This window comes from Glycine max, chromosome 14 (assembly GCF_000004515.6).
Source record: "Glycine max cultivar Williams 82 chromosome 14, Glycine_max_v4.0, whole genome shotgun sequence".
Taxonomy (NCBI): domain Eukaryota; kingdom Viridiplantae; phylum Streptophyta; class Magnoliopsida; order Fabales; family Fabaceae; genus Glycine; species Glycine max.
Window position 1 is genome coordinate 13,297,153 of NC_038250.2, and position 72,089 is coordinate 13,369,241.

Sequence of the window (72,089 nt, forward strand, 5' to 3'; positions counted from 1 at the left end):
TGCTCCTACGTACCCTCCATCGAAGAGGAAATCAAACCTACGTAGTTCTTCCTTATGCGTGGATCAAGCGATTCTTTTTTATTTGAAGGGTGATCATTTTAAGGCGTTGGACCTTAAAAATGATCCATTTTACTTGGTAAGAAAAGCTGAGATAAAACTTTCAAATCCTATTTTTTGTGGACGAGTTTGACTAGGCGAGTTGATTTTAGCCTTAGTTTCACTTTAGTTATTAGTCAATTCAATTAAGAATGAGAAATCCCAAAGAGAAAACGTTCGATTGATTTTTGTGCTTCATTTTACTAAAAGATATTTTTTTGGTTATTATATTATTATTTTACCTCTTTTTTTATTTCCAACGTGGTTACAGCACGACCGAACGGTCGGAATTCATTTTAACCGAAATTAATGGATGATACAATTCAAACGATCGGTGGAAATTTATTTTATTTTTAGATTAGGCGAGAAATGACTTAAATAAATGGCTTAAGCACGTCAAAAGGGGGCATAAAAAGCAAATGAAAACGAGAATAAAAATACATGAAACAAAATGTGGACCACCACGGGTACATAGAATGAATTGAAAAGCTTGGTTTGAGGTACTTACCCGTTGAAGACTGAAGAAAACGAAGAACGAACGATGAATGTCGAAGAACGGTCGAGAATCTTCGCGTAATTACTCACGGAAACGTTACGGAAACGCCTCGGCTTGGATTTTCTTCACGGAAATAATTTTCCTCAGTAATTTCGAGAGGGGGAGAAATGCCAAGAAGGCTGAACCCTTTTCTTCTTCACTCCTCCTCCTATTTATAGCAAAATAGGGGAGGAGCTTGCCACCTAGCTCGCCCAGGCGAGCAAGGTTGCTTCCTCCAGAAGCAACAGCCTTCTGGAGGAAGGATCTGGAAGGCCCAAGTGGGCCAGATTGTTATTTGTACCCCTCCTTTTTACTAAATGCACCCCCTTCTATATTTTTGGTAATTCTTTTTCCGTAACGTTACGAAACTTTATGAATTTCGTAACGATACTTATTTTCCTTCCGCAAGGTTACGAATCCTTACGGATTATGTATTTACTCTTTTTTAGCTTTCGAAGAAGTTACGGAAACTCACGAATTGCGCGAAAACACCTCTTTTCGATTTCCGCCACATTACGGAATTTCACGGATCGCGCAAGCCTACTTCCTTTCGATTTCTGACACGTCTCGGGACTTCATTCATTGTGCAACAAAGGACGCCAAGTATCTCAAAGCGGCTAACCAAAAGTTGCATGTCATCAAGTAATAATCCCCAGACGAAATTAGGGTATGACTGGTTCAACATAGGCTTAAAGGAGCACTCAAACCAGGTGACCCCCAAGGCCTACACTCTGAAGAGTCTGTCAAGGCCTCTCCCTCCTGATTCAGGTCCAACCCAAAAAACATTTTAGCACACAGACTCTATCTATGAACTGTACAAAACACACGACTCCTCAATTTTTATCAAAATAGTTTATCTTGTCGCCCTTAAAGGGTCTTAGCATTAACTCGTCGCCCTTAAAGGGACTTAGCATTAACTCGTTGCCCTTAAAGGGACTTAACATTAACTCGTCGCCCTTAAAGGGACTTAACATTAACTCGTCGCCCTTAAAGGGACTTATGATTGTGTGATTGTACAATTCATAGTTCACAACTCAATGCACGCAACATCTCAATGCACATATATATCTCAATCATATGCATACTCAATTTATCACATACACTAGATCTCAATCACAATGGTATAATCTCAATTTAACATGTTATCACACCTCATGAATCATATACATTTTACCTATGAACTATGCAATGCACACAATTACTCAATTGTTTTCAAAATCATTTTAACCCGTCAGGTTCCCACAATGGATCCCATCACAATACTCGTTGCCCTTAATGGGTCTTACAATTGTGTGATTGCACAATTCATAGCTCACAACTCAATACACACATCTTAATACACATTTATTTCACCATTTATCACAGGTTCAATTTATCACATACTCATAATTTGAATCACCATTTCATAATCTCAATATAATAATTTATACAAAAGGTTTATTACAACATGGGCAGTAAAACCCCGCAAATAATTTCACACAATTATATCAAAATCATGGGTCAAAACGCAAAAATATCAAGAGCACTTAAGTTTATCAATTAATTAATATTAGAACATCAATTGGTACATAAAGACAATAATATTGTAATTATAATTGTAAAGGAAAAATTATAATTTAATAAGCATTCCAAAATAAACCCCAACTTAATCCTCTAAGTATCCCTACACATGTTCTCACTAATTCCCAATTGTTAATAACTCATCCCTTACCTCTAAGCGGGCTCACATATGTTCCGGCAACGATAGTGACATCTCTAGTAATTTCTTGAGATTCCTCAAGTTTCTCCTCTGATTGCTCTGATAGTGTTCTCAAACGTTAGAGGAAAGAGAAGGGATTGAGGCCTCCATTTGTATTATCTTCGTGTGATTCCGTTATCTCCATCCATGAATATTATCTCATAAATCTCAACGGTGAAAGTGTCCTAAATTGAATGTCGAACAACATATCAAAAGTTTACGACAATCCAACGGTTAACGAATCCAGGATTGTAGTTTTATTGAGACAGTTATGGGTTTCTACGGGAAAAGAAAAGACTACGATGCGAAGTGTATTTCTCTCAGATCCGATATTTTCTCGTAATTACCAACGATGAAAAGCCTTGGAATTGAGTTGCAAACCTAGTGCTTAAATTTCACGATGATCCAACGGTGAATGAGTCCGAAATTATCATTTTTCTGAGACAGATTTGGTGGTCTGCGGGAAAAAGATAAGGTTTTGGGATGAGAAGGGGGAAAAATGAAAATGAGGAGAAGAGGAGACATCGTTGGTGTGAAAACTGACCTAACATCATTATTTATACCTAGGATACTCACAACTTATTATTTACTCTATTTATTTATTTTTATAATTTTATAAAAACAAACTATATTTTATTCTCTATCAAATGAGTAAATAAAATACACTCTTTATTTTCTCTAAAATTATTATTTTAATTAATAAATTTATTTCTCCTTATTTATTTAATTATAAAAACCTTATCATTTTATAAAACTCTATTTATTTATAAATAATAATCCTTTTTAATTTAGTCTACGAAAAATGGGATGTTACAATTTCACCCCCCTTAAAATAAGTTTTGTCCCCGAAACTTTGTCGAAAGATCGAGAAAAGATATTACGCATATGGTTCTCAATAACAAGCAATGTGCCCAGTTGAAGCTCCTTTTAGTGACTTCGATTACAAGACTCCTGTGCACTTAGCAACTAAATTTGGCGATCCTCACTTACTCAATGATAGTATTTCATAAGTAAGTCTTCTCACGAGAGTGACATCTCAACAACAATAGAATATGAATGACATACTATTTGGACTAGGATAATATCATAGAAGACACTGATGACAATTTGAAACTAACAAACAGACACAAAGAAACGCGACTGATCACATGGTCGACCCTTTTTCAAACATGGAACGGTTCAAGAAAATAAATATGAATTTTGAGACTCTCACGCTCTACCAACTCTAGCTCACAAATGACTATCGATAATACATGATTTAACTACCCTCAGATCTAACCCTCTTCCCGGAGCACGATCTTCCTTACTTAGGTATACTTGACTCATAACTCTCACTTAGGTTTAAGAATTGTAACGATTCAACTCTAAGGTTGCCTACCTGATACTAACTGGGTGCTAATTAGATAAGTAATACAGATTACTCCTCACTTATATAAGTTTTTTCACCTTAAGGTAATCTTCACACATTTATACTCAAGGTTGTCAAACTCGCGATTCTACGTAGAATCGTGGAGGCTCCGTAAACTCGACTCGTTGAATCGAATCGTAGAATCGTAAAAGTTTACTCAAATAAAAAAATATATTAATTCTTTTATATAAAATCATAAGTAAATATTTCAACCCTAAAATAAATAAAAATAATAAACCTTAACAATAATTCAATAAACTAACATAGTCCACAATCCACACTCAATTTAACATAAATTCATACAATACAAAACATAAGTTCTTAAAATAAAAACATTTAAAAAAATAATTCAAATGTCCATCAATCCTCTAATAAAATCATCTCCAATATCACCACCACCACCATCATTTTCATCTCCATCATCTTCTAGCTCTTCCTCAGTTGAGAAATGATCTTCAACATTGTCATTCAATACCATATTGTCAATATCAAATGCATCCAAAGTTGGATCAGTTAAACTTCCTCCAACCAAATCAACATTACTTCCGCTACCACTTTCCCCTAAAGGTTGCTCTTGCTCAACTTGGAAATTGTCTTCATCAAATATATCATCTCCCTCTTCTGTTATCCACTCATCATCAGATTCCATATCTTCAAATGCAAGAGCAACTGTTTTTCTTGTTTGTCTACTTTTGAGCTTCAAGTTGTACATGACATAAACTAAGTCATTCATTTTCTTTTGATGCAAATGATTTCTCCTTTTTGTATGAACCTATAAATAATAAAAAGTCAAAGTTTATAACTTAACTAGAGTCTAGAGTGTAAACTAAACAAAAACAAATATTAAGAAACACAAATAAAGTCATGAAGTTCAATTACCATTTCAAATGAGCTCCAATTACGCTCACATCCAGAAGAACTGCAAGTTAAGCTCAAAACACGAATAGCAAACCACTTTAATTCTGGACATCCATCCCCGAACATTTCCCACCATTCTGTAGGTGGCATAGTCTTCCTAGAGTTTATTGCATTCTCCATAGAAAAAAGACCTTTGGCAAAATGAAATTCAAGAAGCTGCCCATTAATTTTGTTCCTTACCCCAACATCCTTTACCAATCTCATCATACAAATAAATAATCCTTCTTTCACTTCTCTATTATCTTTTTTAAAATCATCTTCAAAATGCAATTGAGGATTAAGATAATATGCAGCTGCATGCAAAGGCCTATAAAGTTGGTTCTCCCACCTCTTATCAATAATTTCCCAAACAGGTTCATAACTACACAGATAAATAAAATAAAATAAATTTAGAATTAGGCATAGTCACATAGATAAATAAAGTAAACTATATTTTTAATTTAAAAAACTTACTTTTTATTCACATTATTGAAGTTACTTTTAATCTTTTCCTTTGCACAATCCATCTCAACATATATGAAACCCATGGCAAGTTGTTGATCAGAATCCACCAATCGAAGGACTACCATAAGAGGGGCAGCAGCTTTGAGGCATATGGATACATTCTTCCAAAATCTATTATCCAAAATTGAATCTTCTACTTTTCTCCCCTCCTGTGAAGTTCCAAACTTACTTTTTTTCCTCTCCTCAGAACTGAACAACCTCATCAAAGATGCTTTCATTTCATGGAGACAAGCTAAAGTCAAGTAAGCAGTTGCAAATCTAGTCATACCTGGTCTAACCAAGTCCCTACCATTTGTGTACTTCTTGAGCATGCTAATAAGCATTGTTCTACCATATATATAAGTTGTTATCTTTCTTCCCTTCTTTATAGTAACTTCATGAACCTTCAAATGTTTCTCCAAGTCCTCAAGTATCAGATCAATGCAATGGGCAGCACATGGAGTCCAATACAAATGCGGCCGAGTATGCATCAACAATTCTCCTGCTGCTTTGAAATTCGCAGCATTATTAGTAATCACTTGAACTACATTCTCTTCTCCAACAAATTTGACAACATCATCTAACCCCTTAAAAATATGATATCCAATAATCCACCATGTATGTGGGAGAAATGCTCTAATTTTTTTTATGCATGGACCTGCCTTAAAAACAAAACATATAGGATCCACGTCAAACAATTGTCAATATATATATATATATATATATATATATATATATATATATATATATATATATATATATATATATATATATATATATATATATATATATATATATATATATATATATATATATATATATATATATATATATATTCTACACGTCAAACAATTGTCAATTGTCAATTTTTCTCTTATATCATATTCTACTTGTTTATTATTATTATTATACATTTTTTCAAAATATTGAAATAACTTTTACTATTAAATTTCAATTAAAACAAATGGTTATTTTAACAAAAAAACTAACAAAGGAAGGAAACAATGGTAATTTCTAATGACATTTTTTTATTAGAAGAACCAAGAAAGAAATAAAAAAAAATGGACCTGAAAGACCAAAATGGAAGGTCAATATACAAATCAAAATTGTAATTTGTAGCATAAGATACAAATCAAAATGAAGTAGGACTCTGGTTTTTGCTTGGAACAAACAGCCTTCAAAAAATACAAATGAAGTAGGACACTTCACAAATTGGAATTCATAGCATGAGTAACAGAAACAGAGAAATAGGAAAGGCAGAGAATTTAAGGAGACAAAGAATTAAATAGAAAAAGGAATATCAAGAGAACTACATAACATGACTTGTAAGTTGTAAGATTGAAATGAAATAAGGAAAATGATTGGGAAATCTTGTTAAGATGAGAAACAAATCCAATGTAGTTTATATAGAAAATAAACAGTTTGCAGCTGATGGAGCAAAATTGCAAGTTTCTTCTAGTCCTATTATAAAACAGCAATGTAAAGTCTAATATAGATTATGAACTATATCACCTCTTTTCAACAACACTCAATGGTGCACTGTACTAACTCCAGAAGCCCTTACACTTCTAGAAAGCACGGGTTCACCACAATTGGTTTTATCTTTGACTTAGGAAAAACAAGCTTTGCAAAAAGATCTTAGCAGTTCTAAAATTGACAAAATCAAATACAAACTTATTCAAAAGGAAGATAACGATAATGAAGGTAAAGGTTTCAAATTACAGCCCCAAAGCTTTCCTATCTGATACACAACAGATTTGGCACAAGAAATGCCTAATCAAGTTAATTATACTAGCAAAAGCACGTGAAATGTTATTGTCAACACGAATATGGAAACAAACTAATTGGTACATCACAATTGCCATTTCCCTGGTCAGCACAAGATTACACAGAAACAAATTTACAAGACAAAGCCAGTATAAACATATACACACATCAATACATGAGTCCATACACACAAAGGCAAACACATTCACCTAATAATTGCCCTTAAAAGCACAAAATTCATCATAGAAAAATAAATGTGCATATCATCGACTATCTTATGTGCACCCTAAATGGTACTTTATTTTATCTGAGTAGTAGGCATGACAAACCAAACAGATAACAATGAAAACATTACAAGAAAAAGAAAAACAAGTTATTTATGATTGCCTCAAAACTAAATGGTACTTAATTTTAAGCGATAAATTTCTATACCAAAACTCTATAAGGAATATACATTAGAAATTGAAATTTATCTAATTTTTTTTGTTCCTTTCTATTCATTTCACTACCATCTTTCATTTTTTGATTCCATTACCATCTTAATCGCTGCGGCAAAGGAATGCAAAATGCAAGAAACAGTGAAAGCAAGCCTCGTATCATCAAAAGGGATTTCAACCTTCCCTATGTTCCCCTTTAGTAACCAACAATATTTATTGCCTAACTTCAACAGTTTCTAATTTTCCAAACATAGGAAAATCAAGAGGTGTAAAGGTACATAAAAAAGAAAAAGAGGTGCAAAGGCAAAATGTCTTTCAGTTGTGTTATGCAATTGCATTGAGAAAGAAGAGGACTCAGAGGAGAAATTACCTTATTGTTGTGACTTGAAGCGAAGCTTGGAGCGACAGCGACGGAGGACCGCGAGGCAGTGACGGCGATGGAGGATGGAGGACCGCAAGTGAGGGCTTTCAAAGCAGAACAACGGTGAGTAGCAGCTTCAGCGCAACACGACCACGGAGTCGCGACTCGTGAGTAAAGGAGTAGTTATGCTTCAAAACGACGTTGTTTCGAAGATTTCGTGAACTCGCGGACTCGTCGCAGATTCGCGATTCTACCTAAACTCGTCCGAGTTTGCGCTAAATCGGACGAGTCTACTCCGATTTCGATTCTACTTCCGATTTAACTCGCTGACCCTTGGTAGAATCGTAAAATCGTACGATTTTACGAGTTAAATCGCGATTTTAACAACCATGTTTATACTTATGTCACCTTATAACTTTGCACTTGAAGTTGAGGTTTCAACTGTTGTTTACGATGTCTAACTCTATAACTAAGACACTAGTCATGTCAACGGTTTCCTACTCAAGCTCTAACTACTAAGCTAGTTCTAACGGTTGAAACTAAATTCACAATAAGATTCTTGAGAGTTTTACCCATCTCTTTTATCTTGGATTCAACTCCAAAGGTCCTCACAATGTATCAAATTAATGGTAATGTCTCTCAAAACATTATGGTGAACACCATGGTTACCTATTTTAAATCACACATAGGATAAATCTTTTCATAATTCTTAAGTTGTCAAGAAAACATTGATCACTATTTGTCCTCCTACAAGCACTCCTCTAAACTTAAAAACTATTTCAAATATTTTACTACTCCAATAAGGACCTACGCGGCTAAGATAGCACTCAACGGTTTACAGTGGCCGACTTCTCTATGAACTTATGGCTTACTCCTTACAAGGATCTCACCCGAAAACTTAAACTTACTTGAGTAATCTCCAACAAGAATTAAGGTTAATTCAAGGAATCCTAAAATAACTTTTTGGTTCGACTACTAGTTATGGGAATTTTATCTTAATCTTAGGTTTCCTCTCATCTCAAAACAACTTATGCCCAAGAAGGATTTAAAGTTATCTCTCACCTAAACGTGGCATACTCTAAGGGTCATCCTCATCTAACTAAAATGCATAACAAAACTCTTAGAACAAAACATGATTCCCAAGGGTCTATAACAACTTTATGATACACCTCATAATTCAACTTAACTGGAAACAGACTAAACACTAATCATCAAAACCACTACAAGATCTAACTCAGGGTGGGAGACCCTGTCCATGCATCCCATGAACATACAGGGACATTGATTTTGTCTAGACATGACCAGGTACACGTAGAGGCCACAACAGGTACTAAGGTAGTCATCAAAGCATCCTCAAACTTTTCCCGTATTAAGGTAAAGAGAACTAAGATTTATCTTGCTAATCATACAACTATCATCAATAATCATTTAGGTCACCTACCTAGGATACTCACAACTTATTATTTACTCTATTTATTTATTTTTATAATTTTATAAAAACAAACTATATTTTATTCTATCAAATGAATAAATAAAATACACTCTTTATTTTCTCTAAAATCATTATTTTAATTAATAAAGTTATTTCTCCTTATTTATTTAATTATAAAAACCTTATCATTTTATAAAACTCTATTTATTTATAAATAATAATCCTCTTTAATTTAGTCTATGAAAAATGGGATGTTACAACCTTGACAATATGTGATGAACCATCTTGTTTTAATAAAAATCTAAATTGATTCGACCCTATGTCCTGTGTAAAATTCGCAATACTTCAACAATGCATCATTCACATACATCCATGCTTATTTTTCTTTTCATATTGGTGTCATTGCTCATTTCATTCTTTCCTTGAAATCAGAATTGTAATCATTGTAATCAAAAGGAAAGAACGTTCTTTACGATGCCCTTATCGAACACGTGCCAGAGCTACAATAATGAGTGAAATAGAGGAGGTGCAAGAGCAGATGAAGGCCGGGATGGAGACCATGAAAGAGCAAATGGCCACAATGATGGAAGCCATAATGAGTATGAAAAGGGTGATGGAGGTCAACACGACCACAGTCATTGCCGCAAGTACTACCACTGAGGTGGACCCGATTCACCCGTCTGGCATCAATCAAGCAAGTCATCCAACATTGGATATGGGAGGTCAGGGAGGCAAAGCATCAAGGAGTACGGGCAGCCCCCATGTTGTGCAAGTTTAGAACAAGCATTCCTTCCCATCATATGGCTTGCCTCCCAACTATACACCACCTAATGTTGCACACGCTCCTAATAAGAATGTCGACAACTCTGCACCCATACCTATTGAGAGCCAATAACCCCAATCTGATCATGCACATGTCTCTCAACCCATAGGGGGGACACATGAAGCGCCCCGAGACCACACTCTGGCCGACTTCGAACCTCATCTCGGATATGCCACTAAGGGGCAAGCAGTTGGTGGTGTACCCCTGCCAAACACTTTGGAGGGCCCTCAGTTTCACTCACAACCACAACCCTTGCATTTTGCTGTGGGAAGAGTCATTCCTGCTATGGTGGAAAGGGGGAAATTTGATCATATAGAGGAAAGGCTGAGGGTCATTGAAGGAGGTGGAGATTATGCTTTTGCTGACATGGCAGAGTTGTGCCTAGTGCTCGACGTCGTTGTCCCTCCGAAGTTCAAGGTATCGGATTTCGATAAGTACAAGGGGACTACTTGCCCCAAGAATCACCTGAAGATGTACAGTAGGAAAATGGGGGCATACTCGAAAAATGAAAATTTGTTTATGCATTTCTTCCAGGAAAGTCTTGTCGGGATAGCCGTCACCTAGTATACTAATCTGGAACCTTCCCGGGGCCATTCTTAGAAGGACCTAATGGTTGCCTTCATTAGGCAGTATCAGTACAATTCTGATATGGCTCCAAATAGAATGCAGCTACAGAACATGTGCAAGAAGGAGCATGAATCTTTCAAAGAATACGCCCAAAGGTGTAGGGATCTGGCAGCTCAAGTAGCGCCCCAATGATTGAAAGGGAGATGATTACAATGATAGTAGACACATTACCGGTGTTCTACTATGAAAAGATGGTGGGTTACATGCCTTCAAGCTTTGCAAATTTGGTTTTCGCCTGGGAAAGGATCGAACTGGGTCTAAGAAGAGGCAAATTTGATTATCCTGCTTTGATGAATATGAAGCTTGGGGAAAATGGAGAGAATAAGAAAGAGGGAGGAATCCATGTTGTGACTGCCGTCCCTACATGGCCAAATTTCCCACCAACTCAACAATGTCAACACTTAGCTAGTATCAGTCATTCTCATTACCCACCACCCTACTAGTCAAGAACACTTAATCATCCACAAAGGCCACCCTTAAATCAGCCACAAAGTCCACCTGCCGCACATCCGATATCAAACACCACCCTTAACACAAACCAAAACACTAACCAGGGAAGGAATTTTTCAGAAAAGAAGGATGTAGAATTCACCCCAATTCCAGTGTCGTATGTTAATTTGCTCCCATGTTTGCTCAATAATGCAATGGTAGCCATAACCCCAGCTAAGGTTCCTCAACCTCCATTTTTCTGAGTATACAACTCGAACGCAACATGTGCTTATCATGGAGGAGTTCCGGGGCATTCCATTGAGCATTGTATGACCCTGAAACATAAGGTGCAAAATCTGCTTAATGTAGGCTAGCTAAAATTTGAGGAGGATAATCACTTGTGAATTTTGACGTTGGCAAGCGACACTATGCATGAGGCAATTTAAAGGTTGTTGTTAGATGTCTCCAATGACTCAATAGGATTTTCAAGTTTGTGCCATTACTATAAACAACAGTCACAATGCTTATAATATGGATAAATTTGATGTCCTTATCTCATTCACTCATAATTACATCTTTGCTTACTTAACTTTCACTGGAATGTGAATGTAAGCCGTTGGTTTTTTTGCTCAAGTGACTTGTGCTCCTAAGTTGATCTCCAAGTCTGTTCAATCATATACTACTCGTTCTATACGTTTGGTAGATGATGCAAGCTCCATTGGAGCTTGTAGGCCTAGGATCTTCTTCATCAATGGATTCCTTTGCTTCTTGGAAGATGAATGGCAGCGGAATGGAGAAAGGGAGAGAGAGAGGAGACGCCACTTCAAGGAGAAGATGAGTCTAGAAGAAGCTCACCACCATAGGAGGCCATGGATAAGAGCTTGGAGGAAGAATGCGATGAATGAAGGGAGAGGGAGAGAAGAGCACGAAATTTTGTGCTCTAAATGAGCTTTGAAATCTGAAGTTTAATATTCAAATCATCAAAGTTGAAAAAAATGCACACACATGACCTCTATTTATAGCCTAAGTGTCACACAAAATTGGAGGGAAATTCAAATTTCACTTGAATTTGAAATTGAATTTGTGGAGCCAAACTTTGGAGCCAAAATTTCACTAATTATGATTAGTGAATTTTAGTTATGGTTCAGCCCACTAATCCAAGATCAATTCCAAGATTCTCCACTAAGTGTGCTTAGGTGTCATGAGGCATGAAAAGCATGAAGGACATGCACAAAGTGTGACTATATGATGTGGCAATGGGGTGTAGTAAGCAAATGCTCACCTCCCCCTCTAAAATTTAATTGGATTGGGCTTCTACCAATTCAATTAAATTTATTTCCAACCACACACATCAAATATCCACTTAGTGCATGTGAAATTACAAAACTACCCCTAATACAAAAACTAGTCTAGGTGCCCTAAAATACAAGGGCTGAAAAATCCTATATTTCTAGGGTACCCTACCTACATTATGGAGCCCTAAATACAAGGCCCAAAAATAATGAAACCTTAATCTAATATTTACAAAGATAAGTGGGCTCGTACTTAGCCCATGGGCCCGAAATCTACCCTAAGGCTCATAAGAACCCTAGGGCCTTCTCTTGCATATCTGGCCCAATCTACTTGCAGTTTTCTATCCAATGCCCTTGCGGGGTAGGATTGCATCAGTAGAGGTGCCGTAAACGACAAGTAAAGTAAAAAAAAAAACATTTGATTGACTATTTTTAAATCAAAATAAGAAGTACAGACATTCATGTGACCTCATTCTTAAAAGTTTTCTTTTTAGAGAAAAGTGAGTTATCAAGAACAAGAGTCATTGGACTTAATCTGTCAATTGAAAATCTTTTAAATATTTCTCGTCCTTGAAAATTCATTTTCGAGAACTTGCACAGTTTCTTTCATTTTTCCTTGCTACAAGGTCATGACAAAAGATAACAATGGATACCTCAAAGCCCTACACTAGGGCAATGAGAGGCACCATGCATGAGCCTCAAGTGAACCAAGGGGCAGATCAAAAGTTCTCACCCAACAGGTTGAAAACCTGAAAGGGCGGCCTAAGCAAAAATTAGGGCTGATATAAAATAAAAATAAAAAAAACAATTAAGGGCGTGTTACTAAGGTTTTGTCCCAAAATCCAAACTACAAAAGGATCTAAGTCAAGATTTGAAATGACACCTGGCCATGTTTCAACATCCCAAACACTAGTTTATCCTTTGCTATCCCCTCCGAGCCAAAGCATATTTGTTTTCTAAAAACAACAAAAAAAAACCAGCAAAAGCAAAATAAAAACCCTGAGTGGGAATCACCGCTAAACAGACGGGAAGAGCAATGCAAAGAACACATGCATGAAGTTGGGCAACAATGAAAGGAAAAAAAAAACAAAATATGCCAAAGGCGAGTGAAGAAAAAAAGAGAGACAAAAGATCTCCAAATCTTACAAGAAAGGCACAAAAGTGCAATAAGGATTAATGTATAAGACAAAAGGAGTAGAGCCCAACTCAAAAGTTGAAATGAATAAAATATGAGCAAGACTCTCAAGGTTCTTACTCAATATAACCCTCAAACACTCTTTGAGTCTCTTTGATCTTTTTTTTCATAGCCCTCTTACCCCTGACCACGTTACAAGCCCAATAAAGCTCATGTGGATCAAGGAATGACTAATTTTGCTTTTAAGTTGGGATTCTAGAATGAAACCTGCACACGCTTGTGATTGTTGGAAAATATATATAAAGAAAAAGGAAAAGATAATCCTCGAGGTTTCGCACTTGCACATTTGAGAAAGAAACTCATTCGACCAGGAGTTCGTGGAAAATGCCCAAAGACAATTGTGATAATAGAGTACATTTGATGTTAGTTTCTCATGCAGACTCCTTAGGATTCCTTTTGAATCCAAGGGTGGCCTTTGTAACTTTAAGTGTGAGGATTGAAAATATAGAGCAAAGAAGAGAGGACAGATCATCTAATTCTTCTAATGGGGAGATGTGGGGTATAAAGAGCATGAGGGAGGATGGAGAAATGAGAGGTATAGGGAGAGAAGAAATCAAGAAGATATGGAAGTAGGAAAATAGAAGAAGGGATTGAGGGAGTGAAGGTGAAGATCTCTACTTTTAAAAGGACTTGTGATCCGGAAGTGTATCTTGAGTGGAAGATGAAGGTTGAGCAAGTCTTTGCTTGCTACAACTACAATGAAGAGAAAAATATCAAATTGGCCTCCCTAGAGTTTGAGGGATATGCCTTAGTGTGGCGGAATCAAGTGAGGAGTGATGTTAAGAGGATGAGAAGGCCTTTGATTAATACTTGGCAAGACATGAAAAGAGTTTTGAGAGAGAGATTTGTGTCGTCCTATTATGGGAGAGACCTTCACAACAAGCTCCAAAGTCTAATTCAAGGAAATAGGAGTGTGGATGAGTATTACAAAGAGATGGAGATTTCCTTGATTAGGGCTCAAATTGAGGAGTCTCAAGAGGCCACCATGGCAAGGTTTTTGCATGGTCTCAATAGGGAGATCCAAGACATTATAGAGTTGCACCACTATGCCTCTTTGGAGGATCTCATTCATTAAGCTATCAAGGGGGAGCAACAATTAAAGAGGAAGCAAACATACAAGAAGTCCCCCTACGGCTCTTCATTCAAATCTCATAAAAAAAGGTGCTACCCTTGGTAAAAATAATTCTAACCCTATTCCCACTTCTTCAAAGGTGAGTTCTATTAAATGTTTTAAGTGTTTGGGAAAGGGTCATATTGCCTCCCAATATCCTAACAAAAGGACTATGGTTGTGATGGGTAATGGGCATATCACTAGTGCATCTTCTTCTAGCTCTTCTAGTTCTTCTAGCGAGAGTGAAAGTGAATGTGATGTATAGCCCCTGGAAGATGATCTTTTGATGGTTAAGAGGTTAATGGGGATTATGTGTAAGGTTAGAGATGAAACTCAAAGGGAGAAAATTTTTCATACTAGGTGCATGGTCATGGGGAAAATGTGTTCTTTGATTATTGTTGGGGGTAGTTGCACTAATGTAGCTAGCCAAAGATTACTTGAAAAACTTTCTTTGAAAACTTTCTCTCACCTTAGGCCTTACAAACTTCAATGGTTGAGTGAGAATGGGGAGCTAGTTATAGATAGAAAAGTTTCGATATGCTTCTCCATTGGAAAATATGTTAATGAGATATTGTTTGATGTAGTCCCTATGGAGGCTAGTCATCTCTTACTTGGAAGGCCTTGGCAGTATGATAGGAATGTTGTCCACAATGGTGCCACAAAAAAAATTTCATTTGTACATAAAGGGCAAAAGGTTACCTTTAAACCTTTGTCTCCAAGTGAGGTTTATAAGGATCAAATAAAAATGGGAGTGAAAATAGAACAAGAGAGAAAAGAAGAGAAAAACAAAATTGATGAAAAGAGAGATAAACATGAAAGGAGAGAAAAGAAAGAAAAGAGTGGTGATAAAAGAAAGAGTGAAACTGTAAAAAAAGATGAAAATCAAGAAAAGAGAAAAATAAAGAGATTGTTTATGAGAGAAAAAGAAGTGAAGAGAGTTATGCTAGCTAGACAACCTATGTATTTACTAATGCCTCATGATTACTATTTGTGTTCTATTGCTAGTTCTTCTTGAGCCCAAGTGCTATGCTCGTCATCCTGGTAAATCAAACTCTATCTCAACTTCTAAGGTACGTGGTAGGTAAGAATTTGAAAGCTTGGGAGGAATGCCTACCCCATGTTGAATTTTCTTATAATAGAGTAGTAAACTCTACTAGTTATTCTCCTTTTGAGGTAGTTTACGGTTCTAGTCCACTGTCCCCTATAAATTTGTTACCTTTGCCTAACACTTCTACTATGATGAATATGGCGGGCTTTCTAAAGCCAATTTTGTTAAGAGTTTGCATGAGAAGGGGAAAGCACAAATTAAGAAAAAAATTCAACAATATGTGGATATTCCGATAAGGGGAGAAAGAAAATGGTTATCAAATGGGTGATTGGGTTTGGATTCACTTGAGGAAGAATAGGTTTACTTCCAAAAGGAAATCTAAATTTCAAGAAAAGGGAGATGGTCCTTTTCAAGTTTTAAAGCGCATCAACTATAATTCATATAAAATTGCTTTACCGCTAGACTATGGTGTGAGCCACACTTTTAATGTTACTGACTTAACTATTTGTGATGTATGTACCTTTGACATCAATTCGAGGGTGAATTCTTCCCAAAAAGAAGGGTATGATAGAGGACTATCCAAGGAGGAAGAGTTTGACTTAGGTGGGCTCAACATGGATGGACCAATCACTAGAGCAAGGAGTAAGAGATTTCAAGAAGAGCTTGGCGAGAGACTAAATTCTCTCATGGAGGAAAGAGAAGGAGTAAAGTTCATTTATTTTAGCCAACTTTTAGAATGAGATTTATTTTCATTTTTAATTATATTTTTGGGCTTATTTTTGGACTTGTAATGGGCTGTTACCTTTTTTATTATTATTTTTAAGTCTTTTAATTATTAGATTAGTTATTGGGTCTTGGGCCTAATTTAGGATTATTCAGTTTTTATGAAATTTCATATTAGACACAGTTAAGAGAGTGTCTCTCTTGGTTTTTGTGTGAAATCTTAAGTTCTTATCAAAGAATTTTATTCTTTGTGGCAAATCATCCTCAACTTACCAATCTCCTAAGATTGTGGTGCTGTTCTTTCCATCTCCCTTTCTAATTCCACTTTTTCCTTTTTATTTTCCAGTATTTCAGAGAGTCTCAAATAGGTTCCCTAGTTTTTTTATGCTAAAAATTGGATCCACAAATCAGGGTTCCATCAACCATGGTCCTCCCTCTACATCGACAAGGTCTTGCTTCTTGGGCCGTCAAAGATTCTACACTCATCATCACGATGACCTATTCATACTACCACAAGTACGAAGCATTGCATAGACAAAGGCAACATACATATCATACACACAAGACATACATAAACAATGTGAAATTCATCATCAAAGGAAAGCATATGAATTGAAGAAAAGTAAAAATAATTGTCATAGTTACAATGCCTATACGGCCAAAATCCAACAATGAAGAAAGGAAAAAGATAAACAGAAGGCAGCCTTGACGCAGGCATTATTGCCTTGCTCCACAGCACCCTACTCCTCATCAAAAGCCTCCTCCTTCGTAGCAATTTCCTCCTCGTCAAGTAGAACACCGTCCTTCACATCTTTGAAAGGATCGAAGAGACCCAAGTCAAGATCGTTGGTGAAGAACCCAGCCTGCCTGATGGCCTTTTCAAATCTTGGAAGATAATTGGCGATTCGACCTTATGGCCTCAACAAAGGTGATGGTGGCATTGATCACCTTAGGGCGCTCCACTCTCCAAACAGTGTGAGTAGTAACCCTCTATTTGGCAACCTCCACCGACAACGATGACTCCTTGTGCAAAGCCTCTTGGTGTCGATGTTCATTCTCCTCCAGAATTCCCAAAGTTCTCTGAATAAAGACTTTAGCACAATCTGTAGTGTTCTGCACCCCCACTAACGTAATAAGGTTTTTATCAAAGGTTGACACAAAGCCAGTTGGGGTCTTCTGCTTTGGCTAGTAACTTGCACCCCCGGTGAATCAGCATCACTAGAGGTGTACAAATGATCCAAGGAGACACGGGGGCGAGAAGAGGAAGAAGGCAATGCCGCTGCCAAAACAGTAGAGGGAAGGACCATTGGAGCCAAAGAGGAAGGAGGGGGCACCATAAAAGCACTAGGCAACACTCAACAAAGGTGCAACAACGGCACCATAAGAGTACCAGCCAAAGCAGCTGACGACTTTCTTTAGCAGCAACAAGAGTGGCCTCCTGAATAAGAAAAACAGGAGGAGGTGAAGGAGAAAGAGTAACAGCTACAGCAGTAGGAGCCTCGACAGCTAGTGGAGCCGGAAGCACATCTTGCACACTTGAAAGGCGACTCGCACTGAACGTCAACCTTGCAGCTTGTCTCCTGGCACGAAGGCTCATAAGGGCCTTTTGACTTTTAATGGCCAAACGACCCAATACCATCATCTTGCTTCCTCTTTGCCAAAACAGAGGAATGAGCGTTAGGGGTGACCTTAACAACAATAACAACAGGGCTAACCTCACCAGCAGGTTGACCCTCTTCTCAAACAACAGAAGCAGCAGCAGACAGTGGCACAGTTCCACTCGCAAGTCCAAACTGCTTCACGAGTAGCTTCCAGGTGAAGTCACCTATAATACCTGCAAAACAAGCAACAACAACAACACAAGAAAGTGTTAGTTTTAGCCGACACCGACCTCAGACACAAAAGAGGACAAGGTTAGGAAATTTACCGTTCAAGGAAACGAGGGGATTGCTCGCTGAGGGAAGAGATAGAATGACATGTGCATCTAGCAAGGCCAATAGCTGCTCCAAATTAGCTTTGTCAGCCCTCTCCATAAGGTTCAATAGATCCTCGTCAAACGACTTGAACTTAGTAGGGTCAGACTACCCGTAGAACGGGAAGTGGGGCTTCATGTCCCTGTTGAACATCAGTGGCAAACCATTAGCCACGACATCAGTAGCCAGAACCTTAAAGAAGTGGTCCTTAAAGCGGAGAAAGATGTTTGAGTCAAACTCAAACAACTTCTTGGACACGTTGTTCAAGGAGACCCAACCAATCTTGTCAGTCAACTTCATTTGAAAGAAAAACAAGAAGACCGACACACTAGGTCAGATGTTGAAGAAAGGGCATAAGATTTCAAAACTTTTCACCATTTCCCAAATGTTTGCGTGAAGCTGAGAAGAAGCTACATTCAAGTGCTCAAGCAGAGCACACTGGAAAAAGGTCAAGGGGAGAATGAGACCCAAGACCTCAAACAGACACCTATACATAAAGAAGAAGGGCGGAGTACCTAATGCCCTTAAGAAGGGAAAGTCATCACTCCTGCTAGCCTAAATGACTATCTTGCAGGAGTCCTCAGGGCTTGCCAGCATCACTTGGCATTGAAGAGCAACAACACTCGCCGCAGAGGTGAGAGATGACTTATATTTCAAAACGTCGTCCCTCACCCGCTCATAGCTAGCGACGGCAGGTGTGGACGATGGCAACCCAGTGCTATGGCTACGTCGCACGCGGGGAGATGCCCTGGCATCTCCACCACCACTCCTCTCCTCACACCCTAGAAGCATAAGGGGAAGGATCATAGTAATCGAGATAAGCTCCCCAGAAGCAACGGAAGGTCATGCCCTCCCGCGAGAGCGAGAGGTGCCCCCACCAGTGAGACGCGAAACTCTCATCCTCTCCAAAGAGGAGGACTCGCTGCTAGAGGCACCATGGTGAGTATCCTCCGATGAGGAACTACCAACAGAAATGACCTTTCAGTCCATCATGGGTTACTCAATTGAGCCCCTAGAATCATTGCCACTCATGTTGATGGCAGAGTCAGACAGGAACAAACACATTATGGAAGACGAAATACTTAGAAGAATCAAAGAAAGTGAAGGAAGAAGAAAAGGGATCGCAAGCAGAAGACAAGGAAGCATGAGATCAAAGTAAAGGTGACCTAAAATCAAATGTTCACTTCATTTAGTTGGTCATATTGCATGAGAAAGTTTTTTTTTTTTTTACAAAAAAATATATGTAACTTCTGGCTAACTTGAAATAATGAAATGTTTTTGGTGTTTTTGATATTCTTGAACTTATGGTTAAAAGCAAGAAACATGAGAGTGTGCCCATGAAGAACATGAAGACATTTTGGATAAAAAAATTCATTAAAACACATGTGTACGACACATGACTTAATAAGTCTGAAGTATAAGAAAAACTAATATAATTTGCTCAATATTTTAAACAGCAAATAATTGTATATTAATATTTTAAAAATATTTATAATAGTTTGATTGATATGGCTACAAAAATCTTGATTATCGCTCTCTTTAAAACTTTACATAAAATTAATATTACTTTTGATTATAGTTTTAAATGGTCAGAAAAAGCATGCTAAATTTTCAGGTTCATAGTCTTCGTTGCTCTTTGTTGGCTAATTATACTGTAAATCAATCTCAAATTGAAAGATGCGTAAATAGATAAAGTGAGCAGTACTATAAAAGAGAAAAGAAGAACAAAAACATAAAAGGGGCTAATAATTGTACATGTTGTTGCCAACCCCAGCACTTGAATGCAAAGTGACCTTTTAAATTTGTGCACAGTCGAAAAAGTATTGTTTTTCTTTCTGCTGTATCTATCAAGAGATTTGCGGCTTAATGGTGACACGTTGTCCTTTTATTCAAGTATGGTTGAATATGAGTGAGGATGATATTGGTTAAACATTTTTAAAATCAAAGTTTAAGAAAGAAAATTTATATCTCCTACTCTAAGAAAGTCAGGCAAAAAAAAAATCATATTCATAAGAAATTATATTTATTGAGAATAAATAAAATTTGTTTGATTGGTGATTCAAAATATTTAAATAAATTTTATAAGAATAAAAAAATCATGTAATATTTTTATCGATATTTTAATTATTTATTATATTAAATAAATAATATGATATTTTTACTATAGTAAAAAAATAAATTCAAGAAAGTAAGATTTCACCTCTTCTATGAAATTTTTTTATAGAAAATTACTTAAAAAATATTCTTAAAAAACATTCTTTCTAAAAATATTATTTTTTTAAGAAAAATGAACATCTAACATGGAAAACTGAGAATGTCTCCCCCGCCAAATGCTCCATATGTATAAACTGCACATCGGATAATTTGTGTGTGGACACAATTTTTTAAATTGAGTTTAAATGACTTTGAATTATATAAGAGTGAATTTGAATGGTTGAGATAGCATTAAAAATCCTTAAGAAAGTCAGTTTCACTTTTTCCTTCTCATCACCACCTTATGATGATCACAATTCCTTACAAGGTATGAACTTGGTATATTCCATTATGATAAAAATAGGTTAAAATATGTTTGAGTTTTTTTTGTTATATATTTTTTTTTTTTTTAATTTTTTATAAATGTTTTTGTTAGTCTGAGTTTCTGGTATTAAAAGTTTTATTTCAAGTTTTTATAATTAATCTTTTTTTACTAGTCAAAAACTTGTTTGATTATTCATTAAATAAGTTTTTTTAGTAACTTCTAGTTTTAAATTCTATTTAAAGTAGTATTTTTTAAGATGTTAGATTTTAACTTTTTATTTTTTTTCTTCCATTTGAATCATCTATATTTTTCCAATTACCTAGTTATCCTTTTAAATAAATTATGATTTTATTATGTTCTTATGGTTTTACACTCGTTAGCTTCTTCAACAACTAGTTTAACTAAACATTTATAATTTGGACTTAATTGCAAAATTCATCCCCTTATTTTGCCTATTTCACCAAATCAGTTTCCTTATTTTTAATTTACTATTTGAGTTCCCATATATTTCAAAATTCATTATCTTACCACTACACCTTCATCACCATTTGGATATTTGGTGCAAAATATAGTATTAATATAAGTTTTATGCAAAAATAGTTCAAAATTCAAACTTTATTCTTTTCTAATTTATTATATTTTTATAATCTTGTATATTATCTTTTAAAATATAATATATAAGATGGAATTCTATTTTTGCATAAATTAAAATATGTATACTTATATAAGTTTTATTTTTATTTTATATATTATATTTAAAAAGGGAAATGAAGAAATTTTGATAAATATATTAAGGATAAAAAAATATAAAAAGCTAGAAACGAGTGTTTTAAAAAATACTGCTTCAAGTAGTATTTAAAAAAAATGTCAAAAGTTTCTAAAAAACTACTAAAAAGACTGATTTACTGAACAATTAGACAAATTTTTCAACTAGTAAAAAAATTTATAGGTTGGATGAAATGTCTTACCAAACAATCAATATATATGTTAAGTCAAAAGACATTTGTTTCTTAAAACGAATTAGGAGCCTTAATTATTTTGATTATATGCAAATAAATACAAAGATTATAAGTTGTGTCTTATGAAGTATCAGACTATGCCTCATACATATGCGTCTATATTATCAAACGATAGAAGAGACATGCTATGATTTGATACATCATTAAAACGATGGCATTTAAGAATTCATTTATTGCTCTTTGTTTGGGATTCATTTTATTTTAGAAAATAGGAACCTCGTGCTTGGTATGACATACTGAGTTCTTTTATTTTAGAAAATGGTTTTGAGAGGCAAAGTAGATACAACTCTTTTTAGAAGAGAAGTTGGGAAGGATTTCATTATAGTTCAAATATATGTAGATAATATCATTTTTGAAGCTACTAGTGAATCTCCATGTAAGGACTTATCTGATCTAATGAAGAGTAAATTATAAATGAGCATGATAAGAGAACTTAAGTTCTTTTTGGGGATTTAAGTCAAGTAGGACGACAATATATATATATATATATATATATATATATATATATATATATATATATCCATCAAAAGAAATACACTAAAGAACTTCTGAAAAAGTTCAAGATGGAAGGTGCTAAACCAATGAAAACACCTATGCATGCTTCCAATCCCTTAAGCAAAGACGAATCAGGTAAACAAGTAGATCAAACAATCTACAGAGGTATGATGGACTCACTTTTGTATCTAATTGCTAGTAAACCTTATATTATGTATAGTATATGTCTATGTGTTGGATTTCAATCTGATCCTCCAGAGGTACATCTCAAAGCTATTAAGAGGATCTTACATTATCTACTAGGCACTACTAACCAAAGTTTGTTCTATAAGAAAAATTAAGATTTCAGGTTAGTAGGATACTATGATGTAGACTATGCAGGAGACAGAGTTGAACGAAAAAGCACAAGTGGTAGATGTCCTTATATTGGACCTTGTTTGATATCTTGGGCAAGTAAGAAGCAAAACTCCATTGCTTTATCTACAACAAAAGTTGAATATATGTCTGCTACAAGTTGTTGTTAACAACTACTATGGGTAAAGTATCAGTTAGAAGATTACTCTAGTTTTGAGAACAATATACCAGTATATTATGACAACAATAGTGCAATCAATCTTTCCAAATATCCCATACAACATTCAAAGGCTAAGCATATTGAGATAAGATATCATTTCATTGATGATTATGTGCAAAAAGGTATTTTTGATAGAAAGTTTGTAGACACAAATCACCAATGGGCTGATATCTTCACTAAGATTTTGTTTGAAGATGCTTCATTTGTATCAAGGAACATTTAAATATAATTGGTCTATCATATTAATGATGCATTTCTATAATTCTGAGACGAGCATATCATCTTATATATATCTTAATTAAATTATTTGAACTAATATTCACTCAAGCATACAGACGGAAGAGGAAATGTGTTCACAAAGATAAAAACCTTTTGTCTTCTCTTAAAAAATGTGCATCACCCTTTTCGTCATGATTGAAAATAGTTTTCAAAAAATTTAATGGGATTTGAACCGTTGTTGTTCATCTCTCTCTCTCTCTCTCTCTCTCTCTCTCTCTCTCTCTCTCTCTCTCTCTCTCTCTTTGTTTTCAAAAGATATAAAAGGCAAAGGTGAGCATTCAAGAGACCCTTTTGAAACTTTGAACTCTCAGAACTCTCTGTGTATTTCTGGTTGCCTTTGAGAAGTGAAAATTCACAAATCTCATCTTTCACTTCAAAAAATTTTGATCTTTGTGAACAATGGTACCCAAGAGGAACGAAACTGTTGTGATTCTAGGTATTACCATTGAAGAGAATGCCAAACACATTTTCCCAAAAAAGTCATTCATCCCTAAACAATGGGTGAACTTTCAAGGTCTAGAAGAAGAGGGTTTTCTAGTTCGAGAGCTTTTTGTTCGCGTTGGATAGACACCGTTCCTTGAAAAGTTTAGCTCTTGGAACTATGGTCCCTATGCTTTGTTTTTTGGAACTATGTGTCAAGACAGAGTCAATATCAAAGGAACTATTGAAGGAAATGAGGTGATCATCTCTCACGCAACCAACGTTGTTGCATCTGGATGTGTAGAAGAAGGTTTGGTGTTTGAGAAGGACTGGAAAAGGAGATAACCTAGTGAATTAGGGATATCGTGCTCTATGGTGGTCCACGCCCAGTCATAGACGATGGGACTACAATTATCAGGTTTCTGAGGACTGCAAACCTTACCTATGATGTGTTGCATTTAGTCTTTATTTAGGAAGCATTTGAGTTAGGATTATTTGCATTATTAGTTATTTAGCTCTTTGTTTCTGTTCAATTCATCGCATTTTATTCTTTTTGTTGAACTTGTTATGTTGTGGGTGTTTTAATGTGTACAAGAGCCATGTTGGCCTGACCTTTGGTGCTAAATGGATCTTCTCTGGTGCTTGCTGAACTTTTAGGATCAAACTTGGTTGCTAGGGATCTATTTGGAAGGAAAACGAACAATTTTTAGGTTGACGCATCTAGCACGGGGGTGCCTAGTCCTTTATTTCTTGATTAGGTTGTTGACGCATCTGCATGGGCGTGCCAACCATTCGCACAAGCATTCCATTTAGTTGTCGACTTTATTTTCTTGTTTTGTATGTTTTGTGTATTTGGGCCTAAACAAATTTTAGCACATGTCTTTAAATAGCTTAGGAAAACTCTCTGGAAGGATTCCGACTTTTAAATTTTTATTTGTTTGACATCATAAAAAATAGGGAGATTGTTAAGCCAAAAGAAATTTGTGTCTTAAGACGAATAAAAACCCTTAATTATTTTGATTAGATGCAAATAAATAGAAAGTTTAAAAGCCGCATCTTTGTGATATTAGACCATGCATCATACCATTGTGGTTGTATTATCTGACAATAGAAGAGACATGCTACGATCTAATACAACATTAAAATGATGGCATTTAAGAATTCATTTATTGTTTTGTGTGGATTTGATTTCCAGAGACATTCTCCTAGGATCTGTCGAATTCTATGAAGAATAAATGAAGTTCAGGATAAAAAAATTTCCAAACACTATCAAAAGATGCACATTGTCGATGATAGACCTGCTCTAACTTAAAGCAATTGGTTTTTTGCTAAAGTGATCAACATGAATCTCACAAGAGTGGTTTTCCAGCATGAAGGAGTACATGCATTTGATGCAATCATTAAATGCTCCAACGACCTAAATCTTCAAACACGAGCTCAAGTGAAAAAATTTATCCGTTTAGAGAGAACAAACACTTGTTGAAGAAGGCCTATACATACCAGAAGCTTTAAAGACTTGGATACAAACCTATGCGCTTTTAGTCAAATTCTTTTTGTATAAAGCTTTGTGTAAATTGTTGTATAGTTCAAAAAAACTCTCAACACCTTGAACAACTTGAGAGAAAAGACTAAGTGTTGAGATTGTATATCCATTTGTAAGATGATTTAGAGTTAGTCATTGAGCAAACAAACGAAAAATCTTTTGATTTTTATAGAGCCAGCAGTGGCTTGGTAGACAAAGAATACTAGTTGTAACAAGTGATGTGTAAAATATGTTAGGTTCGCACAAGGGCAAGTGTACCTTACACAATAGTAACAATTGACTCGGAAGTCTGAATATCAAACCCAAAGGACTAGTTGTATTCTCAATTAGTTAAGTTTATTAAACTAACAATAGAGATGATTAAAAAGAGAATTTAAATATTTTTGTGGTTTTGATTTTTATGAGAAAACAATTAAATGAATATAGAGAGAGGTTTTGAGTTTTGGTAATAGTGGCTAAGGGTTATGACTCACTAGTATCAATTTTCTCCCAATCCTAGTCCTAATGAAATTCCTTCCCTAGTTAATTACCGATTCCCAAAATCAATCAAAGCCTATGATCAAGGTTAGAAGATGTTTTTTGCCTTAAATAAATACCCCAATGGTCATGGATCTATCATTTTACGTCAAAGTATAAAATCAATTCTAAGGATAATTAATTAAAGATTAATTAAGTTATCGAAGATTACCTAAACAATTTGATAATGTAATTTGGTGCAAAACATTCTCTACCTAGATCTACAAATTACATGTTGATGATCACTTCTATGCAATCGATTGAATATTAGAATGGTCGATTCCAAATAAACAATAAAATAAGGAAGATAACTAATTAACATAAAATAATGAGAAATTCCATTAAGAATAAGGAGATGAGTACAATTGGACAGTTATATCATAACCCCCAGATCAGGGGGACTAGCCACTGATGATCATAGCAAAACTAGCAATCATATAAAAAGTAAACTTAGACATACCAATAGGAAAAAATGATGATCACAATTCGTCCTAGTGGTCTTGTCCTTGCTCTTAAACTCTCAAAAGCCCTTAAGATTCTCTCAAATTCGTAAAAGATAAAAATAAAACTCAAGATCAATGTTTACAAAGACATAGAGCTCTATATATAGCTTCCTAAAGATAACTATACAAAAAGACACACTACGGTCGTGGTGAATCCACCACAGTCATGGTCAAAAAGGGCGTTGAAGCCTTGGGCCATTATGGCTTGATAGCAACCCTCTTGGTTGACCACGATCCTCATGAATTGACCACGATCGTGGTGAGATCACCATGACCATTATCGAATCCTTGACGCTATTTTGGGAGGGTTGTCATCATTGATTATGATCGTGTTGATGACCATGGCCGAGGTGAATGTACCATGACTGTGATCAAGTGCATAGTCTTTAAATCTTCATAAATTTGTGCAATTTCCAACTTTCACTTAATTGAGAAGATGTACTTCTGCAATACAAAACTAGTGTCCAAAACTCCACGCAATTTCCAATTCTTTCACTTCACTACTTCAGGTAGTGCAAGATATGCTTTAGGATGTGTAGACTGCTGCCATTGGGCGACTAGAGCACTCTGGAGTCTGGACATGTCCCTGCTGCTGGAGCCAGTGTCACGATAAAACAATACATTGGTATGGCTTCAAAAAGCTCTCGCACATCTACGTCCATGACTCCCAAAGACCTGGAGCAGCTAACACAAAAAATTAGGGACCAGTTGGAGGAGTTCAATCACTAAAAAAGTGATTTGACATCTAATGTTGTCCTTTAGCCAGATGTAGTCCCAGATGTAGTTGTAGAAGCAATCACAGGGACTCACACTGCCTCATGAGCCTGAGGTTGGTCCTTCTACTGCCTGTGTCAACACAAAGAGAAGTTGGGTTGATCCCTCGGGGCAGGATCCAAACACGAGTGAATAAGATAAATGTGGGTTGTATGTTGATGACAATCCTCCCTGCCTAGTTGTCCTTGAAAGAGTTTATGAGGGGTCGACAACCATCCACAACGTCTTTTTGGGCAATGATCAAGTGAAGGTCGGTGTTGAGGAAGTTCAAGATGTTGATGTTCGCGTCCCTGTACCCATTCAAGAGGTTCAGTTAGTGGGACAAGCCCTTAACACCTTCCTTGGTTGGCTGACATATCTTGTACAACCTTTTTCAGAACGTGTATTTCCTTTTGTTGTGTTTGTTATTATTAAAAAAGATTTGTTACAAATAAAGTGTTGACTATCATTTACTTATGTTTATTAACTATGTAGGATAAACAGTGAGCTGAGGGATCAGTGAAACCTATAGATTGGCCAGAACTTGATGACGATCCCTTATACTAGTTGACATTGACGATCCTACAACATTTCCTCAAGCCTTTGGTGGAGTGGTGGGATGCAACTGTGTTTGGGTTATAATGATAATTTCCCCTTGTACATAAAGCATGAAGATCTTTTTGAAATAGCACACAATAGTCAATGTCTCAACATCTTTGTTATACAAATATGGATTCTATAAGTCACTTTACATTAATGTCCATTACCTAACTGATTGTTTTAAATTGATGCATAAGTTACTTTATTTCAACAACAATAGGCATTTGACAGATACAAGTATACGAGTGGGGAATGTCTCTATGTATGGATTCCTCGAGCCATAGTCCATACAGAGATCTGGGCAATTGCAATTTGAATAAGAGGATTATATTAAGAAATGGATGTAGAATTCATAGAGAGATGTCTACCTAGGAGCCTACTCGAGTGGGTAAGTACAATTGAACAAATCAATTTAAATAATGTATGCACTATAATAACTTAATGTTCCCCAATGCAGTGCACATTGGCAACTAGTTGTTATATGTCCTAAGGACAATGACAATGTTATCGTCTAGTTCTTTTCATTGCACAATAAGTCCAACAACTATTTGAAAGAAATTATTAACATGTAGTTATATTTTGTAAGACATTTAATTTTTCATTAGTATTTAAAATTAATATTTTAAAATTATACAATATGCATGCATATTTGGGCTCAAATAAATTATCATCTATAATAAATTTATTGAATCATATAATAATTATCTTAAAAGTTATACTAATAATACTTTATGACTAGATAATATTGTAAAATTATTTTAAACCGTCATTGTAATATATTAATTGATATAAGATTATTAAACTCAATAAGTTTTATATCCTATATTTTTTTATTAATTAATTAATATAGCCATGAAAATATGATATTAATTCGTATAAATTAAAAGAATATATAAAATATTTAAACATAACCAACCAAATGTATGATATTTAAGAATATTTTTATGTTTATTTAAACATTTTATACATTTTTTCTTTTGTTGTTTATGTAAATCAAGATTACGTTATATTTTGTTATACTTTTATTAATTATAAAATAAAATATGTGATAGGAATTCAATTTTAGAAATTAAATAAATATAAAAAATAAACATAAATCATTAAAATTATGAAAATAATAAAATCACATATAACCTAAAATATAATCATTAAAAATGTAATTTTTTAAGGTTTTTGATTAAGAATCCCACTGATTTTTTGAGAAAGTGGAAAATTAGAACGGTACCACTAGGCCCGGGGGAATAGTAGGTACGTCATACGTGATAGGTTGACTTGAGGTGAGCACCAAAAATGGGTCCCCACGCCACCTTTTACTCGTTATTAATTATTAATGGACAAAATTTGTCTTAATTTTTTTTTATTTATAAAAATATAATAGTTTACGCACTGCTGGCGCCTTTATGATTTAATTATTAATGAACAAAATTTGCAGTGTTTAATAAGTGCTTTTTGTGCTAATTTTTATTTGAAATTTTAAAAAATTCAAAATAAAAGATTAAAAGTTTCCGTAAAGGTCAATATATGTTATCAAGATAAAATTTTGATAAAAAAATAAATATTTAAAAAATTTGTATCTAAATTTGTTTTAAATTATATTTACATATTCCTTTTTCTTTCATCTTATTTTCAGTTTATTTTTTATCTTATCTTTATTTTATTGTTCATCATATTACTTATCATATTTTTTTTTTCTTCGTCTCTCTTTGCTCCACTTAAATCAACCCAAATCAAAATAGAGCTTCATAATTTTTCATTACCAATCACCAAGTTATTCTTTGAATTCTAATAAAAATCTATTTTTATACTATTATGTAATTGTAATTTTGGTTCTTTTATTTTAAAATAGAGATATTTAGTCATTCTATTTTTAAAAAAATTCTACAATTTTAATCATCTTATTTTAAAATAGAGACATTTAGTCATCTAGTTTTATAAAGTTCTTAATTTTATTCCTTCTATCAAATTCAAAAGGCATTGATCAATAAAAAATTAACTTGATATGACTCAAATTTAATTATGTGACATGAGATAATTTGTTTAATCTATATGTTATAATTAATGTTAATATCTTAATGGTCAACGTTATTCATTTAAAGGAATGACTAAAATTACAAATTTTACAAAATAGAGGATTAAATGTTTCTATTTTAAAATAAGAAACTAAAATTATAGATTTTAAGAAATAAGAGGATTAAATATCTTTATTTTAAAATAGAGGAATTGAAATTGCAGATATTAAAAAATATAGAAATCAAAATTACATTTAAACCTATATATTTTTTAAAAAAATTTGAATAACTTCATTAAAAAATAGTTATGATGTATATTCCTTTTGGTTTTAATTTCTATAAATAATTGTTACCAATTTTTGTTTCTCTTGATTTTTTTGTATTTAGTCGCTTAAATTAGAGTCTATATTTTTAGTCTTCAAGTAACAATTTGTATTTTTTTAGTCCTCAAATTTAAAAATTTCCCCTTTTATTTTTTTTTCAAATAAAAATTTATATTTTCTAGTTTCTCAATTTTTATAAGGTGATTATTTTTTTTCAAAATTAAGAAGATAAAATATAAATTTTTATTCGAAGACTAAAAAAAACTTACCCTCTAATTTGAGGAACTCAAAACATAATTAAACTTAAAAAATAAATTATATTATTAACAAATTTAATACTTGTAAATTTTATCATGTTATTTTTTATCTTTAACATAGTTGCACTTTTTACTAGGGATGAGTATATGGACTTGAGCCCATGGACCGGCCTATGAAACCTGTGATCCGCATAAATTATAGACTTATTAAATTTTAGTTCTTCTAATTGTAAATGATTTTTGCCCTGATTTGTGAAACTCGCAGATTTTATCTGCTTAATCCATGAAGTTTGCGGATTAACTGTGTAACAAAAAAAAAAAAAAACTTTTGACTTTTGTCATTTTACACTTTTCATGTGTTAAAACTTTAGTGTTTTGTTATTAAGTATATATTATTCTTGGAAATGTTTGATATTTTTATTTAGAGTTAAATGCTTACATTTATACTTTTTTTTTATTAGTTAGTCTTGTGAATGTTTGTGTTTAATATTTAATTGAATGTTTATAATATTTATTTTTGTAATGTATTCTTATTCTCTACCTTATTTTGAGTTTACAATCTGGTGAATTCACTTTTTGACAATTTTTATATCACACTTTTTTTTTGGACAAAATTTACTTCTAACTTTTTACTTTTAACTTTTAAGTTTATTAATGAAATGAATGACGAAAGATAAAATATACAAATTTCTTAAGAAAATTAAAGTTAAATTACATTAAATTAATTTATTAAGGTTAAAATTCACTAAAATTGAAAAAATTAAGAATAAAATATACAATTAAATCTTCAATTTTTGAAAAAATAAGGGGTACATTGATTGAGCCGAAGGCAGAGAAGTCAAAAGTGAGTATGGTCTCCACAAACTCCATTGGAACAATCCCACAAGCCTAATTCCGCCGCGTGCTTCCGCTGGTCCCCAATGTGGTCCAAACCCACCACGTAATGCCACGTGTCACTATTTCTTTGTCCCGTGAATGGCAGAAAAGGGTAGTGACGTATTTCATGGTCCCCCTCCAGTGCAGTTTTACATGAACTTTAAAGAATTACTATTATTATTTTAATAATAATAATAATAATAATAATAATAATAATAATAATAATAATAATAATAATAATAATAATAATAATAATAATAATAATAATAATAACATGATGGGGGTCATTACATATAAATTAATATTTTTTATGTAGTCAACGAATGTTTTTAAAATTTAACAATACAGAAAGCAAATATTATAAAACTAAATAATGATAAAATTAAGTATTTAAAATAGAATAAAATATTTTTTATCAAATAAAAATAAATTAAAGAAATATGATTTATAAAATTATAGAGAAAATTATAATAACAAATATTTGAACCAAAATTCTTTATATTTCGTTTTGAGGGAATTTTATAAATATTTTTTTTATAGGAGGTAATCTTACTTAAAATACATTCAAACAGTGTCTCCCTCAAATTCCCAATTTAATATTGAGCATACAATCATTTTAAAATTTATCTTTCCTCAAAAGAATAAGTCCGTTCTCGTTTTAAGAAAAAATGAATTAAGTATTTTCAATTTGATATGGCGTGTAAGATTCAAAATTTAAAAATATCAAGTCAAATTTAATTTAAAATTGAAAAATTAAAGCAATTATATTTGAGAAAATAAATATAAAAATGTGTTTAATATAAAAATGTGTTTAATATAAAAAAAGTCAGAAGATTTAATTAAAAAAAACCTTTACAAGTCATCTATTTCAAAATCAAATACCCAACATTATAATATATAAATAAATTATTAAATATTCAAACATGCCTCTTTGAGAATGTTTAGGATAAAGTAAATGAAAACTTATCTATCCTTTCATATAGTACGCAAATAATTTCGAATATAATTAAGTACCTTTAATATATTGAATAAGATTTTTTTTTTGTAAGAAGCAAATATAAGTATAAAAATTTACAATAATTTATCTATCATCTACAATCAATTAAGTTATACCCTCTTAATTAAATTTGTAATTATGTATCTAAAAAAATATTAAGAAGAACACAAACTATTTTAATTATCTCTACACTTTAACTGTTAATCTTCGAATATTAATTAGGAAATACATTATACACTAAAAATAATTCTCTATCCTTTATATTCAAGGAAGAGTAAGGATGTAAATGAATTAAATAATCTTTTGATCTCCATAGAATAAAGTTTTTTTTAGTCTTTTAATTTTTTTAAAATAATTTATTTCTGTCTTATAAAATTAATTACACACTTGAACAACAATACTTTGTTTTAATTGAATGAGAGTACTTTTAGAAACTTTGCTTTCTCGTTAAGGGATGAATTTGCTCTACATTAAATATTGAGTAAATTATCCCCCACTATCTTAAGAGATGCAAATATTACATTGTAATCTGTATTTAAAAATTGGACCAGTCGTTGATTTGATTAAGGTACTATGGTGGGTTATCATATCAGTTGAAAGTATCTCAGTAATTGAATAACATGAAACAATATAAGTAATAAAAATATAATTATAAGTTTACTAATTATCCTTAACTCATTCGATGCTTTAACATTATTTTCTTCCTATGCATCAATGTTGTTTCTCTTCGTAATAAGTTGCAAGTAAAGTAAATGTTTTTGAAGTGACAAAATGTCTAACTAAATTTGTTTTTTATAATATATAAAAGGCTAAAAATGGTGCTCAATGAAGAAATAACTCATGAACAAAAATATACTATAAAAATCAAATAATTTAGTAACATAAGTTTTTATAAATAAATGCACAAATCAACCAATGGGATTTTTGTAAAATATTTATTCTTTAACAGAAATTATTATTTTTATAGAAAATATAAGAAAACTATGATGTATTTTGATTTTTAAGAATTTTTTTGATAAAATAAGGAAAGAGAAAAGTGTAATATTTAATTCCCTTTTAATAATAAGAAATGTGAAAGATATTCCAGTCATAAAATTATTTCTAACAATTTTTTTAAATGAAATTGTAATATATTGCATTTATATATCAATGGAGATGAATATATCTTAGCAGATGTACCTGAAAAAATGAGGAATATATCTTAACAGAGGAGAGTAGTATATTTAAATTTTTTAAGACACAAAAGTGTATATTTAAATATCATAGCATAAAAGTGTATATCTTAACTGAGGTGAGTAGTATTATCATATCATATACTCAAATTTGTTAAGACATAAAGTGTATATTTAAATATAAGAGAGGAGAATAGTATGATGCCCCCCATCTTTCAAGAAAGGATAATGTAATTAATTTACTCTTAAATATAATATTTTGATATTTAATTTATATTTTCTATTTGTCTCAAATATTGTTACCTAAATATAATTAATATTTATTTACCAAAAAATAAATGAAGTTAATCCTAATTTAAATTTAAATTAAATTTTACATCTTAATACACCAAAACAAATTGAAAAAAAAAACTATTTTCTTTCAAGATAATAGGTTTTGAGATTATTAGAATCTTAGTCATCGTGGTTAACATTTGATTGTTACAATTTAATTTTTCATACCATATAAAATTAATAGACCTGTTTTAATCATTAAGATTTGAAGCAAAAATGTCAAAAAACATCAAGTTGATTTCAGGCTTTAGGCTATGTTTGAAAAGGTCTTGGAGTATATAACTTTGAAACTTCTTTAACTAGCTTATAAATTATTTTGATCAAAATTAAACTCAAATTTGTTTTAGTAACTTATTTTTCCTAAATATAAAATGGATGAAAGAACCAAACTTTAATCTAGATGTAAAACATGTTGTCTAATAGGTACTATTATTTGACATAGGTGAGACAGGTTTTGAGCTGGTACTTATCCTCCCGTCCCCTAATTTATTTTCATTTTGGACGAATGTATATTAATAATCTACAATTGAATAATGTATATTGATGATTTTCAAGATTCCTTTTGAGTTTTGAATGGACGCATGCTGCATGCAGTTAAGGAGGGAAATAACGGAGCCTTTGGAGACGGAAATGATGAAATGGAAGATATTATTTTTTAACAAGATGAGTATAGGAGAATGGGGAGTGTGTTTGTTGGAGAATAAAATGGATCTGCAATGCTCCTTGGGTAAGAAGAAGGGATAATTTTTACATGGATAAATTGCTGTTCAAACAGTGAATTAAGATTAATAAAATTGATGATGGAACATTTCATTATTGTTTCACACTAACAAATGGTCAGTGAAATCCTCTAAAAACTAAAAACAATGGTGATTGAAACAGATTAAATGCTATGATATGATGAAAATGAGATTCACTTACAACAAGGATTTTTGTGAAACTTGCACAACTTTTCTCGATATTGACCAAGTCAACATACTATCAATTTATATTATAAATGTATCTCCGACCACATGGTCGAGCCCAATGGACCAATCTTTAGATAGGGATGGATTCAAGAGTGTATTAAAAAGTGAACTTTTTTTACATAATTATTTAAATATTTTATTTCTAATAAATAATTATTTAATATGGCAAATAATACATTAAAAAATACTAATTATTAATTTTATGGATAAAATTAGAGATAAAATCTATTACTATAAAAAGTTTAAGCAAATATCAACTCGAAATTTTATTTTATTAATATTTTTAATATTATTATTTTTTCTTTTATCATATTTATACAAAGGATCCTAAGGAAAGATCCTAAGTTACCCCCTTTATCCGTCTTTGTCATTAGGCCGAGTCCAATACCCTCCTAATGGGTCTAATGTCAATCAATTTAATCGAACTTAAACATATGAAACATCTAGTCATATCTTAACTTATATCTACCTCATATCTTAGGTTATATTTTGATCATATTATACATGTATATCTCCTAATTATACCAAATTATATTTTATCTTTATAATTATACGAGATAAGATATAGTCCTTATCATAATTAAAAAATTCATATAACTCATGTCTCTTCCAAGAATAAGAACAAAATACACTTTTTTTCATGATAGAAAACCTCTGATCCTAATGAAAAAAATCCTATTCCGAAATAATACCTACTTTCCATTTTAGATTTAATAGGATGAATATTGTATATAACATTCATGATATTGAATCTTAAGCCGTCTAACTTAGACAATTTGAAAAACAATTGGTTTCCAATCGGTCAATTAATCCTTATTTCAAAATATCATAAATTTTATTCATTCTTAGTCTAAACTTGATCATGGAAGATGTCATGTCACCGTCATATGCTCGGATAACAATGCGCAATGCTCTATGAAATTTTAGTGAAGTTAAATATAATTAATGAATGGACACTAACTAAATATTGACCAAGTGAAGAAAATATTTTCAAAACAATTAGCATTGTGTTAGAGTTTACACATGCCTATCTTACTACTGTCTACTTACCCACTATAACTAGTAGATTGTTTTATTGTTACGTAGGTTTGCTTATACATTTTCTAAGTATGTAACATTAATATATCATCTTACCCTCAGTTTAAAGCTTTTGGTGCTACGAGGAAGCATTTTGAGTAATATATTTTTATATTTATAAAATTTAAAAATATGATAAATATATTATAAGTAAGACAACTAAGAGAAAATGTGTACACATACGACGTCTTCCATTTCAGCCATGATAGGAAGAGAATTCACGAGATTGTAAACTCATGATCTTAGGAGACTATAATATGTCAAACTTTCAAACTTAATTTGGTTATTCCAAAATTTTATTATTTAATTTTACATATTTGTCATGCACTACAGGTGGATTTTGAAGTGAGACTTGTTAGCAATTTTGGGTTTATATATATATATATATATATATATATATATATATATATATATATCACATAATTAAATTAGTTAAGACTATTATTTTATTAGTCAAAATATTAAAGTGGTCTAATCAATATAAAATTATGGCTAATGACATATATGTCATGAAAGGTTAATTATATAGATACTATTAGTGATATTATAATTTGATGAGAGACCAAATTATAATGATCAAATTTAGGACAACTAATGAGAGTTACTGTAATGATTGGTATGATTGTTCTCTTTTGATAGCATTAGAGAATAGCAAACGTACAATAAATAGAGATTACAGAAAATCTAGATCCTACTATAATCAAGGAATGAATAAATGAAGGGTATAAAGACTAAATCAATTATTCAATCAAATATTTTCTTTCCTATCATCCCCCCTCAAGCAAAGTGTGGGATTTGGGCCAATGCAAAGCTTGGAATGAAAAAGCTGAAAAAGTGGTCGAGACAGGCTTTTGGTGAAGATGTCGGCGAGTTGAAGATGGGAAGGAACGAACTGAGTAATGAGCTTTTTGGAGAGAACTAACTCGCAAACAAAGTGGTAGTCAATATCAATATGCTTGGCACGCTTGTGAGCAACTGGATTCTGGGAAAGAAATATAGCACTTTTGTTATCACAAAGAAGAGTAGGGGGAGCAGAGTAAACATGTAGATCGCGCAGCAAATGAGTGAACCACATTAGCTCAGTTGCTACATTTGCCATAGCCCGATATTTAGATTCACAATTGGAACGAGCAATAGTAGGCTGCTTTTTAGCACTCCGGGACACAAGATTACCTCCCAAGAATATCGAGTAGTCATAGGTGGAGCGACGAGTCTCAACACAACGAGCCTAATTGGCATCATAGTAACCAAGAACAAGAAGAGAGGATCCCAGAGCGAAGGATAGGTCGAAGGACAAGGTGCCCTTGACATAGCGCAATATTCACTCGGCAGCTTGGAAATGATCAGTGGTGGGAGCCTGTAGGAATTGGCTGACAGAGTTAACAACATATGAGAGATCCGGACGAGTGATTGTGAGGTACTGTAATGCTCCCACAAGAGAACAATAAAGGGTTGGATCAGGAAATGGGTCTCCAGTGCTTGTCAATTGAATACCAGAAGCAAGAGGCATGGCAATGGGCTTGGCATCCAACACTTTTGCCCTGTCCAGAATGTCATGGGCGTATTTTGATTGGCTTAGAAAAATATCGTTAGCACCATAATGTACCTCAAGACCAAGAAAATAACTTAGACGGCCTAGATCCTTGATGGCAAACTCGGCTCGAATTTTAGCAAGGATGGTTTGGATGGCAAAATGATTACTGCCGGTCAAAATAATGTCATCGACGTAGACAAGAAGGTAGAGAGTTGCGGTGTTATGATGATAGATGGAGAGAGATGGATCTGCCTTGCTGCCAATAAAACCAAGATGAAGTAAGAAGGAGTTGAACCTCTGAAACCATGCTAGAGGGGCCTATTTCAAGCCATAAAGATGCCTTCACCAAAGGACTAAATGTATGATCATAATCAAGATCGGGAGTCTGAGTAAATCCCTGTGCAACCAATCGTGCTTTGAAGCGATCAATAGAGCCATCAAAAAGATACTTAGTGCAATACTCATTTGAAGCCAACAATGTTAGTGTTAGGTGGTTGAGGAACAAGTTCCCAAGTCTTGTTGGAGTGTAAGGCTGTGAGTTCGTCATTCATGGCAGCAAGCCAGCTAGGATGCTTGGCAGCAGATTTAAAACCTTTAGGCTTAGAAGTGGTGAATAATGCATGTAAAAGAGAAGATGGTCGATAAGTAGTTATATATGCAAAGTGGCGAGGTTTTGTAGATACCAGCTTTAGCACGAGTCACCATAGGGTGACCTGCTGGAACAGTATGAACCACATCAGATTAAGGCTCAGCTGGAGGCACAAGAACAACAGGGGAAGTGTCTTTTGAAGGACATAAGCCACAAGGGCGAGACAACAGTGGCATAGACGATTGCGAAGATGGTTTGGAAGGAGCAGGCGGAGAGACAATGACAAGCTTAGAAGGTTCATCAAAGAGAGAGAATCCCAAGTGTAAGATCGAAGAAATAAGTCCTGTGTTGGAGAAGGGAAAGTAAAATTCATCAAATTTGGCATGACAAGTAAAGTAGATCTGAGATGTTGAGACGTCCATGCACCAAAAACCTTTGTGCATGCTGCTATATCCAAGAAAGATACATGGAATACTTCGTGGTGATAATTTATGAGGAGCATAATCATGCAAGTAGGGATAAACCTGACAACCAAATGGATGAAAGTGAGCATAATTTGGAGAAACATCATATAAGAGCTCAAAAGGAGAAATACCTTTTAATAAGGGAGTAGGTAACCGATTTATAATATAAACAACACAACAGAAAGCATCAAGCCAATACGTAGTGGGCATGTGGGAATGAAAAAGCATTGCAAAACCTGTCTCAGTAATATGGCAATGCTTGCGTTCGGCCCTGCCATTTTGAGCAGGTGTATGGGGGCATGACATAGTATAAAGAATTCCATTTTGCTGTAAAAGTTCTTGCATCCTATTATTAGTGAATTCAGTGCCTCCATCACTTTGAAAAGCTTTGATTGAAGTATTAAATTGATTTCCCACAAAACTCTTAAAGCGCACAAAAATATCATAAAACTCAGATTTGAGGTGTAGGGGATATAACCAAGTAAATCGGGAGTAGTCATCGACAAAAATAACATAATATCAAAATCCGGAATTTGAGCAAACAAGTGAAGGTCCCCATAAATCACAATGAACCAAGTCCAAAAATATGTGAGGCACATTTATCATTGAGACAAAAGGGTAAACACTTACTTTTAGCTTGTTCACAAGAAGCATAAAGAGAAGGATTTAGAAAAATAGAAGATAATGACAAATGACTAGTTTTTCTCAAATCAAATATTGCATCATAATTAACATGCCCTAGACGAGAATGCCAATATTCAAAGGATCCTCGTAATTTATTGGAATTTAAAATAGTCATAAAAGCAGCTTGACCATGCTCCAGAATGTACAGGTTGTGTTCACGCCTCCCTTGGGCCAAGATTTCCTTTGTGTCCCTTTTCTGAAGTAGAAAGGAGTTGTTAGTGAAAATAGAATCAACTGGAAAGTCACGAGTGAGTTTACTAATAGAGATGAGGTTCTTCTGCAAACCAGGAACAACCAAAATATCTAGAAGTTGCAGGGTAGAATTCAAGCAATGAGAACCAATATGAGAGATAGGCAGAACATTACCATTTCCAACAAGAACTTTGTGATTACCAGAATATGGTTCCATGGCATCCAATGTTGAAGAACTTGGTGTCATGTGAGCGGAAGCACCGGTATCCAAGTATCAATCCGAGTTGTTAGGAGAAGAAATATTGCAAGACGCAACAAAGGATTCAGTAATATTAGCAGAAGATGGGGGAACACCATTATACCGTTGGGGACAAAAGGTAACATAGTGAACCTCACCTCGATAGATTTGACAATAAATTGGATGACGATTTCCACGTCCACGACCACCACGCCCACGTCCCTTTCGACCACTTGAGGGAGCACGAGAACCAGATGAGGAACGATCTCTAGACGAGTAGTGTGGGTGAGAAGGGTGTGATGAACAATGAGAGGTGGAGTAGAAAGCAGCCTGAGAAGGAACAACTTCCATCGCATTTATGTAAAATTTAAAGCTTTCTGCAACAGATACTAAATCTCTAAAAGTGGGGAGCGGGCACATGGCCGGTTGAGATGCGCCGAAGCTGGTAAAATTTGGACCCAATCCTCGCAAGAACTAGTGCAATTTAACAAGATCATCTACAGGTCTGCCCATGAGACTGAGTTGATCACAAAGGCCACTAAAGGATTTGGAGAAGTCTCGCATGGAGGATGAGTCCTTTTTGAGATGCAGAAGTTGGTCGTGAATCGCGATCTCCTGTTGTTTAGAATCATCACCAAAGAGAGATTCAAGGGTAGTCCAAATCTATTGAGAAGTTTCACAATGGAGAACTTCAGCCAAGGTTTCTTCCATAAGGGAAGCTAGGAGTAGATTGACAAGTCGTTGGTCTTGTTGTTTATTGACGGTAGAGGACAGAGAATCATTGACAGATGTTAACATGGCAGGAGGGGCAGGAGTAGAGCCATCAATATGACCGTATAAGGCTTGTCCTTAAAGGAGGGGAAGCAGTTGGTGACACCACAATATAAAGTTTGATGGGGTGAGGCGAATATTCAACATATGAATCATGGTGTTGAAGGATAGAGCACCGTCAGAGACTAATGCATCGTGGGCCATAAAGAAATTCAAAAGAATGATGATGGCTTTAGGATCGAAGTATGGCTGATACCATGTAATGATTGGTATGATTTTTCTTCTGATGGCATTAGAGAATAACAAACGTGCAATAAATAGAGATTACAGAAAATCTAGATCCTACGATTAAGGAATGACTAGATCAATCTAGAGGCTATAATCAAGGAATGAATAAATGAATGATATAAAGACTAAATCAATTATTGAATCAAATATTTTCTTTCCTATCAGTTATCAATACAAGAGGTTATGGTCCCCATTTGTAGGGAGAAGCGACTGAACGTACACAGTTTTCCTTTCTTTTTCTCTTTATCCCCATCAGAAGAGAAAATTTAGAAAAGAAAAAGGACTCTCTACATTTGGAAGATCATAAAACCAATCTTGATCCTCATCAACCTTTCATCATTCCATTATGGCTAATCTAAGTACGCTTCCGCATTTAGTTTTCATCATGATTTTGAGTATGAGAACACAATGGAGTTTTATTCATCTTTATACAATAATTTCTCTCTACATGGATTAATGATTATCTGTTAGAATCAAATTAGTTTGATTGATTGAATCCCTACAAGACTAAGTTTATCTTTATTAGTCTTAAACGACACTTTGAGTGTCACAAATTTGAAACAACAATCTACATAATGTCTTCAAGCATAGATGAAGGCCATAAGTATGAAGAAGAAGGAATGTACCTACAACTTTTGGTAAGGAAGAATTTTTTTATAAAATTTGTTTGGTTAATCATTGAGAATCTTTAGATAAATTTCTTAAGAATAAAAAAATTATACATATTTTTATCAACTATTTTAATTATTTACTATATTATATAATTTAGTAAAGAATAACATAATATTTTTACTATAGTGAAAGAAAAATTAAACTCGAAAAAGGAAGATTTTCACTCTCATGAAAAAAAAAATTGTGAAAAATTGATTAAAAAAATTCTAAAGAAGCATTCTTTCTCATGAATGTTATTTTTTTAAAATGCATATCAAACATGAGAAACTAAGTTTCCCACCAACCTATGATTTATGGGAAATAAAAAACTTTTCAGGAAAGTAAGATTCCCTCTTCCCCGTGAGAAAATTTTTGTGAAAAGTTGATTAAAAAACATTTCTGGGAAAAATCTTTTTCCAAGAATATTATTTTTTTAAAAATACATATCAAACATGGAAAATTAAGTCTTTCCAACCTATTATGACTCATGAAAAACCAAAAACTTCTCTACTATCAAACGTTTAATGATTTATTAGTTTAAATTTTGGTAGAATCAATTTAAAAAAATAATTTATTTTTAACTATGATTTCTTAAAGAAGAGTTGAGAGGAATTACTTTTATTTATTTTATGATGACAAATAAATTTTAAAATATTAATACAACATAGTTCATAAATCTTATACTTAAGAATGAATTTTACATATTCAAAGAAAAATTTAATATTTTTCAGTAAATCAATTCTACCAATTATAAAATTAGTTTTAATAATGAGAGAAAAGACCATCCAACAAAATCACTTCACATGAAATTGATTTTCATGTGTTTGGATGAGTGTAGCATAACTCTTGACACACATCATCTTTGAGACAATTATGAGTTATTTTTGCATAATTTATGAATGTGATTTTGAAAATACATAACCAAACACATTTTTTTTGTGCATTTGTATTTTCATCTGGCATTCACATAGTTTGGAGAGAACCAAACACATATTTTTGTGTGTTTGAATTCCCATCCACACAATGATACGCATGTGATACATGTCACTCGAGTAAGTATTAATAATTATTTTTGATGTATTATAATATTATCTTTTACAAAGATGTGAATTTCATATGGTAATCAAAACATACACTTTTAATGTGTTTGAGAACACATCAGAAGTTGACAACATGAATCTCCAATGCATTGCTTTCGCTTGGACTTTGACATGATTTTGTTCTCAATGTGAATTGTGGACATGAAACTAAACAACACTTTGTCGATCAAAAACATGCCTTTAAGTAGTGATACAAAATAAAATAAACCCGCACAAATGACTGAGAAGTGTGTCTTTGCATAAACAAAAATGCCCTTAATTTTGAGTTGTTGCCTCAACCCTTGACACCATCACCTTTGAAATAAATAGTAGTTACTTTTGTACCATTTATGAACATGGCTTATAAAATAATAGTTACATAATTAAACATATATTTTTCATAAGTTTGGATGAATGTCAAGTACCTCTTTACACATCACATTTTGTAACAATTATGAATTATATTTTACACCATTTATTAATGTGATGTAAAAAATGCAGAATCAAACACATTATCTCCAAATTTGTATCTCCATTTAGCATTCAAAGTTATGATAGAATCAAATACATATTTTTCGTGTATTAATTCTCACCAACACAACAATACATGTCACTAAAGTAACTATTAATTGTTTTTGACCTATTAAAACATGATAATGTGAAAAGAGGTGAATTTCATAATGTAATCAAAACACACATTAGTATGTTTGGAAACATGTTAGGAAGGACTAGACATGAATCTCAGTTGCTTTTGCATTGATTTTGACGTAATTTTGCCCTAAACATGGATTCTAAAGGTGAAACCAAACACCCACGTTGTTGTTCAAAAATGTGGTTTTGAGTAGTGACACAAAATAAACACACAGAAATCACTTATCCAAACGTGCCATACAAAAGGCTGTCTGCCGACCCAATTTGCCAGTCCCAGAAAACCCACTCCCTGAAAGACAAACAATCCACCTCATCCCTTGCCCTCCGCAATCTGCTTTCTCTGACCATTTATATGAACTGTACACACATTTCATATTACATTAAAAAAAACACTTTAAAATTAAATTCATCACTAACTTAATCTATAATTCACCCTTATATATATATATATATATATATATATATATATATATATATATATATATATATATATATATATATTTTCATTTACCCCCTCAGTACAAACAACTGGTTCACTGTACTTGGATTTTTTCCCATTACAGTAACGCACAGCAACAACGTCCCTTCTCTTCTCTTCTTCCCTCATCTCTACTGTACACCCTACGCTTCATTTCTTCTCTTCTCTCTTCTACTTCTCTCTCTCCAAAAGTACAAGCCATTTATCTTCACTTCGTTTCATTTCATAGTCCTACACCTCTTCACAATTCCAACAACTCTTACACCAAACACACATCCTTCTTTTTAAGTTCTTCATATCTCAACCTCTGGTTCTGGTTCTCCACCATGAACCAATAACTACAACCTCGTACTTGTCGTTTTTTTTTGTGTTTGTGTCTGTCTTGTTACATGGCGTACCATAACCACAACCTTTCACAGCAAGACCTTCCACTCCACCATTTCCCGAACCAATCCATATTACCAGACCAACAACAACAACTTCCTTCCTCACCCGAACCAAACTCCAAACCTCCCTCCGATCTCCAAACCGCGCCCAATTGGCTCAACGACGCGCTTCTCCGCACTCACTACACCGAGACCACCACCAACGACGCCACAACCAACACCGCCACCGTCGCCGCCGCTGCCGCCAACAGTAATGTTAACGGTTCCAATTTCCTGAACCTCAACCCCGGTGCCTCCGACGCGCAGTGGCCGGCGCTCCACCGCCACCCTGGCGAGGTCATCGACGCCGGCGCAGGGGACTCCATGGTGGAGCACGCCGATTTGAAGGGCGGCGGCGGAGACGGTGGTGGCGACGCCGTGAATTGGCAGATTGGACGGTGGAAGGCGGAGATTCTGCAGCACCCGCTGTACGAGCAGCTGCTGTCGGCGCACGTGTCGTGCCTCCGGATCGCCACGCCGGTGGACCAGCTGCCGAGGATCGACGCGCAGCTGGCGCAGTCGCAGAATGTGGTCGCGAAATACGCAGCTTTCGGACACAACAACATCGTCGCCGATGACAAAGAACTCGATCAGTTCATGGTATATACAATCAATTATCAAAATTTCCTTTCCTTTTTACTTTTTGTTTATTTCACAATTAATGATTCTCGTTGTTTTTGTTTCTTAATCAGCGTGGACATCTGAGGATTTGTTTCTCGTTGGTTTTCGATTAATTAATTAATTTTTATATTTTTTTTTGTTTTTTTGTCTTCGCCGTGTCAGTTAAGGAATTCGCGTGGCGTGCATTATTATTTTATAGTGCAGCTGGAGCCTGGAGCCAGATGAAATTTGCAGCTTTTGTTGCTTGAAATTGAGACTTTAATTTTATACTGAGATTCCTTAACTTAAAGAAGGTTTTAAATTGCTGTCTCGATTTTTGATATGGTAGGAAATTGCTGAAACGTAATTGATGAGGTCACAATTGTGATTGCAGTGATGTCAAAAATCTTGACCTTGCTGCCTAAATTGCAGTTACAGACTGTTGTCAAAACCTTTATATTAATTGGCTTATGTGGGAGTTGATTATTAGAGGCCTGATGCAAGTTGCTTGGCCAAACAAGGAATTAAAAAGGATTATCTTATAGGATAATACCAAATTAGAATGAAAATTATCCTGTGAGAAGTGAAATTGTGATTGTGAATTGAATGAAGGATGCTCGAATTTGAGTTATTGATATGGCTTTTGAGGTGCTGAATTTAGTAATTAGGATGCTTTTTATTTCATCACTTTAATGAGCTGCTTTGGGTTTATAAGGTTGTCTTTTGAGTTATTGAGTTTCCTTACATTATGGTAGTTAATGTCTTGCAATCATGGCTTATTAATAGTGGGCAATTGCAAGAGTTCGTTTCGTTATAATTCCTGCATTCACTTTCATTCTCCAAGCCTTTTGTGCTTTCACTTTCAAGCTTCTGTCATAAATCCTAGCGAGTTAAGCTTGTATTAAGTCATGTACAGAAATTTCTTGCAATAATGAGCTATGTTGGATCAGCATATTCCATGCAACTTCTTGATTATAAAATGGATTTTTTTTTCTCTATATGGAGAGGTTTGTTGGATGTGGTACAGTTACGGTTTTAATGTTTTTTATGGTTGGATGTTGCAGTCGCACTATGTTTTGTTGCTCTGTTCCTTCAAAGAACAATTGCAGCAGCATGTCCGGGTCCATGCAATGGAAGCAGTAATGGCTTGTTGGGATATAGAGCAATCATTGCAGAGTCTAACAGGTGCATAAAAGTGTCTTCTTTTAGTAATTGTCTCATCTTAAAATAAATGTGAAGATTTGTTGCGTGATTGAATGAAAAATTGAAAATAGGATGTTTCACATTATTTTCTAACAACCAGCTTTTTGTCTAGTTTATGTTAACATCCTTAATTATGTTGCTGCTGGCAGTTGAAAATTCTAGAGATTTGGTGGCTACTAGCTAGTAGTTGCGATCTATTTTAATGCTATGATGATTGCATTACTTTTAAATGTTGAACTTCTTTATCTGCAAAATTCCTATCAAGGAACCAACAAGTTTTAGTTATTTATGAGCAGAAAATTCTGATTGTTTTATGTCATTTTTTAGTTATTTAGTAAGAAAATGTTTTTTATAAAGAATTACAAAAATGTCATTTTTTTCCATTTTTGTAAAGGTTTCTATAGGAAATAATAAATATCCTATTTTCATTGTTTTATGTCAATATTTGAAAATAGAAAAAAAAATTTAAAGCAACAATTGTGCTGCAATGCCAGTAATTTGTACCTGCATGTGCAAGGGTATGTTTGGATTTCCGGTGAGAGTGCTCCAAAAGTATATTTGAGAGTAAAATCAGTTTTTCCATGTGTAAAAGTATGTTTGAGAGTAAACTTTTACCTCAAAACTTAGTTTTGAAGAAACAAAACTTGGAATACTTTTACAAACTCAGTTTGAAAACTTCAATCCAAACAAGTACTAAATTACCCGACAAGGTGAAATATCATTTAACAGCATTCCAAATTTTAGTCATGGTTGAAAATCTGATATACCTGAAGAAGTACATGGCTGCATGAACTTGTTTTTCTGTTTTCTTCTCATACATGGACTATGTCTTTGGAAAAACCTTAATCATTCGTAACTTTAGTAACATTGAAATATGTGAAAGCAAATTGTGAGGATTTACTAAACCCACATGAATTGCAACTTTGCAACAGATAGAATGATGATAGTTTCTAGTGTTTGAAGAAAATCTTCAAACTCTTGGTTCAATTAGCCACAGCAAGTAAACATATAAATGTTCTCACATGCTGCATGATAAACAGGAGTTTCACCTGGAGAAGGTACAGGGGCAACAATGTCTGATGATGAAGATGACCAAGTAGATAGTGATGCCAATCTCTTTGATAGTAGTTTCGATGGGGCAGATGGCATGGGGTTTGGCCCTCTTGTTCCTACAGAGAGCGAGAGGTCCCTCATGGAGCGAGTAAGACAAGAATTAAAGCATGAACTGAAACAGGTAAGGGATGTTGAATTGTTGATGGTTGTTCATTTCCCCTTCTCAAATCTTTTCCCATATGATTGACCTCTTTTTACTTTTTTAATTTTTATCATACAGGGTTATAAGGAGAAAATTGTAGATATAAGAGAGGAAATCTTGCGCAAGAGAAGAGCTGGGAAACTTCCTGGTGACACAACTTCTGTTCTTAAAGCTTGGTGGCAATCACATTCCAAGTGGCCTTACCCTACCGTAAGTTTGATAAATAAGAACTCAATAAGTACATTTTTACATCAAGCTTTTTGGGAAAAAGCTTTTAAACATATAGGCCAAGTTTGGATTAATATTTAGTTTGTGGGAGCTTTTCAATTGAAATAGTATTAAGTATTTGATTATTAACTTACAAGAAAGTCCTTGTAAGTTTATTGGCAAATACAGAGAAAATTAAATGAGCTTAGAAAATATTGAGGTGTTATAAGTTAATTTTAACTTATGAGAAAAGTTTGATTTCCTCAGTTTATTTTATTTTCTTCTCTTACAAGAGTGCTTGTTGAGAAGTACTCATACTGTGGAGTGATATTTTTCATACATTAGATATTCCACAATGTTTTGCTGAGCTTCTCAGGGTGAGGCTTTCATTAGTCAAATTTATCCTAGAATTCAAAGAACAGGAAGAAGGATTTTCCATATTTTCCTAAGAATATGCTTGTACACTTTGTCCATTTGTTAGCACAACATTAATCTTCGTTTTTATTCTCTGACTACACCTTGAATTGAAGCTACTCCATAAGATTTATCAAGTGACCTTTTTAAAGTAAATATTATCTGCTATCCCACACAAGCCACATCTCCCTTATCAATCTTTTTACTGAACTCAAATCATGTTCTTGTCAGGAGGAGGATAAGGCAAGGTTGGTGCAGGAAACTGGATTGCAATTAAAGCAGATTAATAATTGGTTTATCAATCAAAGGAAGAGGAATTGGCACAGCAATCCTTCAACTTCAACTGTCTTGAAGAGCAAACGCAAAAGGTATTCCCATCAAAACTAGTAATTTGTACAACAAAAAATGTAGGTATCTATCACAATTTTTTTCGTTGTACCACTTACCATTGTTTGATTATTACATTTTTTGTGAACATTGCACCATTCTTAATTTGAAAAGAAGCAATGCAGGTGATAACTGATGATCGTTGCATGTAAATGGAGCAAAAATAAAAAAACAGTGCATGAATGTCAACTCTTTCTCGTTTTGTCAATCATGGAAAGACAATGAGAAAGATTCACATTTTGTATCTGATGGGCCAGGGTTAAAGCGGGTCAAGGAGCTAATATTGGTGAACCAGTTTACTTGTGCTTAAAGGCCTGCAAATAGTTTATATATAGTACTTGTGATGCTACAAAATTAGGAAGTTAAATTAGGAATCATATACCAACAGAGAATTATGATTTTTGTTCATGTTTTATTGCTTTGTGAAATATAATATATAGTAGCGACTAGCGAGGGGTTATGGGTGTACAGTAATAAGCTGTTCATTTTTTTTTTCTTACAATCATACTCTTGTTTTTGTTCTTGTTCTTTCAATTTGTATTTGGTAATGTAGAGAGTAATTTGTTGTTGAAATATGGTATAAGTTTTTACATTTTATATATATTATGTTATCGGTATGGAGTATTCATTGACTTTACTGATAACTAATATAGTGTGGAGTTGTTAAAAGATAAATAATATAGTGTGGTGGGTTCTTGAGATTTGACTTGTAGATGGATTTACGAAATAATTTAAATTAATGGTTTATACATGTCTTGAACCTATGATCTTCACTTATTAATACGACACTTTAACAAACTGAATTATAGGTTAATTATGTTAAAAAATAATTAATGTTATTATATATAACTCTAAAATTTGTAATGTATATTTAATACACATATAAGTTTATATAATAAATTTTATAACAACTAATTTTAAATAAATTTTATAACAAATAATTTTGATCTAATAATATATTTTTTTTAGTATATAAATTTTTAGAGGTTTGGGGTAAGGATCCACATTTGTACACGTCAAAAGGCACTTACTATTTACACCTCCAAATATGCTAATTACATTCTTATTTCCCCTTTATATTTTAATTTCCCATTACACCCTTTTTTCTTAAAGGGATACACCCCTTGAAACCTCCTTTTTCTCTTCCAAAATTTTCTTTGGAATAACATACATATTTTGAAAATATATTTTCAGAATAGATATATGTATTCTAAAAAGACATTTTCAGTAGTAAAAAAAAAAACCTTAACCAACTCACTTAAGAGACATTGCAGCAAGCAATTGTTGATGCTGCAAATTTGAATTAGAATATGAATGCTTATTTGAACGCAGTTGAAGGAGAGAAGCCATTATTAAAAGCTTTGCTTTTCTATTAAGGTGTAACAAATGAAATTAGTGAAGAATGTACCTTGAAACACAATGTTATGCGAAGGAAAATGTATAATGTTTGTTAGTCCTATTTTTATCTAATCATTATTGTTCTTTAAATCCTATCTTAAATATTATTTTCATCCTATCTTTATTGTCCTTTAAACACTAATTTTGATCTCCTTCTTCACCCTATATTCATCTATTATATACCTTAATTTGAAAGCAAAGCTTTTGATAGTGAATTTTCTCCATTAATTGCATTCAAATAAGTGTTCATTTTCTAATCTAGGTTTAGAACATCAAGGATTACACAGTACAATGAATCTTAAGTGATTTCACTAAGGTATGTGTTTTTAATTTCAGAGTTATTTTTTTGGGAAGAGAAAAAGAGGTTATGACTTATGAGGGGCGTATCCCTTTAAGGAAAAATAGTATAATGGGTGATTAAAATAAAAAAAGGGGATGGGGGTGTACATAGTAAAAATTGAAGCATCAAACATGGATAACAACACATAATTGTTATATATACCTGTCAAATACATTATCCATCTTGTTAATCAAAATGCAATATCCATCTTGTTAATCAAAACCTTTATAGTTATACTCATGAAAACTTAATATTGAGTTCATTAATTTCAATTTTTTGTGAGCTAGTAAGTGTCCTACTTAGATTCAAAGATTTTATGACAATTTTAAGGAAAAAGGGAAACTCTATTTTTTCAATTGAATGATTAGAGAGAACCTCTGAATCTAGAAATTATCTATTATTAAAGAAAAGATAAGATAAAATCATGTCTTTCTTGAATTACATTATCTCTTAAGAAAAATTAAGATCTAAGCATTCAATCTCACCTTTATAAAAGGACGTCATCAATGTTCAGGTGATTCATTCTCATTCTAACCCAATATCAATAGTTGCTTTCTACGCCTCTAACTTGAGCGTTGAAGTGTTATTGCATGTACACCCCACCATTGTTTGTGCAGGAGCTCATGGAAGACCATCACTGTGAGAAAGTTCTGACAAATCTGGTAAGAACATTTGGCGCCCACTATGGGGTGAGGGAAAACTTCTCCTTCAACCACCGTCAATGGCCACAAATGGTGATAAGACCCCCACAGCCAACCCAGAAAGACCATCGCGGTGATAGGCATCCATCATAATTGGAATGCCTACCATAGGGACCCTAAAAAATGGGAGACCCGCAACCATGGTGGACCTCCAACATCACATGCCTAACAATCATGTGTTGATCATTGCCCTGCAAAGGGAGATGGATGCATTAAAACAGAAGATCACCCAAGAGATAAAGAACCTTCGAAAGAAGAATGTCATCCTCAAATAACAGTACCAAAAGCTTTATGATGATCACCAGACACACTTTGTCTCCACAACCACTACTCATCAAATTCACCAGGCTAGGACTAATAAAGCAGACAGAACATGGAGAGAAGGAACACTATCAGTCACTCAAAATTGTTGCAAAAAACAACAAGTAGAAAAACCGACTTCATCCCTTTGTTGAAGGGATCATGGAAGACGCTGAACATAGACTGTTATGATGGACTCTTGGACCCAGATAAGCACGTGGATGCGTTCATGACATAGATGAACTTGATAAAAAATGATAATGCCTTTATGTGTTGAGTGTTGCTGACTATCTTGAAAGGTGCAACGCTTCATTGGTACACTCGCTTGCTGAGAAACTCAATAAAATTCTTTGTGATGCTCATCACTTGTTTTAGAGCTCAGTATGCAATAGTAGACCACATCACTTTACTGCAGTAACACTCACAAATATTTGGCAAGAAGTAGATGAGCCATTTCACAACTTCATGAAGAGATTCTTTGTAGTCTCAGTTCGAATTTGAGACTTGAGCCCATAAGTTGCTCTTACTTCAATGATCACGAGCTTTATTTCTAGACCCTTCTTGGACAACCTATGCAAAATGCCCCCACAATGTTGGATGAGCTGACCATTTCACTAAGTGGATAGATGTCAAGCCCATAATCACTATTTTGGTAGCCAATGTTTGAAAATTTGTTTGGAAGAACATTATGTGTCGATTTGGCATTCCCAACATGTTGATTTTGACGATGGAATATAATTCGTGGACAAAAGAGTTGAAAGGTTCCTTGAAAATCTGGGAATCAAACACAAAGCCACTTCAATAGAACACCCATAAAGTAATGGGAAAACTGAACAACCAATAAAGTCATATTGGGAGAGTTAAAAAAATGAGTTGGAAAAGGAAATGGCAACTAGAATGAGGAGCTTCCCGCCATTTTTGGGCTTATCGTTTCTCTCCACAGTTGACAATCGGTGAAACCCTTTTTTGACTCTCATACAGATCAGATGCAATGATACCATTAGAAGTTGGTGAACCTTTTCTTCAAAATGTGAACTTCATGGAAGAAGAGAATAATGAGATGCTTAAAGAAGCCCTTGATTTGGCCGAAGAAACTATCAAGGAAGTCCACATGAGAGCTGAGTTATAGCAGATAAAACCTTTAAGAAGATACGACAGTCAGGTCAAACCAAGAAACTTCTTGATAGGTGACTTGGTGTTAAGGAAGTGTGGAGAAGCTCGGAAGAACCCTAGAGAAGTAAAACTAGCTGCAAATTGGGAAAGACCTTTCAAGGTTACCAAAGCACTAATAAATGGCACCTACTGACTAGAGCACTTAACCAGCAAGATGATTCTAAGGATGTGGTGATGTACTCTTTTTCCTACACTAACATTTTTCCTAAGAGCATTTTTGTTAGAGAGGTTTTAATGAGCCAAAACCGATTTCCACACTGAATAAAAATATTATTTCCATCACTAATTAATGGCTTTATAGATCCGAGTAGAACTAACAATTCCTTTGACTAAAGACCAAATTCGAAGCATAGATAAGATCGAATGAATATTTGGCTTACTAACAATAGACCATCAATCGTAGTCGGCTAAATACAGACCACAAATAACATAGAGGTTTGGCTAAAAGAAGACTGAAAAGTTAAGTTACTCGGCTAAAATTAGACTAAAGATCACTAAATTCAATTGGCTAAATATAGACCAAAATGAACTAAGTTACTCGGCTAATAAACTGATATGCTTCTGGTTACAGATCGTTTGATGATAGGTGGAAGGTGCCACTTCCAACAATGGAAGATAAGCCAAAGGAAGATGCCACAAGGGTGATGGATAGCCCCTGATAAGTTTGAATGGGTTTAGTCTAGAACCTAAAGAATACTCTCACAATACACAAGTATTTTTCTGAAAATTCAAGTCCTTCATTCCATTGTAATTTTCATGTACATACAGGCAACCAACCTTTAATTATTCTAAATGCACTTTAATTCCTAGTGGTGCAAATGAAAAGACACCAAGTGTTCAGCCACTAAAATAAAACGAAAATAAAATAAAAGAAATACAAATTTATTTAATTCTAAAAAAAGAAAGAAATTCAACAACAAATCCTTCCATCTCACGGGTCTTCAGTAATAATCATGCACTGAAATAATTTTGGTTTAATGTCCTTCACCATAGGTGCATCTTCAAGAATTGTTGCTACCACTTGTTGTAGGGTCTCCTTTGCCTTTCTAGCTCTGGCTCTGGTCATAAGTCCTCCTAGTCCTTGTGCTGATCCTTGAGCTTCAATGTTCTCATCATTCCCTTCTTCTTAGGAACTATTTCTCCTCAAATCTTTGAAGTCATCTCCTACATCAAAAGGAGTTAGGTCAGTCACATTAAAAGTAGTACTTAGGCATACTTACCTGGTAAATCAATTTTGTAAGCATTGTCATTGACCATCTCCAAGACTTGGAAAGGCCCGTCTCCTTTAGGTTGGAGCTTGAGCTTCCTTTGTTCAGGAAACCTCTCTTTCCTCCAGGTTCAAAAACAACTTTCTTTCTTCCCTTGTTAGCTTGCTTAGAATAACTTTCAATTTTCTTTTCAAATTGAGCTTTCACACGCTCATGCAACTTCCTCATATAATCAGCTTTAGCTTGTGCATCCTTATGCTTAAAAACACAAATGTTAGGCATAAGCAACAAATCAAGTGGTGTCAGAGGATTAAATTCGTACACAATTTCAAATGGTGAACAATTAGTTGTGCTATGGACAACCCTATTATATGCAAATTCTATGAGATAGACATTCTTCTCATGACTTAAGATTTTTCTTTGGAACAGTCCTAGGAAAAGTATCGAAAGTCCTATTCACTACCTCGATTTGTGGGTGACAAGTAGTAGAGAAAAGTAATTTAGTCCCAAGCTTACCCCCACAATGTTCTCCAAAAATGACTTAGGAACTTGGTATCCCTATCACTTACTATGCTCCTGGGTAGTCCATGGAGTCTTACCACTTCCTTGAAGAATAAGTAAGCTACATGACAAGCATCATCAACCTTTTTGTAAGGTATAAAATGTGCCATTTTTGAAAACCTGTCAATAACCACAAAAACATAATCCTTGCCAGTCTTTGTTCTAGGAAATCCCAAAACAAAGTCCATAGATATGTCAATCCAAGGAAAATCAAGAATAGGCAGAGAATGATATAAACCATGAGGCTTCACTTTTGATTTTGCCTTTTTTCAAATAATGCAATGCTCACAATATTAATGCACATCACATTTCATATGGGGCCAATAAAAATGCTCATGCAATGTTTCTAGGGTTGTTTGCACCCCAAAATGCCCCATCAAACCACCCTCATGTGCCTCATTTACCAACAAATCTTATGGAACACTTAGACACAAACAATCTTTTTTCTTTAAACAAGAAATCTTTATGCCTAAAATATCCATTTTGGGATGCTTTTTCACAAACAACATATATCTTCGAAAATCTAGTATCATGCAAATACATTTCTTTTAAAGGCTCGAGTTCTAATATTTTAGTTTCAAGAGTGGACAACAATGCATGCCGTCTAGATAATGCATCAGCAGCAAGTTCCCTTTCCCCTTTTTCTATTTTATGACGTAAGAGAACTATTCTAGGAAATCAACCCATTTGGCATGCCTTTTGTTCATCTTGCCCTGTCCTTTCAAATATTTGAGGGATTCATGATCACTGTGAATTATAAATTCCTTTGACAAAAGATAATGCTACCAAGTTTTCAAAGCACACACCAAGGCATACAATTCCTTATCATAAGTAAGATAGTTTAGGGCAACCCCATTTAACTTCTCACTAAAATAAGCAATCGGATGGCCTTCTTGCATCAAAACAGCCCCAATACCCACATTAGATGCATCACATTCAATTTCAAAAGATTTTGCAAAATTTGGTAATGCAAGAATGAGGGCATCAATTAATTTATACTTAAGTTCAGCAAATGCCTTTTCTTGTTTTTCTCATTTAAATCCAACATGCTTTTTAACTATCTCATTAAGAGGTGCAACCAAGGTACTAAAGTCCCTAACAAACCTCGTATAGAAACTGGCTAACCCATGAAAGCTCCTCACTTCACTCACAGTCTTAGGCGTAGGCCACTCTTTGATGGCCCTAACCTTTTCCTCATCCATATGTACCTCCTTGGCACTAACAACAAATCCCAAAATTACAACATGATCAGTGCAAAAGGTACATTTTTCAAGATTAGTAAATAATTTTTCTTCTCTAAGCACATTCATTATGACACTCAAATGTTCAATATGTAAATCAAGATCAGTGCTTTAGATTAGAATATCATCAAAATACACCACTACAAACTTGCCTAAAATTTCCCTTAAGACATGGTTCATCAACCTCATAAAAGTGCCTGGGGCATTAGTTAGCCCAAAGGGCATCACCAGCCACTCATATAAACCACACCAAGTTTTAAAGGCAGTTTTCCATTCATCCCCTTCCCTCATCCTAATTTGATGGTACCCACTTTTCAAGTCAATCTTAGAAAATATGCAAGCACCATGCAACTCATCTAACCTAGGGATACGGTTTCTATACTTGATCGTGATGTTATTGATAGCCTTGCAGTCAGTGCACATCCTCCAAGTTCCATCCTTTTTAGGTACCAAATGCACCGGAACAATGCACAGGCTCATGCTCTCTTGCACCCATCCTTTGCTCATCAATTCTTCAACTTGCCTTTGAATCTCTTTGATCTCTTGGGGATTATGTCTATATGCAGGCTGGTTGGGCAATGAAGCTCTAAGAATGAGATCAATGTGATGCTCAATTCCCCTTAAAGGTGGCAATCCATTTGGAACCCCCTTTGGAAACACATCCTTATATTCCTGCAAAAGAAATTCAACACTAGCAGGGACAATAATTTTATTTGAGTTATTAACAAAAAATAGTGTTTTTGTAGTGCAACAAGTAAAGTAGTTTCTTAGCAAGCAACATCCTTCTCACCTCACTATCTTTTGATAAATAACTCATTTTTTCTCTCAGATGTTTCACTTCTTCCCACAAGTGTATCACTCTTCTTCATTTTGCTCTTTTTTTGTGTTTCACTCTTCTCTCATTTCTCTTGCACTTTCTTTTCTTTGAATTTTATTTGGTCTTCACACACCTCTTTAGGAGGTAAAAATTTAAGAACAATTTTTTGCTCATTGTGTCTGAAAGAAATTTTGTTTGTGAATCCATCATGTATTGCTTTGGTATCATGCTGCTATGGTCTTCCTAAGTGGATATGGCTTGCTTCCATTGGAACGACATCACACAACACCCTATCATTATGTCTTCCAATTGAGAGGCACACCTCAACCTGCTAGCTCACCGTCATATCTCCATCTTCACTAAGCCATTGAAGTTTGTATGGCCTAGGATGTGGCTTAGTCTCCAAGTTTAATTTGGACAACAATCTGGAACTGGCCACATTAGTGCAACTTCCACCATCAATTATCAAAGAGCACAACTTTCCATTGATTGGACACCTAGTGTGGAAAATGTTTTCTCTTTGGGTTTGCTTTAAGGGCTACATCTAGCTTCTAAAAAACCTTTTGACCATCAACAAATCACCCTCTAATGCTTCCTCTTCTATCTCTTCCTCCTATTCTCCTTCATTGGTTGATGATTGTGATTTCCCCATCTTCCTTCATGAGCATTGTCCTTCTAGTTTGACATTCAAATGCAATGTGTCCTCTACCCAAGCATTTGAAACATTTGATGTCTCTAGTTCCAATTCTTGAAGATGATGTATTAGGCTTCATTGGTGATTTCCTATATGTAGAAGTCACTGTTGGACTAGTTGAAGATCTTCCTTCCTTCTTGAGCCTGTCCCTCTAATTCGGATTATGAGAATTGAAAGAATTCCTCCTCGTAACTCCCTTCCTTTTGAGCTGTTGTTCAACCTGCACCGCCTTATGAAAAAAATCTTTTAACTCCTTATACTCCTACAACTCCACAACATCTCTGATATCATAGTTCAGTCCACTTAGAAAATGAGCCATTATTGCCTTGTTATCTTCATCTATATTGGCTCTAATCAGTGCCATTTCCATCTCCTTATAGTACTCTTCAACACTCATGTTGCCTTGGGACAACTTCTAGAGTTTCACTGTTGGCACATATCTTATTCTCATAACTCTCCTTATTTTAGCCCAAGTATTAACCTCTGGTTCCTCATCCCTTAGGCTTTCCTTCTAATATTTATTCCACCAGATGAAGGCATAGTCTGAGAATTCAGTTGTTGCCAGTTTGGCCTTTTGCTCCTCAGTATAGTCATGGCAAGAAAACACATGTTCAATTTTTAGTTCCCACTTCAGATATGCATCTAGATCACTCCTACCTTTAAATGGCGGAATAGTTAGTTTGACTCCTTCAACTCTATTCCGTCTCGGCCCTCCTTCTTCATCGCCTCTCCCTCTCTTGGCATGCCACCTCCTATTAGCATTAGGACCTCTGACATCATGATTCAATTGATTTGTTATTCCTTCAATCCTACCAAAGAGCTCCTCATTATTTTGTCTCATCATCCCTTGCATCTATTTAGTTACAGTATCAAGTAACAACCTCTGAGCTCCATCCAAATGAGGAAGGCCATCACCATTTGCTCCTGCCATATTTCAAAAAGCAAATAGGAATTATCAAGGTTAACATAAATGATCCTCACCACTCCACTCACGTGGTTACACTCGATCGAATGGTTGCACTTGTGTTTCTGCACTCAATATGGCTTTCAAAACAAATGTATTGCACTATTGCCTTTTACCACTCTAGTTTCCTCTTGAGTTTTTGGACAAAATCAGATTGGACACATTAAGAGCAATCCAACATCTCTTGAGCTAAAATAGATGTACTGCACTCGTGTTTTTTTTAATTCAGATTTGTGTTTATAGAACTAGAACACCAAAACACTAAAACATAAGCATTTATTTTGTATTGCACTTTTTTTTTAATTCTGATTTGTGTTTATAGAACTAGAACACTGAAATATTGAAACAAAAACGTGTTTTTTTATAATATACCCAAAGCATAAATATAGAGACGAGAGACAAATGAATGCCAGAACAAAACCGAAAAAAATGAATAGACAGAACAAACAAAAACAACAAAACAATGGAAAACGAAAAATAAAAAGATAAATGAACAAAAAGGATAGATAGAACTTGTATCAAGAGTCGAAGATCTAATACCAGATGATGTGATTCTGGTTACAGACCGTTTGATGACAGGTGGAAGGCACCACTTCCAGTAATGGAAGATAAGCCAAAGGAAGATGCCACAAGGGTGATGGATAATTCCTGATAAGTCCGAACAGATTCAGTCTGTAACCTAGAGAATACTCTCATAATACATAAGTATTTTTCTGAAAATTCAAGTCCCCCATTCTATTGTAATTTTTGTGTACATATAGGCAACCGACCTTTAATTATTCTAAATGCACTTTAATTCCTAGCGATGCAAATGAAAAGACACCAAGGCTGTCAACCACTAAAATAAATAAAAAATGAAAATAAAATAAAAGAAATAAAAATATATTTAATTCTAAAAAAAGAAGAAAGTCAGCAACAACACCTTCCAGCTTATGGGTCTTTAGCAATAATCATGCCCCAAAATAATTTTGGTTCAATGTCCTTTACCATAGGTGAAGCTTCAAGAATTGTTGCTACCACTTGTGGTAGAGTCTCCTCTACCTTTCTGGCTCTAACTTTGGTTATAGGTCCTTTTAGTCCTTGTGTCGGTCCTTGAGCTTTAATGTCCTCATCATAAACTTAGAGAAAATTGTGGCTGAAAATAAACCAACAAAACTAAGTTATTCGTCTTAAGATATAAAAAACCATACAAAATTAATACTCAAATGAAATTAGAGAGCTTAGACCAAATGTAAAATAAAACAATTGAGCTTCGATTCAAAAGGGAACCCTATCTGATGGGTCGAGTCCTAAGCCTTTACAAAGCAAAGGAAAAACCAAGTCAAGAAAAATCAAGAACTTCCTTTACAAGCATATCAACTTCGTTGACTAACTCCCCTTGATGAGTAACGTCCTTGTCAACACCAAAGAGGAAAGTGTTAGCATCTTTGAAAAAGTACATAACCTGAAGGAAAGCCTTGTTACACCTAGCTTCATGGGTCTTTAGGATCTCGGCTTCGACTTCGTCAAGATCAATCTTTAGCTTCTCTTTGAGACGCTCGATCTCTTCATGGAGAGCCTTAGTCAAGTGCTCAACAATAGAAAGCTGGGTCTTCAAAGTCTCCTCTCGGGATTCAATCTCTTTTAACTTATTCTCTGCATGCACAAAAGACTCCCGAGATTCCTCGAGCGACCTCAACAGTGTCTCATTAGCATAGGCAGCTTCAACCAAAGCCTTGGCATAATTAGTCTGTGCTTTTTGACACTCGACATTTTTCCCCTTAAACTCTTTGACCTAGAATTCAGTGATTCCCTAAGACCTTGCAGCAAAACATGCAATGGAATCCATTGAAGCATAAGGACCAACCTCCCTTTGCATGTGCAATTAGACTAACTGAGCATAAATGCTTGAAGGAGAGCCTTAAGATTAAAATCTTTCCCCTACAAAGAGGAAACCCTTTTCTTCATAGATAGGAAAGCATGGTGACTCTTTGTGATGGAAGCAATGGCAACCGGTACCAACTCCAACCTTTGCCTCTTTGAAGGACCTTCACCTGAAGGTTCATGATCTTCTCGGATGGTAGTGTCGACAATAACAGGAGGAGGAGGAACTTAGTCATCTTGTGGATTCTCTTTCTACTTTCCCTTGTTTTTCTCCACTTGAGCTTTCTCGGTCTTGGCCTTTTCAACCTTCTCGACCTGAGTCTTCCTAATGGATCAGTAGTCAAATTTTCCCATTATCACTGAGAAAAGGGAAGGCTCGATTAGCATAAGCAAAAGAAAAATAACAACAAAAAGGCCGAATAAAAGACTCACAATCCAAGTCTGCGTTCAGAGTCTTGGAAAAGGGAAGGTCCACAAAAGTTTTGTAGTGAAGGCTTCTAGGAAGCTTGTGAAGAACAACCATGTCCTCCTTATCTGAATTGGACATGTAAACGACATACTTTTTTATGAACTTCGTATGTGACGAAGTCCAATAGAAGGGAAACCTTGGAACCCTTTGTTGAGTAAAATAAATAGGCATGGATTTGACCTTTAAAATCCTTGTAAGAAGTGGTGTAGGGTCCAAAGATTACCTTACTGAAAATGTTGGTAAGGGAAATCCAACTACCTTTTTATTTTCCTTAATAGTATAATGATGAAGGAATTTGGGGGCAGCCAGAACAACAAAAAACAAATCACTCAAGAACTTGAAGACACACATGGCTGCCTAGACATTTAGATGCAATTGGGAAGGAGTGACATTCAATTCTCTCAACACATCAACCTCAAATTTATCAAAAGGAATAACGAGGTGAAGTATGGAGAAGAAAGACAAATGCATATACATAAAATGAGTCTCACATGGAAAAGCACGCATGAAAACATGTTCACTTTCTCGGCAACACTCAACAAACATTACATATGAGTGATCAATGTTACTAAATTTAATCGACTTGAGAAACTTGATGACGGACTCATAGGTTAAGAAACTACTTGTGTAAGACCCAACTTCCTCATGAACCAAGGAGTAACCCAAAAGAGCAATAGGAAGGTACTTTTTAGACACATTAGGCTTTTTAAGGGGAGGAAGAGGAAGAATGAATGGCTGACGCGAAATCACTTGGATGGTCGTAGCCTTTGTGTCTAAGTCTATGACATTCTGAGGAGGATTCAACTGAGGGGACTCGGCCTCATCCTCCATAGGAATAAAAATAAGGGTGGGGCCTTTTCTCAGTGGTGACACCACCTATAGGAGCGACAATACTTGCATTAAGGCAAACCAGGAAGCCACTAGCGACGATATCGCTAGCACGAACGCTAGAGACTTGGTCACTGACGATGTTAGAATCATTGTGGAGGTAAGAGGGATCATCGTTTGAACTCTTCGCTATTAGGCAAACCTCTGGCAACAACATCTTGCCATCACCAGAGCATGCGGAATCCTCCCAAAAAAGACATGAAAAAGGAGGAGCGTTGACGACAACATATCTGGACGATGAAGAAATGAATGGAAAGGAAGCCAGAGAAAAGAAAGGTGACTAGAGATAAAACACATGATCGAAAATAAAAGGGATGACCAGGAAAACAACAATAGAGTAGGAAGAAATTCTCCACCTTTTATAATCTTCTAGAAGCTTCTGGTGATCAAAGGGATGCACTTATTTAGACTGTTAGATCCCTTTCCAAAGCCATAAATCAATGGTTGGGGAGAGACATGACCTTTGGTTGTCCTATCAACATTTCAAAGTTCAAAGGATGCAATCATTGCACCTTTTCGAAAACACACGAAAGCATTAAATGCGTTTAAAACGATAGTAACAATTGATAAAAGGACATTTTAGGTGTCTCACTACTTGGACTCGACACTAATTTAAAACTTGTGATTAAGTGGAAAACTTAAAGTGAAAGGATGCACTTCTCAAATTCGACTACAATCATATCGGTACTCAATTAATAGATAGTGAAACCAGAGTACTTCAAAAATAAAACTCTTACAGCCAGCTTCAGAACTTGGGGGCATAGGTCCTACTCGGATTTGGCAGGCCTTCGCACTCAGCAACCGACCAAGTAGGTTACTTAGATTCAAAGAATATGGCAATTTTAAATAAGGAAAAAGGAAAACTCTATCTTTCAACTAAAAGATAAGAATAACCTCTAAATTAAAAAATTATCTCTTATTAAAGGAAAGATAAGATAAAATCATATCTTTTCCTAACTATATTATCTCAAAAGGGAAATTGAGATCTAAACATCCAATTTCACCTTAAAAAAAAAAAGGTCAGGTTCAATTAATTCATTTTAATTCTAATCCATATATTGCTAATCCGGTAAGAACAGTAAGAAAGTACTTGCTTCATGTTTGTCTATGTCAATTTGTTATCTTCACACTCGACACATAGTACATGAACAAGGAGGTGGATAAAGTATTCGAACAAAAACGATTTTTGTGGGAATGAATCTTCCCCATCTTCCTTGCTTGGGAATAGAAATTGTGTTTACATGGGAATGTAATTTTCCTGGGAATAGGATATACCCAAGAGTTTATTTTGTAATCTTATACCTAACACAAGATTACAATATTCCCAAAAATAACTTTGTATCTCCGAAAACAAATGCCCCTAAGGATTAATAGGTTGCTTCAACCTCTTCGATCACTAACGTAGGCCAATGTTATTTGTAGGGATGACAAAAAATCTTTGCCTACAAATATCCATGGATAAAAATCAGTTGTAGATTGGATTAGAATAGCTTAACAAATTTTTGTAGGTAAAGTAAATGATTTTTTTTCTCTCTCTCTATCTACTAACTAATAGGCATCCACAGTTTGAAATGATTTAAATATCAATAATTAAATAAAAACTAAGTTGTCCTAAATTAATTTTAATATGAATATATATTTAAAAATTATTTATTTTTAGCATAAATGTACATTTTAAAATTGTTTTGATTTTATTTTATTTTCTTATTTTAAATTTTTAATCTTAAAAAAATCTATCAATATTCATATTCATATATAAATAGACTCTTTGTATGGTTAAATATAGATAGTTGGACAGTTTGAAGATCATGCATTACAACTTGAACAAAAAGCCAACAAGATTCATACATTAACATATATTTAATATGTAACATATTTAAAATTAAAAAAATAAAGTGAAATAAGACAATGATAATCATGTGGTACCACATACGTTTAAGTATTTTTTAGTACTAGATCATTTGCATGACCTTCAGATGCTCTCCATTTTTCTTTGGAAATAGAGATCTTTAGTCCTTCAAAGCATTCAATGACACGTGTTTAAAAAAAGTTATGAATGGATGAAATTTGCTTACATTTAAAAGTGAAGAAACTAAACTAAAACCAGGATGCAACTTCCACTTTCTTTAACAAAATGACTTGTAGTTTTGACAAAAAAAAATGAAAATCATAAATTAAAATATTCTGAACATTTCTGGCGAAACAGAGAAGACCCATATTTTCTATCAAGTTTCCATTGTTACACGACAAATGCTTTACATTGGTTCAAACGCTCTTATACACACATGCGTAAGGAAACCTTTCCTTCTTGTTGAAATTTAAATTAACAGAAAACATAATAACCCCTCTTTGAACTCATTTTGGTTGAACAATACAAAATGCATTTGGGATTACATGTATTTATTTTCATTTTTCTATCCATGGTGGGCGGTCAAGAGCCAACATGAGAATAAAGTAGGTGTAGCGGAGATGAGGATGTTGCGGTGGATGTGTGGTAAGACTCGACAGGATAAAATTAGAAACGAAGCTATTAGAGAGAGAGTTGGAGTAGCGCCTATTGTAGAGAAGATGGTGGAAAATAGACTTAGGTGGTTTGGGCATGTAGAGAGAAGACCGGTAGACTCTGTAGTGAGGAGAGTAGACCAGATGGAGAGAAGACAAACAATTCGAGGCAGAGGAAGACCCAAAAAGACTATAAGAGAGGTTATCAAAAAGGATCTCGAACTTAATGATTTGGATAGAAGTATGGTACTTGATAGAACATTATGGCGGAAGTTGATCCATGTAGCCGACCCCACCTAGTGGGATAAGGCGTGGTTGTTGTTGTTGTTGTTGTTGTATCATCTTTAAAATTTGATTGTATTCTATTTTTAGAAAACATGAATGTGCAAACAATTTCAATAGTAAAAGGTATAGAGAAATGAGTATACAAATATCATAAAAAATATTGTGCAAGGTAGCCAAGAGTTGTTGGCTATACACCACACTTGGGAATGTAGTTTGAATACGAGGTAGCAAGCTATGAATTTTATGAGTACAGTGGAAAAATTGAGTTTGGTATTCGTAGAGAATGTGGAAATGAAAGTAAAACAAATGGAATTTTGACTTCAAGAAGATTCTCATGCTTCAAATAGGGTAAATGAGGTGTTGACAAACTAGACCACATGACAAAATAGCCTAGAGAAAAAACTAGAACAAGGTTATACAAGATAAGACCACAAGAATTATCTTCGAATTAGAAGGAAGCAATCATTAAAGTACAACAAAGTGGATGCATTGTTGATGTATTTCATAGAACAATGTGAAAATCCTTCATACTTTTATGACTTCCAAATTGATGTTGAAGAGCAAATAACAAATATATTTTGGGCGGATGCACAAATGATAAATGGTTATGGATACTTTGGCGACATCATTACTTTTGACACCACATACAAGACAAATAATTGAGGATATGTCGCTTAAACGATTTATGGGTGAAGAATCAATTGAAATGTGTCATGTATCCATATCAATAGCAAATGACAAAAAATACATAGTAAGCCATATTGGTTTTGGTGGGGCAGAATGCATAAAGAAGAGAGAGAACTCATATATGCTATCCCACACAAGCCACATCTCCCTTATGAATCTTTTTTCGAACTTAAATTTTGTGCTTTTCTAGAGGAGGGTATATAAGGAAAGGTATGTTTACGAAATCGGATTGCAATTAAAGCAGATTAATAATTGATTTATCAATCAAAATCTTGGGTTGAGAAATTGGCTAGAAAGAGAAAGGGATCGAAGCTTATCACAAAAAAGAAGACTCAATAAAATTTGGTAATTTACTCCTTCTGCCCAATCAAAACTCAAAATTTAGTATATGGTACAGCACTGTATAGAAATTCACATATATATAAGCTGTCACGACAACAAATAATCAATTTTGTTGCTCCTTGTGATTAAGATAGTAGAGGGAACAGAAAAAATAATACTAATAGTAATGTTATAATGACACTCAACATTTGTAGTAACCCAACACACGAGTCATTCACAACCTTATGCGTTTGTTTCGCGAATTATTTTTTTAATCATAAGAATATTTTTTTAGAATATAATATGAAAATATTATTCTCGAATACATGAAATATTTGTTATATATCTGACAATAATTATTTTATTACCTTATAATAAACATAGAATAAATTATCCCAATCTCATATTCCTGAAAATAAAAAAGTAATGTGTGATTCGTGGCAAAAGCATTAATTTGGGGTCCTTTTTCAAACTATTTATTAAAAGGGAGTTGTTTTCAAACTATTTATCAAGGGGGTCTATTTTTATTTACATTGTGCCAAAGGCAGGGGCGTAATTCAACGGGAAGCTAACATGTGGCATTGAGCTGTTGTGCCAAAAGCTTTGCGCAATGGGTTGCTACAACTGCAGCTGCAGTGGTGCAACCACTTTTGGACAGATTATGTCAGCGTGTGACCAGCTGAAAAGGTATTGTGCCATGTTAGTTGGAGCAACCCTTTATTCAAATTACCTAAGTACAACGTATTGCACCATTACTACCAGCGCAATACATGCCTATATAAACTCTCGTTCTCCTTCCATCCAGACACACTTTCTGGTACATTTATGCATCTCTCTAAATTTCTTTCTCTCTATATTACAACTTTGTTGATATTTCTTCTGTGGGGTGAAAATCAGTAATATATTTATTAATTTGTATTATTTTTTGATGTTATTATTGTTAATAAAAATTATTTCTTCTGTAGGTTTTATTATAAAAATGAGTTCTTCGATTATTGTTCTGGTTTATTTGAATGGAATAATATTTGAAAGTGACGACGACATTAGATTTGAAGGCCCTAAAAAGGCTATTCAAATTAAACGTGGTGTAACTTTTGATGGGTTAAAAAAAAGAATTCGTGATAAGGTAAAATTAGATAAAAATGAAAGTATATCTACTATGACTTGCCGATTTTTAGTTGCAGGTAAATATATTGCATTGTAAATTTGTGACGATGGAGATGTTGAAACAATGATTGAAAGTTTTCAACAACAACAAGAAATGAGTGTCATTGAATTGTGCGTTGAAGTAGATGTTGTCGGTGCTTCTGTGTTGAATGTGACAAATTCGCTATTATCATGTGGGAACAATATAGCTGGCAATGAATCAAAAGTTCAAAGATTTGCAATAAATTTAGATGAAGATTCTAACGATGATGATTACATGATATCTAATTCATATGTTGAGGACTCGTTGGATGATGAGGAAGATATCAATTATATATTTGACACAGATGAATAAGGTATATTTAAGATTTATTTGCAGGTGGAAGTGAGACTACATTTTGGGAATCTACTTCTAATTATAGTAACATTAATTGGAGTCATCCCGATGAAGAAGACATTTGTGGTTTCGATATGGGATCAACCTTCAATATTGGCCAAAAATTATTTGTTGGCATGGAATTTGAAAGCAAAAATGCAGTAAAAAATGCATTGCAACAATATGTTATGAAGGTGCACCAAACTTTTAAAGTCGTTGAATCAAAATCACAAAAATATGTTGTTTGTTGCGCAAATCGAAATGATGACATCCCATGCCCTTTTTATATTAGGGCAATTGCAAATATCTCATGTGGACTTTTTTACTACTTTTATCCACCAACAAGACACCTCCAATAAATCTCAAAATCCAAGCACGTGCCAACATTTTGAGGTGCTCTTCGTCATCCACATAGTCCTGGATATTTGCAAACTCTGAAGCCAACCAGCTTAATTTCAATGTGTTTCCGTCAACCAATGCATTAGCATTTGGCCTGACTCCAAGGTATTGTTCACACATATCAGTCCCATCAATATTTGTGTTGCCAATTAAAGGATTGTCATCCATAGGAAGACCTAGCAACACAGACACATCTTGTAGTGTGATGGTGGCCTCCCCACACGTCAAATGAAAGGTGTATGTCTCTGGCCTCCACCTTTCAACAAAGGCATTTATAATTCCTCCATTGATTTTGATTCTACACAATTTTATTGTTGTGTATAATCCAGACTGTTATAATAGAGGAATAATTTCTGCCGGTGGTTGTTCTATACCCTGATAAGTTGGAATCGCTCGCCTCATTCATAATTTTCTATCTGCATCCCTGTTCCAAATATGTTGGGACACATGTTTCTTTTGCATCCACAACACATTATTTTCACGTGGTCCACATACCACATCAAAACTGGATGAGAAGGATGATGAACTTGCCATATCAAATACACTGCATATTACAAACATAATTAAATTTATTTAAAACCTTATTAATAACAACAAATATCACAAATAATTTAAAAATTCCATTTACAATCTCACATATAATAATTAAGTTACATGGCAACTTAAAAAAAATCACAATATCATATATTACAAAAAATTATAAAAAGCTAATATTCCAAATAAATTTCTAAACCAAAATCATAATTATTTTAAAAACATGTAAGTTTCATTTAATGTCATTAAATGTACTCATTAAATATTTTAAATATAAACATAATATCACATATTTTAATACATGTAAGTGTCATTAGCAACAATAAAAAATATGAAATAAAATTATTATGAGAGAGAGAACAAACTACAAGAGCGAGAGAGCAAGTTGGGATGGAAAGGAGCAACAAAATACTTACCTGGAAGAAGGAAGCTGCTGGAAAAGGGGGGTGTTTGCTGCAAGTGAGGGAAATGAGGGAACAACATGTATTTTCAATTTATAAGCGGGGGAAGGAGTGATGAGTATTGTGCCAGGAGGGTTGGCGCAACACCCTCATGTGCGTACTTGCGCCACTATGCCCGTGCAACACCTGTGCCTGCCTATGCTGACCAAAAGTGGTTGCGCCACTGCAGCTGCAGCTGTAGCAACCCATTACACAAAGCTTTTGGCACAACAACTCAATGCCACAAGTCAGCTCCCCGTTGAATCGCGTCCCTGTCTTTGGCGCAATGCAAATAAAAACATACCCCCTCAGTAAATAGTTTGAAAACAGTCCCATTTTGGTAAATAGTTTGGAAAAGGAACCCAAACTGGTGCTTTTGCTCGTGATTCGTTTCCTCTTTCTATCAATCCTTGGACGACTCACAAATGTCAACAGCTACCAAAATCTAGTTGGTTCATAACCTTTCCCTCAGCTAGCTATGATCAATTACCCTCTTTATAATCTCCATTGTTATAGGTGACCGATCCTTATCTCATAAATTTCATGTACAAGATATCGTATTCAACAATAAATTAATGCTATCATAGACACTTTGTGAGAAGCTTTCAGAATACACTTTGTTTCTCCATCTATACCTATAAATATTATACGTCTATGTAGAGACAAAATACGTATTGTCCTTAAAATGACCTTTAAATATTCTATAACCATGTTTGGATCAAGAATTTTAAAATTTCAGAAAATTTGAAATACTTAAAATTTGAATTTTTTTGATTTTAATTTCCTTCATTTTTCAAATGTTTTGTTTGGATAAATCAATTCAAATTTCTTCAATTTTAAATTCTTTGTTTGGATAGGGAAATTCAATTTCCTCCATATGCAAAATTTCAATTTTATATTTTAAATAGATGAAATTTTAATATTAAACTTTATAGAAAACAAACACAATTTAATTTTGAAATATTAATTAAAAAATATTTTTCAATTTTTAATACTTTAAAAATACAAAATATTGATAATTTTAACTAGGAATGTTTTGTCTGACCATAACTAGTGATGTTTTTAAACCGACATCAACCAAAGCTACTTTTCGATCGACATCAAATAGGGTTTTTTGGTCAAAGTATGACAGGAATATTTGTTAATTGACGTCAGTCGGGGATATTTTTTGGCTAATGTTGGTTGAGTCTATTTTTCAGTCCATGTTGGCTAGGTTTTTTTACCAATGTCGGCTAGGCTTTGTTTGGCCGACACCGGCTAGGGTCTTTTCGAACGCCATTGACCAAGGCTATTTATAGCCAACGTCAGCCTAAAAAATTCTAGCTGGCGTTGACAAAAACATTTACCCAATATCGACTAAAAATAGTTTGGTCGATGCCGACCAATAGAACCTATCCGATGTCGGCTGAAAAACATCACTGGTCAACGTTGGACGAAAAATCCCTAGTCGAAGTTGGCTAAAAAATAGTGCTGACCAATGCCAGACAAAAAACCCTACCCAACATCGGGTATAAAATAGTCTTGGCTGATGTTGGCTAAAAAATAACTTTGACCGATGTCGACCGAAAAAATTTTAGTGGATGTTGACGGTAAGAACCTAGTCGATGTCGACTAAAAATAGTCATGCCTGATGTTGGTAAAAAATACCTAGTTGGTGTTAGTAGAAAAAACCCTAGTCAACATTAACCAAAAAACCTAGCTAATGTGGTTAAGAAATAGCTCTGGCTGATGTCAGTCAGAAAACCCTAGTCGATGTCAGCAAAAACAATCCTAATCGACGTCGGCTAAGAAAATCTAGTTGACATCAGCCAAAACACCCTAGCTAACATCAGCTGGAAAAAAAACCCTAGTCGATATTGGGTAAAAAATAGCTTTGGCTGATGTTGGCCGGAAAAACCTAGCTAACATCGGCTAAAAAACTCTAGCAGATGTCTACTCAAAAGTTAGCCATGACCGATGTCAGTAGAAAAAATCTAGCCAACGTCGACCAAAAAAATCATTGGTCAACATCAACTGAAAAAACCTAGATGACAACTGCCAAAAAAATCCTTGGCCGACGTCAGCAAAAAATTCCCATGACTGACGTCAGTAAGATAATAACCCTAACCAACATCATCTAAAAAAAATCTTAGCCGATATCGGCAAAAATATATCTTTGGTTGACATCATACAAAAAAAATTATGATCGAAAAAACCTCGGTCAACGTCAGTGAAAAATAATTTATGTCGATGTCGGCCATAAAAACTTTGGTCACCCGTAGTTACGAGTATTGAGCGAGAAAGAATCGCAAGCAAGAACGTGAGTTAGAGTGAGCATCTCTTAAAAAAGAATTTCAAATTCTATATTTTTTGAGAGAATTTGAAATCTCACTGTTTTAGTCAATCAAAATAATTCATAAAATATCAAAAATTAAATCTTCTTTCAAATATTCTATCCAAAAATTATTTTATCATAAATCCTTTTAAACTCCTTAAAAAAATAAATTCTCCTATTGAATTGCATCATCCAAACACACTATAAAGCTACGTTATAGGGCAAGACAATTTTTTTTCATAGCTTTTGTTGTTTCGGATAAGCATTGCTATAAGTTTAAGGGTTAATACGTGTATATATCTCAATCTCACATAAAACAAATTTCTCACTAAGTTACTTTTATATATATATATATATATATATATATATATATATATATATATATATATATATATATATAATACTTGGAGGTGAATTTTAAATATATTTAGTGGCCTAAAACAAATTATCCATCAAATTGAAATAACTATAAAATTGTTGAATATAGTAAGATCATCCCAATCAATTAATAAAATTGTTATCATCTATGTAACATTTTGCTTCCATGCATGTGCTAAGGCTGGTCTTTATTAATAAAATGTTTAACTTTGCCTATAAAAAATCATTCACTGTCAATTGTTTGCCCTTTCAAATTTAAAACAACTAATTTTGTTATATATAAAAGTCCAGCCTCTTTCTTAATAATAACCCCCTTTGAAAGCTAATTTTCAGAATATATCAAAGACTAAATGTTTCAGAAATTAATTTCTAAAATATATTTAACACATTACATAAACTTTGGAATGTGTTGAATTTTTAAAACCTCCAAAAATTAATTTTGGAAGTATTAAAATCTCAACAATTTTCAAAATTTACTTCCCCAGAAAGCAAAGCATTGACGGGTGGAGGATGTTATCAACAAGGTTGAGATGTGACTTTGGAAAGTCCAATTTCGAAGATGAGATATCCACAAAAAGGTTTAAGCTCTGAAGGTTAATAGAAGTTATAGAGATCGAGTGAAGGTGTGGTGGAGCAGGTGATTCTAGTCCAGTTAAAGTAGTGGTTTAAGTATTATTGGACCAGCTAGATAAGGTCTTCTTAGCGTCTTTAATGGAGTCCTTGAAGGAGAGAAGATGTCCCACCCTGATGAAGAGGAACTAAGATTGAAGATTGGAATTTGGAACCGTCACAATGAGAAGGAACATTGTGAAAGATTTAAAAAAAAAAAAAAAAAAACCTTGAGGAGAATACGGTGAAAGATTTTTTTGTTATTGACACAATGAAAGATCTTTTACTGTGAAGTGACTTTAACTTTATAACTTTTCACTCTATGGATTAACCCTCAAGAATAAAGTTGGCTCAACAGTTAATGAGGCCTAAATTAAGTTTTAAGAGATTTTTTTTCTTTTTTTGAATTAGAAAGTTATATGTAGGCCTTTTTACTAATATAAGTGATATTTTTGGTGTTCATGCACACACAATCATGCAAGTGCGCATCCGCTTAATAAGACACACATACACATTAGTATTTAAGTTTTTTTTTTATAGTGTCATTAGTATTTTAGTTTGCACTTAAAAGAGAAGAAATATTTATTTTATATAACTAAAATATATAATAAATAAATACTTCTAAATATGTAAATTATAATATAACTAAAATTTGTAATAAGTAAATATTTTTTAATATATAAATTATATTGTACACTTATGGTGAATAATTTATGATAAATAATTTGTACTTTGATAGTATATGATTTTTAATTATTAATATTTTAAAAAAATATTGAAATTCATATTAGAACTAAAGATAAAATGGTAGATTGGAAAACATGAAAAGATATAGAAGTTAAGGTAAAAGAACTCCTAAAAATATTTTCACACACATTCTTAAGTAAGCATGAGAATCATGAATCTTAGTCTTGAATTCAAATGAAATGTTAGATTAAAGGATTCGCATGAAAATTCACTTAAGCCAACAAAGGTTAATCCAATCATTAAGTAAAAAATTCCTATTCCACAAGGATGTGAATTAGATTCTCCTTTATTGATGGATAACCTATAAGTATCCTGTAAGTGGTCATTAAATCTTGAGATCTATTATGACTCTATAAACTTTTAGAATCCAATTCAACTAAACCTTTTTATAAAAATTTCACAAAAGTGATAGTAATACCACTATCACTACTACTGTGGCGCTGCAGTTGCTAGGAATAATGACCTCTTGTAACTTGTAATATAGGTTTTGTGGTCAACTTTACATATTTACCGAAAATGGTCCTTAGGAAATAAAAATTTCTAAACTGAAACGTATTATAGTTTAAGTAAATATTTTTTATATAATAATATATACATAATTTTTTAAAGGTCAATATTACTTGTAAGTTTATTAATAGGAAAAATTCTAACCCATGATCTCTTTTTCTTTATTTTCTCTTAACTTAACTACTAGATTTACTTTATAACTCCATGATATATAAGTAATTGATATGACTTTTCACTGATTTTTTATTAATACCATCTGATATTAATAATGATTATAAAATGTTTATATTAATATAGTTATATTTAAGTAGTTAATTACATATTTCATATAATACTTGATATTATTAATGAGACTAAATTATATTTTTGTAATTATAAAGTAAAATTTGGAAATAAAAATAAGGAATAAAAACACAAGTAAAAACGTTCTTAACTAATTTTAATTTTCTTCTCGGTGAAATGTATAATTTTTTAAAATTTGAAATATCC

The 72,089-nt window shown here is 33.9% G+C and overlaps 3 protein-coding genes across 5 annotated transcripts; 1 reads left to right on the forward strand and 2 right to left on the reverse strand.

Moving 5' to 3' along the window:
* Window positions 1-4,126: 4,126 nt before the first annotated feature.
* On the reverse strand, window positions 4,127-8,319 carry LOC102661964 (uncharacterized). Its single transcript, XM_006596613.1, has 6 exons — window positions 8,316-8,319; window positions 7,753-7,847; window positions 7,481-7,576; window positions 5,149-5,765; window positions 4,657-5,056; window positions 4,127-4,549 (listed from the first exon to the last, which is right to left on the reverse strand). The coding sequence occupies exons 1-6, from the start codon at window positions 8,317-8,319 to the stop codon at window positions 4,127-4,129; spliced, it is 1,635 nt and encodes a 544-aa protein (XP_006596676.1).
* Window positions 8,320-36,949: 28,630 nt separating this feature from the next.
* Window positions 36,950-37,709, reverse strand: LOC102662075 (uncharacterized mitochondrial protein AtMg00810-like). Its single transcript, XM_006596614.1, has 2 exons — window positions 37,569-37,709; window positions 36,950-37,480 (listed from the first exon to the last, which is right to left on the reverse strand). The coding sequence occupies exons 1-2, from the start codon at window positions 37,707-37,709 to the stop codon at window positions 36,950-36,952; spliced, it is 672 nt and encodes a 223-aa protein (XP_006596677.1).
* Window positions 37,710-43,266: 5,557 nt separating this feature from the next.
* LOC100812596 (homeobox protein knotted-1-like 3) lies at window positions 43,267-48,311 on the forward strand. Of its 3 annotated transcripts, none has more exons than XM_006596019.3 (6): window positions 43,267-44,272; window positions 45,337-45,457; window positions 46,516-46,709; window positions 46,809-46,940; window positions 47,583-47,719; window positions 47,853-48,311. In XM_006596019.3, the coding sequence occupies exons 1-6, from the start codon at window positions 43,637-43,639 to the stop codon at window positions 47,872-47,874; spliced, it is 1,242 nt and encodes a 413-aa protein (XP_006596082.1). In that variant the 5' UTR covers window positions 43,267-43,636; the 3' UTR covers window positions 47,875-48,311. The 3 variants fall into 3 exon arrangements, with proteins under 3 accessions (XP_006596082.1, XP_014622540.1, XP_003544602.1); XM_003544554.4 differs by having other exon boundaries at window positions 43,269-44,272; window positions 47,864-48,311; XM_014767054.2 differs by having other exon boundaries at window positions 43,268-44,272; window positions 47,583-48,311.
* The last annotated feature ends 23,778 nt before the right edge of the window (window positions 48,312-72,089 follow it).

What these genes read in the sequence shown, in the direction of transcription:
- LOC102661964 (XM_006596613.1), bottom strand. An exon ending in CTTCAAGTCACAACAATAAG is followed by an intron (nt 7,577 to 7,752) that starts GTAATTTCTCCT and finishes TGGTTACTAAAG; the next exon opens with GGGAACATAGGGAAGGTTGA. An exon ending in TTGCCGCAGCGATTAAGATG is followed by an intron (nt 5,766 to 7,480) that starts GTAATGGAATCA and finishes CATATTTTTAAG; the next exon opens with GGGTTAGATGATGTTGTCAA.
- LOC102662075 (XM_006596614.1), bottom strand. Translation starts at nt 37,709, where the DNA reads ATGACGAACTCACAGCCTTACACTCCAACAAGACTTGGGAACTTGTTC. An exon ending in ATCGCTTCAAAGCACGATTG is followed by an intron (nt 37,481 to 37,568) that starts GTTGCACAGGGA and finishes GGCTTGAAATAG; the next exon opens with GCCCCTCTAGCATGGTTTCA.
- LOC100812596 (XM_006596019.3), top strand. Translation starts at nt 43,637, where the DNA reads ATGGCGTACCATAACCACAACCTTTCACAGCAAGACCTTCCACTCCAC. An exon ending in ATCATTGCAGAGTCTAACAG is followed by an intron (nt 45,458 to 46,515) that starts GTGCATAAAAGT and finishes CATGATAAACAG; the next exon opens with GAGTTTCACCTGGAGAAGGT. An exon ending in TTGAAGAGCAAACGCAAAAG is followed by an intron (nt 47,720 to 47,852) that starts GTATTCCCATCA and finishes TAATTTGAAAAG; the next exon opens with AAGCAATGCAGGTGATAACT.